The sequence below is a fragment of the Heterocephalus glaber genome, unplaced genomic scaffold (assembly GCF_053883595.1).
Source record: "Heterocephalus glaber isolate CG9 unplaced genomic scaffold, H.glaber_assembly_v1.0 deba00001600, whole genome shotgun sequence".
NCBI classification, from domain to species: Eukaryota; Metazoa; Chordata; class Mammalia; order Rodentia; family Bathyergidae; genus Heterocephalus; species Heterocephalus glaber.
The window spans coordinates 20,065,257-20,137,345 of NW_028258372.1; the positions used below are offsets into that span (position 1 = coordinate 20,065,257).

The 72,089-nt window shown below is 41.8% G+C and overlaps 1 protein-coding gene across 9 annotated transcripts; it reads right to left on the reverse strand.

The window, feature by feature from the left end:
- Positions 1-539: 539 nt before the first annotated feature.
- On the reverse strand, positions 540-32,666 carry Rgs8 (regulator of G protein signaling 8). 9 transcript variants are annotated; one of them, XM_004862826.3, is made up of 7 exons: positions 32,646-32,666; positions 31,474-31,547; positions 29,468-29,596; positions 26,808-26,909; positions 25,824-25,888; positions 7,848-8,014; positions 540-5,579 (listed from the first exon to the last, which is right to left on the reverse strand). In XM_004862826.3, exons 3-7 carry the CDS (start codon positions 29,491-29,493, stop codon positions 5,397-5,399), a joined length of 543 nt encoding a protein of 180 aa, XP_004862883.1. In that variant the 5' UTR covers positions 29,494-29,596; positions 31,474-31,547; positions 32,646-32,666; the 3' UTR covers positions 540-5,396. The 9 variants fall into 9 exon arrangements, with proteins under 9 accessions (XP_004862883.1, XP_021098561.1, XP_021098560.1 ...); XM_021242902.2 differs by lacking the exon at positions 32,646-32,666 and adding an exon at positions 31,889-32,250; XM_021242901.2 differs by lacking the exon at positions 32,646-32,666 and adding an exon at positions 31,672-31,925.
- Positions 32,667-72,089: the final 39,423 nt, after the last annotated feature.

Below are 72,089 nucleotides of genomic sequence, written 5' to 3' on the forward strand. Positions count from 1 at the left end.
TTAGGTTTTGTGTATCTCTATCTTATCACCCCACTTGAAGAATGAGATTTTGGCAGCAGGTACAGTGCCTTACTCTCCTTTGGTCCCCTCCACGGGGCTTGATCACCAGAGACAGTCAAAGACTGGATGACTAATACAGGGACACGCCAACTGTACAAAGTGAGGTACAGCCGTAAGAAAGACCAACCCTCTGCATTTACAGATTGCTCCAGCTGAACAAATAGACAAATCATCCCAGCCTTTTCTCTCCCTGCATTTTCAAGCAGTAGGTGGTACAAATAAAAATACCACCTGGCCTTTGTATAGCACTTTACAGTTTCAAAGCAACTCTCATAACCCAAAGCCACTCTCCACCCACCACGTTCAGCCCCAGACCATTCACATTCCAATTCCACCCACACTCTTGCTTTTCCTGGTGGCCAGCCCTGTGCCACGTTCTGCAGGGTAAGGCCACATGTTTCTCCTTGGCTCCACGTGTCCTGAGAAGAGTTTCCTCATAGAGTCAGCCGGCCAGAAAAGTGGGCAGAGAGCAAAGGGCAGCTTGTTCAGGTTCTGTTTATTATGTTCTCACAGCCTTGTTTATAGTAAAGGTGAATGACATTATTCCACTTTACATGGTAATGAAACAACTCAGTGAGGACTCTGTCAGCCAAGCGGTTTATATGGCAGATGAGCTGCTACAAATCTGTTGTGCTGGCATGTGACTCACTTAATGCTACCGTGGTGGAGTGGCACTCAGTGCCAGCCACCTTTTCCATGCCTGGCAGAAGAGAGGGAGCAGAAGGACTGAAAAGGAGGAAAAATCAAGAAAGGAACAGTTTATTGGGGGGACTTGGACCCCAATCCCAGGAAGGCCAGTGACTACAGCTTGAAGTCTCCCGTCCTGGCCACCAGCATCTCATGGAGTCCTGAAACAACACAGGGACAGGAAGACATCTTTGTTCATGGCTTCTCCCTGTACAGTCTCATGCTCAGTGGCATGGCAGCACATACTCTCAGTGACACCTTGTGTTTTAACTCAGAAAGATACAGACTTAAAGGGGGCTAACACTTGGCAGATTGCAGGTAAGAATGAGAAGCCACAGCTCCTCTGCCTAGCTTGGATGTGGACACACACAGGGTAGGTAGAGTTTTGAGCACTCTTGGTGGTAGGAGATCATCCTGTCTCTGAATGTGCCTCTCCTCACCTTTTCCTCTGGGATGCAGAGGAACAGACATCATCACGACAGCTTGTCTTTTCTGCCCAGATCCTTTCTCACAGCCTTCCACATTCACACCCTCCCCCATCTCTCAGCACAATAGGCTCATTATTTTCTCACAGCAGAGCCACCCTCTCCACTGACCAGGGCCTGGGGTATCAGAACACCCCAGCCTGGCCAAGGAGAAGTGTCCAGGGCCCATGCCCAGAGGCTGGCCCCGCAGCCTGGGCAGAAAGCCTCTTCATAGCTTTCAGAGGAGCAAGATCTGGTGAGAGCACCATTGAGTAAAACCAATTGGAAACTTTCTGGCTGCCTATCCAACCTAGGACCAAAAAGGGAATGAGGAGGGCTTGGAGCCAGTACCAAACCTTATGATGGCTTTGGAAAATCCTCCCAGATCTTGATATTCCCCAGAATGCACCACCCTCTGCTGAGAAATGTAAAAGTTGCTGTGTTACTATTTTCACTACCATGATATGCTTCACTCACTACCTGAGTTCCAACTCTCTTGTTACATGGCCTTCGGTACAGAGGCACATCCTGACACAAAAAGACCAAAAACAAAAGCACATCTAAACAGACAAAGGAGATCTGACCCATCAGGCAAGCCTGAGGGAAGCACTGTTCACGGGACTCAGAAAGCATGGCAAAGCATCTCTTGACCTGCTGCTCTCTCTTGGTCTGCCTGCTGCTAGACAACGCATGTGGCCTGGACCCAACCCTTCGATTTCAAAGAAGCAAGTCAGACTGAGAGGCTGGAGAGCCTGCTCCCTCGAGAGTAAGAGTCCAGCTCCAGAGCTGGCAAATTTCCTGGTTGTGCTTTCTGCATCTGGGTCAGCTCTCACCCTCCCACCCTGCAGCTGTGTTTTGCCCTTAGCCTGCTCCTTCTCAGTCCCTAGGCTGGTGCTTCCACTCCTTACTTGTACACTGGCACCCCCTGCAGAGCTTGAAAGCTTACTGCCACCCACATCCCACCACAGCGCTCTGATTCAGCTGATCTGAGGTAGGACCTGGACAATTTGGTTTGTAGGTGAGTCAAATGCATAGACAAGGTTGAGAGCCACTGTCTTAAACCATCTTTGTTCGAAGTCCATATGTCACTACACACCCAGGAGCTTATGAAAAATACAGATTCCTGCCCCCCCACCCAGATCTATTGGCTCAGCATGTCTAGGTGTGGGCCCTGGGTAACATTTATTAGCATTTGTAACAGGCTTTTGGGGTGACCCCAGTGCACGTACAAGTTTACTAAAAGGCAGCCCCAGATTATCCTTCTCTACCCCAGAGGTGCCCTGGGCTGTGAATGTTTGTCAATAATTGTTCTACTCAGTCCAGCAAAGGCAACAGCAAATCTCACACCATCTCCCAAGCAGCTTAGCACTCCAGTGGAACCAAAAAGCCACTCAGAGATGGAGAGAGGAATTCAAAACCACAGCTCTGCTGGCCCACTGCCTGGGCTTGCCTTGAGCCCAGAGCAGGCCAAGCATGAGGAGCAAAGGAAGATGGTTCTTGGAAGCAGGTCCAGTAAGGTGGATGAGGCTTGTGAGGGGAAAAAGGGGGGATGTGGGGCAGGACCCACAGACATGGAAGGTCAGGGATGAGGTATGTTTGGATATTGCTCTAGATGTTGTAAACATTTCTCTTTGTTTCATCATAGACCAAAATCTAGGTTGGCATGGCCAAAGTGCCTAAAAGTAGGCATCAGAGCAGGGAATTCTGCGCCTTCTGTGGGAAGCAGGGTATACAGCATGGGAGAAAAGCCACTCCCGCAAGAAGATCATATCTGGAGTGTACTAGTCCAGTGCTCATAGTTGTCACACACACAGACACACACAGATGCTCCACAGGAGTACCATAAATACAGCTACCATGTTCTTCTATACATAGACTCATGCCCTTGTCTAGCTACAAAATTCAGAATACTGAAGCTTGGTCCTTCATACTTCCCGTTGTGGGAGGGAGTCACAAAGACGCAATGACACCACCATCAACAGCCTTCATTCCACCAATAGTCGAAGAAAACTCTAGGCCCCAAATGAAATCTCACACAACACTCTTGTTCCAGTCTTCCTCCTTGGAAGTGGAAGTGATGAAAAGACCCTTCCCAGAACATAACTCTGAAGTTCCAATTTATATGCACCTCATTTTCAACAGTAGAATTGGCAGCAGATGCACATTTTGTATGTAAACAATGTTTAAAATACCCTGTTAGATAATTTAATCATTAAATTAATTCTGGCAGCATTAGCTAAAATTGGTGGTGGGGGGGTGTTTTTGGGGGGGTTTCTTACTGGGGTAAGAAGATACCATCTGCCCTAACTAGGAACACTGTTTGAGGCTTTGGAGTTCTTATGCATGAACTCCCACGGGTTTGTTCAGTGTTGACCCAGGCAGCAGGTATTTCTTTCTTTTAGAAGTTCACACAGACATGCCAACCCTCACTCACAAATGACAATGGTCAATTCAGGGTAATAGGCACTAACACTAGTAGGATTCAAGGGCCTTCTTGGCCTTGTCTGGCTATGGCCAAGGAAGAAAGCGATTCTCAAAGTTATAGGACAGGAGTGTAAATGTAGGGACTCTGGCATAAACTAAAGATGCCCAGCACCCCACCATCGCCCACACTCCAGGGCCTTTGCCTAATCTTGTGCTGCTTCATTCTGTCATTCTGTCTGTAGGTTTATAGGTCTGCAATGAATCTAAATCCATTGGGAAGAAATTCCCAGTAATAGCTTCATCACATTCTTTGTTATCCATGTCCCCTGGAGACCAGCACGTTCCAGGCTCCTCTTCCACTTCCGGCCCTCTGCTGAGGATTCATCCCCTCCACACTGCTTTTGTGGCAAAGTCAGTTTTTTCCTGTGCAGCTAGAGGAGGTTCTGTGCTGTTCATCATTCATCCTCCAAGGAAGTTTCCTGACATTTCCAACAGTGGCTGCAGGATACCATGAAAGCATTTTAGGATGGTATCTATCCATAGCTAAATGTTCACAGTGATCTTCTCATCGACACCTGCATATTTTATGTTCCATCCCAAAGGCCAACAATTGAGAAGGATACTGGTTCTTAATAGCCAAGAGGGACCTTTCTAAGAGCAAGCTCCCAGGAAGCAAGCTGTAAAGAACATCGGCCTGGCTCCCTATTCTCCCCCATCATAATTACATGGCCTGCATGGAATGGGGGAGATGGGCAGACATGGAAAGTAATAGGCACTGGGAGAGCCATCATGCTATGGGAATTTACCTCCCTTGGCCAAGCTGTCTGTCTTCCTAAGAGATATGTGATATCACAGGGAGGCAAGGGTAGAAAATACATTAAGCAACAGACAGGTTATACGGAGCCCCATTACACAAAAATCTACTGGTGCTACATTCCCTGGTCATTTGGAAAACTTTTAGAAAAGTTCTTGGTAGAATTGAGGAATGTTTGCAAGCTGTATCTTTCTTAATGACAGTTCCACTCAAAAGTCATGAAAGAAATCTCGCAAGACTCTTTCTGGAAATGCAAGGGTAAAGAAGTCCTATAAATTTCCTAGGCCAAGATGGGCAATAGTCGCAGATTCTCACACTGGTCAGGGGAAATTGAAGAAATAAAGAAACAGCTAACTCTGTGAAGTTTGATCTGCCTCAGAGGACACCTACCAATGATGCTAGAAACTTGGGATTCCATATGACAAAACCAGAAGGCTGGGATTCCACAGAGACCTCTCTCCTTAACTTTGAGGTCCTGGTACCTGGGGCTGGTGTCTATATTGTAACAGTGAATATAAAGTCAGAGCAGGAATCTTCCAGCTGCTTCTCCCAGGGGTAAAGAGAAGACTCAAGAATCCTAATGGGGGTGGGGGTGGGGGTGGGGGTGGGAACTGCATTTGCATTATTTACAGATTAGCCTAGCACAGCAAATCTGCCTTCTCATTGGAGATGACTGAGACATTATGAAGGTCAAGTTGTTGACCCAGAGAAGGGTGACAGCAGCAAGGTGCTACCACTAATTTAAACACAAATACGGGTAAATGGAAGACAGTCCAAGCTCTGGCAGCTGGGTTACTCTTTGGAATGACCTTTCATTCTCTTCTTGCCCCCTGCCTCCTACCCCAAATGCCACCACCTTTGAACACCTATGAGATTTCACATTAGAATATGGTCTTGGCAGCAGGGGAGGGGAAAGCCGATGATTTCCAAGAGTCCCCATCTGAGGTTTAACTGAGCCTCCTCTGGCTTTGGGAGAGCAAATCTAAGTACATTTTGGACCTCAGGAACCTGGGGTAAGAGTCTTTCTCCATGAGACTGTGTACTTTTCCCTGGGCTTGGTCAAAGCAAGTCAGGGATGGTTCCTGTATATTCTTTCTTGTAGCTTCTCGGGTCTGGAAATCAATGTTTACCTGGAGACACAAACAGAGAACAAGGTTACAGATCCTCAAGGACCAAAGCACCTGGCATCTGGCTCTAGCTACATAATAATCATTAATAACAACATCTTCTATCTTTAAGGTGATGTGGGCATTTCAAAGTGCTTTCATGAAGCTCATCTCTTGAGATCACAGCAAGAATCTTGTGAGGACTAAAGACTAAGTATTCTTAGTTTAGATTTATAAATAAGGACACTGAAGAAAGCTATAATGCTGGTCTAAAGTAGTATGGGAAGTTAGTAGCAGAAAGAAGGCAAAAATTCCTAAGTCAACTGACTCCTAATCCAAGGCCCTTCACATCAGGCAAAGGGTTACACCCAAGTCAAGTGTTAATACAAGTGCCCTAATATAAACCTTCTCCCTTGTCCTTTCATAACTACTAAAGAAACAGATGCTCTCTGAAATGAACAGGCACTTCTCAGACAAAGAAGTAAAAGCAGCAAATAAACATATGAAAAAAGGTTCAACATCACTCATCATTCGAGAGCTGTAGATGAAAACAACACTGAGATTCCACCTCACCCCAGAAAGAATGGCTGCTATCAAGAAATCAACCAATAACAAATGGTGGCGAGGCTGTGGGGAGAAAGGAACACTTCTCCATTGTTGGTGGGAGTGCAGACTGGTGCAACCACTGTGGAAATCAGTATGGAGATACCTCAAAGAACTAGGGCTAGAGGTCCCATTTGACCCAGCTATCCCCCTGCTGGGTATCTTCCCAAAAGAATTAAAAGAATCATACCACAGAGATATATGGCACCCATGTTCATAGCAGCATAGTTTGTAATATCTAAAGCTTGGAAAGAGCCCAAGTGCCCATCGCCTGGAAACTGGACAAAGAAGATGTGGGTTTTTTATAAAATGGAGTACTACTCAGCCATAAAGAATGAGAAACTAGAGACATTTATAGCTGAATGGATGCATATTGAGCCCATACTCTTAAGTGAAATAAATAGGATAAACGTGTAAATACAGAATAGTTTCTCTAGTGTGAGAAACTGAAAGTGTAAATAAGGATTAAAATGATTGAAATGAATAATTGATAATTTGAAATAGGAAGAAAAGGTCCAAAGAGGTAGGGGAAATGGGAGGGGAAGGGGAAGGGGAAAGGAAAGAAGGGAAAGGACAAATTATGAGAAAAGGAAAAAATGGAAACAAAGTCTTTGTAAATAGGGAAGGGTGGAAGAGGTGAAGGGGGCACAGGGAATGGGGAAAAAAAAAGAACCAAGATGCATCATGTACAGGTACAAGCACCCAATGATAAATGTAAATGTATTGTATACCTAAAATGTACCAATAAAAGAATTTAAGCAAAAAAAAGAAAAATAAAGAAACAGATGCTCTATATAGAGAGATCATGGTTAGAATGTAATTTGTATTCAAACTAGCATTATAAGGGGCTTATAGAATCCTATTCCACTGGCAAGGAGTTTATGCACACCAAGTCAAACTATAATTGAAGACTTGTAGACATATAGTACGTCTGAACTCATATACAGCAAATATTTTTCTTCAATTGAATCCTCCCAACTGAAATTCTATACTATCATTCACAATAACAATACATAGAAATTCATATTACCATACATATTTAAAATAAAATAGTATAAATAACTATAAATACTCATTAATGAACAGTGGCAAATATTGAACAGGTAACTTGTCTCTAACTCTCAGAGTAGTCTTGAAAGGTAGGTGATATTATTCCCTTTTACATTGGGGTAAATGAGATTTAGAAAGGTTGAGTAACTTGACCATCATCACACAGCTAGATAAGAAGGAGATAAGACTGGAACAAAATCCCAAAGAAGATACTTATTCCATTAAACTGTGCTAACCTTTCCTAGGAAAATAAACATGGACTCAAGGGTATCTACTCTCACAAAACCCCTGTAGCAACGCAGTTCCTGCCAGCTTGTGTTTGACAGTGAAGATACTTCTACTATAACTCCTTTGATAGATGTTCTGAGCTTCCAGTCCTTAACGATAATTCCTTTTGGGCTGGGGATGTACAGAGTGGTAGACCATTTGCCTAACATACACAAGGCCCTGAGTTTGGTCACCAACACCACAAAATAATAATAATAATAATAATAATCCATTAAGAGTCACAGAATGGTGCAGCTTAGCTCAGTAGAAGAAAGTCTCCAACAAGCCCAGCTCAAACTCCTCTAAAGAAGGAGATGAGAGCCAACAACCACAGATCAAGGTCTTGCAAGATGGCAGCAGTGGCCAACACACCTCCCGTGGAGCCTGCACATCCACAAATTCCTCAAAGATCCTGTGGGCCTTGGAGACTAGCTTCGCTGTTGACCTGGTCTTTTTGAACTCTTCACAGGCCAGCCAGAATTCCAGGTTCTCCTCACTGAACTCCGTCTTCAGGAAGGCGCGGAAGGCAGCCACTCCATCTGTGGATGTGGAGGGAAAAGAAGAAAGATAAGAAGAAGCTAAAGTTCAAAGACCACAGAAGAAAAAGATGGTAATATAATGTGAGGGTCCTCAACTGTCCAGGCCCACTGCTCCTCCACATCCCCTTGAAAACTCTACTCCCTTAGGCCTAAACACACTCAGAGCAAGATATACCTCTTATTCAAGGATCAGAGTATTACTAGGGAGAAAAGTTTTTTTAAAGCCATAGTTAAAACAAATATGAGTAAGCCTGCTCACTTCTAATCATCTCTCAGTGCTTACTGCCTGTCTCCTCATGAAGAGACTGCTGTCCCTAGGGGCTTCTGCAGAGGCTGTGTTGCTAATTTGGCCAAGGTAATGCAGGTAATCCATTCTCTACCCCAATGCAAGCCAACACTGTAAGAAAACACACAAACTAGAACAAGCTAGACAAACTAGAGGGAAATGTGAATATCTCAAGGCTGATCCTTTACTGCTCCCTTAAAGTAAATACAGAAAGTCAGTCCATAATAGCATTCTGTCACATGGACAGTATTTCCAGGATCTTGGAGAAAAGCTTTGAAGCCCTGTATTTTGATGTTCTATTCCGTGCAGTCTTTAATATTTTTGGCTATTGAATTATATGTTTTAATTGAGATTGACTATAATTTTTCTACCACATAATTTAACAGTTAATAAACCCTTTCATCCTTGTAAATCAATGTCATATGTATTGTCAAGCAGAGATTAGCACAAGATGATCAGGGTTACCACATCAAATCAGCAGGGGAAATAATATTTATTTATAGCTTGCATCTCCGGTTAATGCTTTTATTTTAAACAGATTTGAATAAGGCATTTTAACCCTTAAAGTGCTCTCCTTTAATCAAATAACTACTACCTATGTAGGCTTCTACAAACTGTCCTCAGAAGAAGGGCAGATACATCCTAAAACAAAAAGTGCTGCCTTGGTGAAAAATGACTCTAGTAATCATTTTAATTTCTTTTCTAAAAAGTCACAAGGAGGACAGAATGCTAACAATTTTTAAATCTAGATGATGGTAGAATTGAACAACTGATGTCTACCAATATGCACCAGGACAGCATCCTGGCCAGGATCATTCAATAACTTGCTGGTGCCATGCTGTTTTGAGGTGTTGTATTTTGCTATTTTGAAACATTTTCATTTCTACTAGTGAAAAGCCATTGTACATCTTTGTCTCTCAAAATAGATATTTTAATGTCCACAATTACAACAATAATCATAAAAGCCAAGACCTTTCATTGCAAGAGCCAGAGATTTTCATGGGGCTCCCAAAGCTAAGCTTTAAATCACAAGAAGATTTAACTTTGGAGAGATGAGCTTAAAGTGTATTAAGAAAAGTAGAATGACTGTGTAATTTACCATCCAAACCAGGACATTTCTGAGCATGAAGGGTGTGCCACTGTTAATTACATGGGAATGATCAGCATAAGCCATGACTGCCACAGGCAACACCCAGGACACACAATCTTCCAACTCTGAGCCATGGAGTGTGGAGAAAGCAGAACATGTTAAGCCATTTCCCATCAGACATGATGGAAATAAAATTATTCCTGTGCCAAGAGGAAGAGAAAAGTAACATGGTTTCAAATCAAATGAGATGTCTACTTAGGGTACCTCCATCCCCATTCCTATATCAAGGCCAAAGTTCTAGGAGAAGACAGTATGAATTCACAATAAATTGGGAAACAAAGTGAGCATAAAATAAGGATATGACAATGTTAAGGCAGAAATGGTCTGAGAATCATTTATTCATTTTAACTATGATTTTTAAATTACTAATCTTCAAAGTATTTTTTTAATGCTGGGAGACATAAGAGAAGAAATCCTATTGTTGCTGCCCATTAAGTCCCTTATGGGTACTCACTTTGGCAGCCTTCCAATGCCCTATGGCCTCAGGATGCCTATGGAGAAGATCCAGAAGTTTCCATGGGCTCCAGAGTTAAACTTGCATTTAAGAGCAAGCACACCTGGTAGGAGATGGCTGGTGCTTGCAGAAGGAGCTCCAGGCAGAGGGTGGATGGAAAAATATTGGAGCTGGAGATACCTTCAACCAGACTCAGTGCCCTTGAGAACCAAGAAGGGGCTGGTTCTACAAGAGAGGACTCAGCAGTGTCCAGCAGTAGGCCCAAGGTGGACCTGAGGCCCACAGGCCAAAAGTCATCCCAAATAACTCCATCTTTTTTATTTTTTTAAATTTTATTTTATTGGTACATTTTAGGTATATAATATAATGACATTCATCATTGGAAATTTGCACCTTTACATAATCTCTCTTGGTTCTTATTTTTCACCCTTCCCCTGCCCTCCCTTCAACCCCTCCATCCCTCCCTATTTACAAAGACTTTGTTTTCATTTTTTCATTTTCTGATATTAATTCCATTCCCTTCTTTCCTTTCCCCTACCCGTCTCACTTCCCCTTCCCCTTTGCCCCTTTTTGTCCTATTTCACATTATCTATTACACCTTTTAGTCCTTATTTACACTTTCAGTTTCTCACACTAGAGAAACTATTCGATATTTACACATGTGTGTCCTATTTATTTCACTTGAGAGTATCGCCTCAATGTGCATCCATCTAGCTATAAATGTCTCTAATTTCTCTTTTTTTATGGCTGAGTAGTACTCCATTTTATATTTTTAAAAAAACACCACATTTTCTTTATCCAGTCTCCAGTTGATGGGCAATTGGACTGTTTCAAACTTTTAGCTATTACAAACTGTGTTGCTATAACATGGGGGCACATATATCACTGTGGTATGATTCTTTTAATTCTTTGGGAAAGATACCCAGCAGGCAAATAGCTGGGTCAAACGGGACTTCCAGTCCTAGTTCTTTGAGGTATCTCCATACTGATTTCCACAGTGGTTGCACCAGTCTACACTCCCACCAGCAGTGGAGCAGGGTTCCTCTTTCCCCACAGCCCAGCCAGCATTTGTTATTGGTTGATTTCATGATAGCAGCCAGGTAGGGTGAGATGGAATCTTAGCGTTGTTTTCATTTGCATCTCTTGAATGACTAGTGATGTTGAACATTTTTTCACATGTTTATTTGCTATTTCTACTTCTTTGTCTGAGAAATGTCTGTTCATTTCAGATGCCTAGTTTTGGACTGGGTCTTTAAATTTGGGAGGTCTGATTTTTTTTAAGTTCTTTATAAATTCAAGATAGTAGACCTTTGTCGGAGGGACAGCTGGTGAAAATCCATCTTTTTAATTCAAGAGACTTTTTAAAGTAAATTTACCTTCAAGTGGTACATAAAAATTATACATATTAATGGAGTAACATTGATATTCAATAAATTTATACATTGTATAGTTTAAATCAGTTAAATATAAATTCCTTAAACATTTATCATATCTTGTGGTAAAACCTTTCAAAAAAATCCTTTCCCCTAGCTTTTTAAAATATAAAATATATTATTGTTATATATCGTCAACCTCCCTGCATAGCTCACCAAACTTCTTGCTTCTACCTAACTGTAAATCATCACCCCTTGGTCAACATTTTCTGATCCCTCCCTTCCCATATTCATATTCATTCTCTCCCTCTCCCTCTCCCTCTCCCTCTCCCTCACCCTCTTCCTCTCCCTCTCTCTGCCTCCAACTTCTGGTAACCACCATCTTATTCACAACTTTTATGAGATCAGGTTTTTTTACATTCCACACGAGTGAAATCAGGTGCTACTTGCTTCAGCTTTACACACTTTCCGCTGTAGTCAATGAGTGGGAAGCAAAGAGGTCCAAGTCTGTGCGTTTTTTCCAGAGAAGGAAAGAGGAAGTGACTCAGACTCATAAGAGCATGTTGTTTTTAAACTAGAAGAGACTAAATTCCTTGAATGAGAGAGTTGAAGCTTGCCATTTGTATCAGATTTTGCTTTGTTTTTTACTAAACAAAAACAGGTGCTCCTGACCAAGTTGAATGTAGTTATAGATAAGGAAAGGAAATTACATTTCCGCCTTCCTCTATGGTACTGCTAAGGAAATTCTGTCTAACCTCAGGCTAGACAAGGTACATACCTGATGTCTTTTCTTCTAGGCTCTAGCTTTGGTAGGTCTTGTGGGGATTCAAAGAGATTACACCCGCAAAGTGCTCCCCAGGAATGTGGCTGTCCTCCTTCCCATTACAGAGGAGAAAGTTGATGTTGAGAAAAGCAACTTACCTGATCTCACACAATAATAACATATAGCAGGGAGCCTTAAGGTAAAGTATTCTCTCCTGATTCAAAGTAGCAACAATGTCATTCCACTGACTCATTCATTCATTCATTCATTCATTTCCCGCTTGCATAACCCAAGTATTCTGCTAGGCACTTACATGGCACTTGCATCAAAGGGCAGTCTGAGTCAAGAAAGCATAATTATGGCAATTCTGGCACAGTGTGGTAAGTTATACACTAAGTAAAATACAAGAGGCTATGAAGGGATCCCGAGGGGTGTCAGAGGCCCCTCTGAAAAGAGAAGGAAGACCTACAGTACGAAGAGGCTTTTACATAGTGACAGGAAGGGCAGAATAAGGAAGCTCTTCAAAAGAAGGAAGGGGTGTATGGAGAAGAGAATTCAGGAAGAGAGAACTACATACACGAAGGATAGAATTAAGAAAGTTTATTGAGTAATTATGAATACTTTAGAAACACTAATGTTTAACAGTAATAAGATAGCTAAAAAAATACAAAAATGATATTTGCATGCCTATGTTTATCGTGTTGCTATTCATAATAGCCAATATATGGAAGCAGCCTAGGTGCCTATCAACAGATGAATGGCTAAAGAAAATATGGTATATATGCACAATGGAATATTACTTCGCCATAAAGTAGAATGAAATCAGGTCATTTAAAGGAAAATGTTTGGAACTGCAATGCCACCAAAATAAGCCACAGAAGTATCATGTGTTTTCTCTCATCTGTAGAAACACAACAGAGTGACCTAAAAGTAAAAGAGGAACGAAAAGTAAGGGAACTTGAGAAGGCATGAGAGAAGGGAGGGAGAGACAGAGGTAGAAATATATGGATATATATATATGTATATCCATCCCTTTAAAAAGCTAAATATAACTGGATCCATTTTTACAATAGGCATACACCAAGCAGCCTATAAAAGAGACAGAAAGATGGAAGGACTGCTCAATACTACAGAAGTCCAGGGAGACGATACTGCAAGAAGGAAGAAGTGGCAAGAAGAAAGACTGTGTCCAGTTCTGCCCAGAGGCCAAAGCTGATAGGTCTGAGAGGAGTCACAGAGCCAATGACCATGGGCAGGGACACTGGTGGCGAATAGTGGGATGAGCCCTGGCCACGCTGTGGTAAGTACAGAGGTGAATGAGACCACAGAGTGGAAACAGCTCATTCAGATGTTTCCTGAAAGAGGTTGGGCAGACAGGGAATCAAAGAAATAGGACAACAGCGCTAGAAGGAAACGTAAGGTCTGGAAACAGTTTTATTGTTTATTTTTAAGAGCTTTGGGTATGTTAAATCTGGATCTGATCAGAGAAGACTTGATGAGCAAGAGGACTTGAAGTTAAAGGAAAGAAAGAGGCTAACTAGAGAAGGGGAAAAATGTCGCCCCTAGGAAGGCAGAAGAAATAGGCCTGGGAACCAAATTAGTATGGTGAGAAAGGGGAAAGCTTATGTAGGGAAGTTTCTAGTTTTAAGCAGGAAACTGAAGTTCCTATCTGATATTAGCAGGGGAAGGTAGAGGGGCCTGGGTAGGGAAGGCAGGATTTTATTTTGATTTATTTATTTTGGGTATGGGGCAGGAAATTTTATTTATTTACTATCTACCATGCTTTCTGCTTGGGATTTTACAAAACTTCAATTCAATTTATTTTTGTAACAATGGTGATCCATAAATAATATCACTTTCACTTTCCATAGGAAGAAACTAAAGCTTAGAAAGTTGAATAAATGGCCCAATTACACAGCTGGTAAAAACAGAGCCAGAGTGTCAACCAGTTCCCCACATGACTCCAATGCCATATTTCTCCAGATGTTTGTCATAAAAAGAGGAAAAGAAAGGGAAAAGATAGATCAAAGCATGAAATTATAGTATTTGGAAAAAAGATAAATTTTAGAGGAGACCAAGAAGTGGAAGAACTTGTGTTCTTAAGAACAAAAGTAAGGAAAAAGAGGGCCGGGGATTTAGCTCAGTGGTTCCACCGATTGCCTTGCAACCACAAGGTCTTGAGTTCGATCCCTGGTACCAAAAAAAAAAAGTAAGGAAAAAGAGTAGTGGGTAAATGCAGAGAAATTGTCAGAGAAGAGACATACTGGGGAGGCATCAAGTTGTACAGCCTTGATCTTCTTTGTTAATTTAGGATGAGGTTGCTATAAAGGTGCTAAATTTTAGAGCCACAGCATGAACAAATCACACAAAGTCACCACCTCACAGAACTGTCAGGCTAACCTAATGTAAAAGATATTAAGGAGTAATTTTAAATAGTCCACTGAATAATTACAAGAGCAGTATGTGGTATAGTTGAGACACCTAGAGTAGGAAGAGTTGGGAAGAGCTACCTTGGGAAAATGAATATGGCTGTGGTAGGCAGCAGTAAACAGTTGTAAAGACCTAGACTTTGGGTTTTGGAGAGGATTATGATGCACCAGAAGGGAGCAAGAACTTTTAACTTAGGACCGCATCAATCATTCAAAGACAGGCCCCACTCAGGATGGTGAATAAACCTTGACCTTGGAAAACACCAAGGATTTAGGAACTGGAACTTGGAACCAACAAAAAAGAGAGGATAGAAGGAATTTTTTTTAAAAGTTGAAGTCAGAGAAAGCATTTTCAACAACCACAGCAAGCACTAATGAGCACTTACTTTGGGCACCATACCAAATGCCTTATGAGATTTATGACACTTGCTCCTCATGGCAAATTGATAGCATAGGTCCTGATGTTTTCACTATTTGAAAGGAGATAAAAACAAAGCTTAGAAAAGTGAAATAACTTGCCCGAGGTCACATAGTAAGCGGCAAGGATGCTGAACTACAAAACCAGCATCTATATATGCATCAGTGGTCTAGTCTCCAGGTCTGTAGGATGGTAGGGGCCACTGACTGCTTGGCCAGTGAACCTTGAGGTGAAGAGAGGAGCCCATGTATGGCAAGACAAGGAGGCCATAAGTAACACTATGGATGGTGACTTTCCATAAAAGACAGCAACAAGCAGGGTGGAGAGAAAATGAAAAAGGGTGGAAGAGTATCTGAAAGTCAAAGAAAAGCATAGAAATAAGGATGGGAATAGGCTGCAGAGTTCAAATGAATTACACTGCAAAGAGCTGAGACTGTCTCAACTCAGTGGGATGTGGTTTGGAGTAACATATGTGGTGAACTCACAGCCGCCTGGGCATTGCTGGGAAGCTTCAGAGAGGCAGCATACTGCAGACTACAGGTCCCACCTGGGGCAGAAACCACAAGTCACAGTTGGAAGCACCAGTCCTGATCAGAGCCACATGCATAATTGGCTATACCACCTTGGGCAATCCACTTATCTTTACTGGGTCTCAGTATTCTCATCTGTAGAAGGAGGGCACTGGCTTTGGTGAACTCTCTCAGCTAGAGTTAGCGCTCTGCTCCATGCCCCATCATACATTAGACCTGCCCAATTCAGACACTGCCTTTGGCTGATTGTTTCCATCCCCCTCATCACTGATATCATCACTGTCATAAATTGAGGACTTATTCCAGACCAAGTTTTGTGCTGTCCACTTCACCTACATTAACTGACTTTGTCTTTACATCAACCCTCTTCTTGGAAGAAGACTGAGGATCTGGAGCCATCAGCCTGAATTTGAATTCTGCATAACCTTGGAAAAGTACCCTAACATCTTGAAGCCTATCTGTAAAATGAGCATAATACCAGAAATTAGTATATTGGGTTGTTACCAGAATCAAATGAGTCAATCCACAAAAAGTGCCTAATACTCATAAGCAGTTAACAAATGTTAGCTCTTAGATAAGTTTTTGGTTTGGGGGGGGGGAGTTTGCAAAAAAAGGAAAGTGAAACATGGAGAATTGAGTTGTTTATGGTCTCTTGTTCAGTCAAAGGAGATGACTGGATTTAAGTAGATGCATGATTTCGAAGCCCACTCCACCTGCCTCCTCTCTAGTGATAGTTGGAAGGTCTCAGAATGTCACCTCCCCCAACCACAAAAACATACTGAACACATGTATGCTGCAGCCCTGCAAATGTGCCATTTGGCTCCCAGAGCTGGAGCTTTTCCTGCTATCACCTTCTCTGTGGTGAGAACTGAGGCCCTTAGGTACCACCAAGAACCCTAGAACCTGCCTAAGTTCTCTTCTCTCCCACAGCACTGGCATCCAGCACCATCTCTGCTCTTGCATTTAGAGAGCACAGAACCATCCTCCCCAAGATGCTGTGACACCTCCCAGAGCAGACAGGCATCTTTCACAGCCATGGACTGCAAAATTCCCATGTAAATATGCCTCCTCTTTCAGTCTTTCTCAACTCAATTGATGGCCTCCATTTCCAAGGCTGGCTCAGAGGGAGAAGAAAGGCAAACAAACTATGGCACTTGCAAGTTGCTGGGATTTCAAGGGCAGAGTTTGAGAGGTACAGAGGAGGAGAGAATGCCCCTGCTCCCGTGGGCCCTTCTGAAGGGTCTCAACCTAAGAGCTGCAGCAAAAGATTAAAGCAAAGATGTCCCGACAGACAAAGATCACAAAAGCCTACACAGACTGCAGACCAACCCTTCCCTCACCCCGCCTCTGCTTATCCACTTGCTCCATCCACCCATCTCTCAGGCCCAGCCCCTCCCACCTTTTCCATAATCCCAAGACTAGCACTGAGCACGCATGCCCTGGAGGGTCACAGTGGAACAAGGGAAGTGAGAAGGGGTGGGAGGCGCCCACCACTTCAGGAGCAGGATGCAGAACAGATGGCAGCTGAAGGCTTCTGTGTACAGACCACATACCCCTCACCTGGCCTACCTCTCCTGATAAGCAGAAGTGACATAGCAAATGAATTACATGGGACTGGGGCCAGTGAGATTTTTTTCTTCCCAAACGCATCTTTTCTGCTCTTCTATCCAACTCATACCTCCTCCCAGCAAGCTTTTCATCTGCTCCTTTTTCTGACTCCTCAGCATCTCACCCTACCTCTCTCCCTTTTCTTTTGGCCTCTGCCATTTTTCTTCCCTGTCCTTCCATCTTTCCTCGTTCCCTCTACCAGGACCCTTTCCCAGCCTTCTGCTTGTCACAAACTGCAGATGGTCCAAAAGGCAGGAAGCTAGCTCATCTCTGAAAGACTCGGCAGCATCTCCAGGCATCACTCAAGGTAGCCATGCCTTGCATTGGCCATGTGTCCTCTGCTGGGCCCCATGCATCCCACAGAGGAACAGGAGCCTCAGGGATCAGAGTCCCACTCCACAACTTTCACTGATTTCAAGCAGATGGAAAGAGTGACTTCTCTTTGATCCCCAAAGCTATTCTGTGGAGAATTGGGTTCTGGCTCTGAAGCACACTAGCTAAATATGAGCTTGGGCAAGAGGTTTAACCTATCTGTGCCTCAGTTTCCTCATCTATAAAATGCAGATATGAACAGCACCTCCTCTGGAGGGTCACGGAGTGTGAGGAGTTCATACATGTAAACACAGTCAGACAGAGATCGACACATGGACAGGAAATGCACGACTCAATTCATGTTAGTGACTGTGATTTCTGTACATTGTGGATCATCATAGAGAATGTAACTCATGCCAAATAAAATCTTGGTGACTTAAAGGGGTTAAGTAGTAAGCAGTTGAAGAAATTAGGAAAGAGGCAGGGGGATCTGCCTTATAGTCATTTCACTTTCATTTCGTTTGAGTCTTCTTTGAGTGACACTGTAAGGAGTCAAGGCTCCAAGAACGCAATAAATTTTCTAAGATGGGTGCGTACCCAGTAGCAAGAAGGGAAAGATTTACATCCTGGATTCCTGGAAGAGTAAGCAGAATATTGGCATCCTTTTGAGCATCCACAGAATCTCCAAGAACACACCATGGCTACACATGCTGCTGGCTGTCAGCTTTCTCTCTCCAGTTCTTTGATGGAGGGTGCTTACATAAGGAGAGAAACTGGGTCACTATGAATGAGCAGTGCAGCTGGTGCAGCAGGGAGGGTGACTTAGATAACAGTTCAAGGTCCAGCAGCCCCAATTTAGCTGGCATCAGGGGTGGGCTTGAGCCTAGCTCAGTCCCCAGGCTTGGAAAAATATAAGATCACAAGAATAAAAGATTCTCTTTCACCTCTGTGTTTACCAAAGTACTCTCCCAAAGACCAGAGTCATCTATTCCTGATCAATTGGAGAAAATAACCCAGTGAATGGGTTTCAAGGTCTTACTGAGACCAGAAAAGGAAAATGCATTTATAAAGTCCAAGATAGATATACTAGTAGTGAAGTCAAATCTTCTTTGATTTGGAATCAAGCCACTGCTTTTAAATTTGTAATGAGAACAGCATCAGGATTGGAGCTGTGTGTGTGTGTTTTATGAAATAAAGGCTTCTAAACAAATAACTGGGAGCTAAGCAAGATTTAGTAGAAAGATTACAGAACAAATGATTGCCAATTACAATACTTACTGGCAAGTATTTGGTATGCTAATTATATTTCAGTGTTGTGATTAACATAATTTTCTTCAATGATCTCTTCTTTGTTAGTATATATATACAAAATGATATATTATGATTGTAATAGGACTTGAAGCCTATGAGACTCTTTGTGCCAGAAAAGAGTTGAAAGACACTATGATCACACCCTACATTGGACACAAAGAGTAATGCCCTGAGGTTGCATAGTTTATTATTCCTAGGATGTGGGAACAGAAGAGGAAGGAGATCTTGGGCCTTATAACTCCTATTCCAGTGTTTTTGTCCTATCCCATTAAGCAGAAGCTGAGCCAAGTAATCAAAAAAACAAACGAACAAAAATTAAAAAATAAAAAAAAGGAGAGCCTATATCTGCAACTTATAAGACACTGACAAGGAATTTTCTACTAAGAGGGGAGACAAAGGAGATATGGCCCTAATAAGGAGAAAGCTTAACACTCACAAATGACTTCTTTATTCAAGGATATTTCTTAGGTTGGCTTGATAGAGGAATGCTGTACAGATTCTCAAAGAAGGAATAATGTCAAAATCACCTACTAGGTTTTTTAAAACTACATCCCCAGCAGGATTCTCTCACTCATGTGGAAGGGAAGCAGGAGGTATGAGAAGAGGATAGCAATAGTTCAGGTGGCAAAGGATGAGCAAAACACAATTTGAATAAGTCTTCTTGGTGACCCTATAGACCCCAATTGGCTACCTCAAACTATCTGTGGGATCAAGAAGCTGACACAATCCTGGGCATATAGTATCCACAAAATGCACGTTTTCTCCATGAATTTAATACTATGTTGTAGCAAAAACCATTTAAAAATAATTAGTCCTTCAATGAACACCTCTATGTACAAATCCACATTTAGCATTTCTGAATAGCAATCACACCAAATTCTCATAACTGTCTGTGATAAGTCTTATGTTCCCCTTTTACAGAAAAGGAAAATAAAATTTATAGAAATAAGGTAATTTGCCTAATTTCACGGAGCTGACAAAACGAGTGTTGGAAACTTATCCAGTTGCTTCCATTCTGACCTTTTTCAACACACTTTTAAGAGTTGCTGCATAGAGGTACTCCTTCTATAAAGGGTGAATGTATTCCCACCTCCTCGGTGCAGGTAAAACTTACAGCAATGTGGAGATAATACCAGTGATGCAAGGAAATTCCTTTCCTACCACATCACATATATATGTCTAACTCTTAGCCTCAGTTTCTACAAAAGCATACCTGCCATATTTGTTGATGGACTGTGGAACTCTCTACCCTGTACAGTCTATGTGTAATCTGTGACACATGATATACCAATAAAGGTCTGAGGCAGGTAGTTAGACATTTGCAGGCCTAAAAGACAGGGTGGGGGGGTCGTGCAAAATCGCATGCATTGCCAGTTATGTAAAGAAACAAAGACTTCAATGTATAATACACTTATAAGCATTTGTTAGGTCTAAGACCTAAAGCAATCCCACAGAGCACCATAACATTTTAAAGTTACACAATGTGTATAGTCCTTTGGATGCCTGGCCACCTGGCCATCTAGTTCCACAACAAGGCATACACCATTCCTGGCTGCCATAGCCTACAGCCCAGTGATTATCAGGAAAGAAAATATTCTCTAAAGACCCTCTTGCCTTGGGCTGGGATATGGTTTAAATTAAGAACTTAATCTTTCATAAATTTCTTACGTGGTTAAAGCCCTGAGAAAACACTGACCATCTGAAAGGGGCAGGAAGACATTTTGCAGTTCCAAAGTAACTTTTAAGTAAAATGTCGATAAGCATTATAATTACCCTAGTTCCCTGAACCCAGAAACAACTTTCATGTGCATAAAAAAGGTATCCAAACCTGCACAGTTATAGATGCCTTCGTGGGACTGCCCACCTTCTCCCTTGAAGGTGTAACTCTATATATTTACTTTATAATAAATTCTACCTATACTTCTGCATGGCCATCTAGGTGTCTCTACTAAATTCTTTCCACTGAGGGCACAAAGAAGCAAGGACCAAGGAAGCAAGGGTCCAGTTCCATACTTTGTCAGGACCCAGCTTTCCAATGACAAAGGGGTGCGATGCCTGAGGACCAGAGAAAGCTGCAATACAAGCTACAGTCTCTGTGTGTTTCTTGGAAAGTCATAGGCACCTGTCCCACCAAAACGATCCAGATTTGTGTCTTGCTGATTTGCTTTTAAGAGCAGTGCTTTTCCCACTTCAATGTGCCTGGAGGGCTTGTGGAAAACAGAACCCAAGGACCATCCCCAGGGATTCTGAGTCTACAGGCCTGAGACAAGATGCAAAAATGCTCATTTCTCACAAGCTCCTGGCAGATTCTGGTACTGTCTTCTTTGGATCATCCTTTGAATAATACTGTTCTAGAATCTTCTGGCATGGAGAGGGATACAGGGAGGGTTGCATGATGAAGGGAAGCCTACTGTTGAACTATATGTTCTAGAGCTAGTGGCTATTTAAATGAATAACAAGGAATGTCATGAGCTGATAATTTAGTCTTTGAATGTTGTGGGTTTTCTGCTTAGTGGCTGAATGACCAGCTTAAGTCATTATATTTTTGTATACCACAATCATTACCTCAAAGTGGACTACTTTTTTTTAAAATCCTCTTTATGGGTTTTGTTTTCTCTGAGATAGATAATAACTCTGCAAATGCAAAAAAGCTTTCAGTTGTCCCATTCCACTGACCTAGCTTTCTAAGGGCCTGGTAGTCAGCATTGACACTCTGTGTTCTGTACAAACAACTAAATAAGACTTAAGTTCCAAATAAACACAATGAGGCACTGGGGTCAGGGGTAAGAAGTGAGAGAGGAGGGGAAGAAATGCAGCCTAAGCTGTCCTTGGCATGAGGTAAAATGGAATGAGTCTAAAAAATACGAAGGAAGGAGAGATGGAGGAGGGAGGCAACGAAGAAGAAAGGGAGAGAAGAAGAGAAGAAGAGAGAAAGAGGGAAGGGGTGATTTATTCAGTTATTCAGAGTTTAGGACTGAATGTCCCTCTAAAAGCTGGACAAAATAACAAACATATGCCTGAAGCTCATGAAGAATAAAAGTGGAAGACTCATAATTTTGTTCCTCTTCTGAAGCAACCTATTGCAAAAGATCTCCTATAAACTAAGAGCCTTCATTCTCCTGGGCACGAGCTGGCAAGTGAAAAAGTCTGTACACACACACACATACTTTTAGAGCATTCTACACGCACAATTCATAGACACTAAGTCTAATCGTTACTGGAAACAGGAAAAAAAATACCAAAGCAACAAACCTTAGAAATCCTTCCTAGTCAATGAAGCCATCAGCAATTTCAAATTCAGTTTCATTTGTTAGTTTAAAAAGAGAGAGAGAGAGCACTTAGCAAGTGGTTACCTCTCAGAGCTTCCAGAGGACTGTTCTTCTTTGTACTGCTTTTTTTTTTTTTTGGTACCAGGGATCGAACTTGGGACCTTGTGCTTTTGAGGCAGGCAGCAGGACCACTGAGCTAAATCCCCGGCCCCTTTGTATTGCATTTTAAACAAATATGATCGGAAATCAAATGACTCCAAATATTTGCCTTCCAGATGTTTTTAACTCTAAGCCTTAAAAACTATCTAAGTTGCTTCCTTCTTGCCTGAGATTTGAGTCCACGAGTTCCCTTGACAAGGAAGGCCCTTTGGTCCCTCTTCTGGTTGCTGAAGCCATTTCAGCTTTGAAGCAGTTTACCTAACCCTGCAGGCAGCACTGAGTCAAGCCACCTGCTGTCAATGATCTGTTATTGCTCAGCCTTGGTGCTTGCCACATTGAACACCTTAGGACACGGGGGTAGAACAGGATCTGGCCTCTGACACATCCTACTCCAGACCCTGCATGGTATAGGTGAGGAAACAGGATTTCTAAGAAGCTGAAGTGCTCTATTAAAGCAACCCAGCCATCCAGCAGCAGAGCTGGGTCAAAACTGGAAACACCCCATACCGGGTACTGCAAAAAAACAAAAAAAACAAAACTGGAAACACCGATCTGACTATCAGACAATGCTCTGCACTTAATTTAAAAGCATGTTCCTGAAGTAGAAACCATGCTGTAAACTAACAGCAACTGTTCAGCTACCAGATTGATTAAGACTTCTAATATTGACAAGAAGAGTTTAAGAGAAATGCTGAATGCCAGCATTCTGTTTGAAATCTTGAGGGCACCTAGTGTGTAGTCAGCACACTGTATTTTTTCTGTTATTATTGGTATGCATGCCTGTCTTCTCAGAGAGTGCATTCTCCACCAGGGATGGATGATGTCCTGTTTATGTCTGTGCCCCCTCCCAGCTGCATAGCATGGATTTTACACACAGTGATACTAAGCACATCATTTTCAAAACAAATGAGCTCCCCAAACACACAGGCAGAGCAAGGATAGAAGATGTTCTATACATTGAGAATGGAGGGAAATAATCATCTGTATTTTATTAAATAGAAAACTCAGAGAGAGTAGCTGCCTAAGTACGGAGAATTATCAGGGAGAGGTTTCTAGACTACCAAACATTTTTCTGGAGCCCATTTAATCAGGGACTCTTTACTTCTTAGGATATTTCGTTGTCTTAATCAGAAGCTCCACACCCCTCTCAACAATGCTGTCCCTCCTAAGGGACCAGCACTGGTGCAATCCCTCTGGAAAAGCTTAATCGGGCTAATTGAGTCACAATACCAGCCCAAATTAATTAGACTTTTAGAAAGTTGTCAACACCCTTTAAAGTAACTTGGGCTCTGACTCTCCATAGCTTTCACAGAGTAGTAAACACTCAAGTTCTAAAGGCTTTAAATTCTACCAAGAATCCATCCATAAAGATCCTTCTCTTCTCAAGGACATTCACTCTACTGGCTTTTTATTTCCATATTAAACAGAAATTAAAAAGCAGAACTTCAGACTCCAAGAAAGATCACAAAACTTCAAAGTTCAAAAAGCCTATTTCTGTAGTCATTTTACAAAGAAACAAAGTAGTGTAGACTTGTAACCCCTAAGCAGCACCCCCATCTCAGAAAAGTCTCACTGCATTCCTGGAAACCAAAAGCATCCCTGCCAGAAGCAGAACAAGTGTCTTCAGATCTAGAAATCATTGAATCAAGCAATTAAAATTAAATCTCTTGCTAGATGTGGTGGCACACACCTGTAATCCTAGTACTCAGGAGACGGAGACAGAAGGATCACCATGAGTTCAAAGCCAGCCTACACTACATAGTGAGTTTGAGGCCAGTTTGAACTACAAAGTGAGACCTTGTCTCAAATAAAACAAAATAAAATAAATAAAATAAAATCTCTTAAATCTCCGGGTCTTTCCACTGCAGCAACACAAATATATTTTAAGCATCTAATCACTAGTTTCTCCTCCATAACCTTGTCTATAATAGCTTAATATTAAAAATTGGCTACAAAATTCACAACCTTACTCTCAAGGCACATTTATTTTGTATTTCATAAGTAAAAGTATCATTTTTTTAAATCCACCATGCACTTACAACACATCTTTCAATAGAGAGTCCTGAATCCTCTAATTGTCCACTTAGCAACTATTTCTCATAGGCTGGTGGCAGGCAGAAGCAAGTATTTCTAACCCCATTTTAGAATGAGGAAACAGCCTCAGGGACCTGAACTAAGACGATTCAGTTGTGAGGCTGAAATAGAAAATCAAACAAGATGACCTTGAATCAAATCGAGCCAGAAAAGGAGGTATAAATTGGTGGTGACACGTGCGTAGACAAATGTAACACCAGAAAAATCATCAAAATAGCCTTCTTTTTTTCTTTTTTTTCTTTTTTTTTTTGGTACTGGGGATCGAACTCGGGTCCTTGTGCTTGCACAGCAGGTGGCGAAATCACTGGGCTAAATCCCTGGCCCAATAGCCTTATTTTTTTAAAAAAGCATTACCGTCAAATCCTAAATATTATTTTTTATGCATATGCCATTACTTTGGCACATTCATTGTGTGAGTTTGCTGTTTGGAGTATGACCATATGTTATATATTCTGTTATCTACACTGCTTTATTTCCTCCCTAAGTATAACCCATGGAATACTAAAATGACTATTTACCTCACAAAATTACTTGTTACACTATGTGCTTATTCTAAGATTTTGATTTTGATTTTAAAATCTATTTAAAACCACTTGTCAATTAGTTTATTAGGAATCAGGGCAGAGTTGGAGGGAATTGTTCAAAAATTTGAAAGCAAACTAACTTCTAACACCTTCTAAAAACCAACGGACTCCATCAAGACCACTTAACTATCTAGCGACTAAGATGGGTCAAATCTGAGCACAGGCCTGACTCCTACCCAGTGCCTTAATTGTACCAAACCATGTTCCCCAACTAAATGGAAACAATGCACTAACTCAAAGCTTCTGCTCCCAGATCACTTCTGACGTCCAACAGTGGCACAATGTATTTAAGAAGAACATGGAATGTCTGTCTGAAACCTTCCTGTCTCTTCACAACACCCTCTCTCTCCTCCCACCTCTGCTCTGCCTCTTCCATGTACTGAATGCCACTGGAATTTCAAAGCCCAACAAATTTAGACTTGCTCATGAAGGAAAAAAAAAAAAAAGAGTTGGAAAATTTGACTAATGACAAATCACCCTCCCCACACTGCTGTACCCACAACTCTTTCTGCCTCTGTAGGAAACAAAAGATGTAACAGCTAAGGAAAGAAGAAATGGAAGATGAGGGAAAGCAGAAGTTGTGTTCTAGTCAGGAACTGGAGACAATGTAGCTGAGTCAGTAATCCCTCAAAACAAAAACAAGACAATTCAAAATTGTGTCAACTCAAGAAAAAATGAAATGCACAGAATATTCACTTGAGTAAAGATTCAGCCCAACGTCCTCCAGTGGAAAGGGAAAGATCATTTCATTTTATAAACAAGATCTGGGATAGAACCTAGATTCTCTCATCTCATCAAGCTCATACTCTGAACTTCTGTGCTAATCCCTCCCTGACTAAGATTGCTGAGAAGATGAAGGCTTCTTGGGGCTAGACTTTTAGCCAGAAAATAGAAAAGAAGGCCCTCAGCCAAAGCATTAAATTACTCATTTTCTTATGTTTCTACTCCTCTAGTCAGAAGGCTCTATGAGGGCAGGACTTGAAACATCTGGGACTCCCATCCCAGTACACGAAGCCTGGCAGGCATTTGGATGATTTGCCACAACATGATGAGGCCAAAGTCTACTTACACTTATGAGAGAGAAGCACATCAAAGGAATCTGCCCACCTCGTAGCCTCCTCAGTGGATAATCTCCTAGGAAAGAAGAAACATCTCTCCTAAAATGACCTCCTCCCACTCAGCCACCACTAAGATTTGCTTAGGAGTACAAATTGGAACAATGGAGGGCAAATGCAGACTATACCTGGATTCCTAAAATTCTGTTGCTGTAAATTTGTACATCCATAAGTCACTGTTGGGAAAACCTCAGGGTGCAAATTCAGGATATTGGCTTTCAGTCTAAACAAAAGCTAAGTAACAGCATGATTTAAAGATGTCAAAGTAACACTGGAAAGAAACTGGTTTTGTAAAAAAAAAAAAGCTAGGCTCAGCTCATGAGTCCATCTCTCACTGTCACCTTGAGTTCTTCACCTCTGAAGAGGGAATGATGATGCCCATTCCAGAGCTGGCTGAGGGCGAGACTAGGTGATGTCTGTGACATCATTTGATACAGCTCCTGCACACAATAGCCATTGAATCCAGATTATCTGAATCTAAGGATATTTTTAGAATAACTTTCAGTGTTTATTTCCAAATTGAGAGCTCAGATTGCTAACTAAGTAGAACTGAGAAGTATCCTTCACCTCCCACAGCATCTGAGTGATGGGAGACATGGCTCTCCTAGGAGGAGAAGGGCTCCCGTTCTGACATCGTGAAGCTATAACTTTCTTCTCCTCACATCAGGAATATCAAGAGCTGCTGAGAGGCAGGAATGTATTGTCCTATGGTTATCTGGTCAGCAGCTCACTAGAGAAGAATATGTTATATAGTTCAATAGTGGACACCCGGGGCCGGGGATTTAGCTCAGTGGTTCCGCCGCCTGCCTCAAAAGCGGAAGGATCTGAGTTTGATCCCCGGTACCAAAAAAAAAAAAGTAAAATCAATAGTGGACACCCCTTGGTGGGCACCCCACGATGTGGGCACCTTAGGACTTCCATGTGTCCATACTACTCACTTGAGAGCGCGGTTGGGTTTGTCAGGAAGGATAGCTGTGAAATCACTGCATGAGTCTGACTTGTGAGACAGGCATCCCAGTCGAGTCCTCATCCCTTTGTTCCTGAAATAAACACAGGACAGAAAGGCAGGAACTGTCATGATCGCAGCTGTCAGCTCTATAAAAGGCCCTAGAGCTGCTGCTGCAGGAGCCAGTGCTGTATCCCCTCTTCCCCCACCCCAGGTGGCCCCTGAGGAGTTCATCAACAGGCAGGGAACACCTCAAGAGCCAAGGGATGCACTCTGTCCTTATCTTGACTTCTGGCATAGCAATAGGTCCTCTGCCCTACTCCTAGAGGATGAATGCTTTTTAAAGCTGACACACCAAGTAGATGATATGTCAATAAAGGTCATTAGCTTGGAAGAATTTCTAAATTAGGATTCTCTGTAGGGAAAGGAAACACAGTGGTGACAAAATAACAGTCCACATTTTGCTTTCCCGGTAGGAGGGCAAAGTAGCAGCAGCAGCTAGTAACCGCAAAGCCCAGAAGTCATGCACACCAAGAGTAGAGGGAGGCTTGCAGAACACAGGGTGCAGAGCCGAGAGTCAGAGCACAGACCCAGTGTTGGGTTTTGGGGCAGGCCAACCCCCACGCAGGTTCTCCCCACTCATGACAGCCACTGGGCACAGATACAAAGCGCTCAGACCAGCAAGGGTGATTCCTCCAGGTGAGGAGAAGGGCAATCGACACAATCTATAATTAAGAACCAATATCCCCTTTGTCAGTTCTTTGACTTGCTTGACTAAGCTCTTCTGTTCCTATTTACATTTTGGCTTATCTTAAGAAGTATATTTAAGATGTTAACGTGTATGTTTAAATTTCTCATACATTTTTATTTTCCAAATGACCCTCATAATGATAGGATCTAATGAAAAAATCACACTAATGTTTCTTTCCAACTTCCAACATTAGCCTCTATTTACCTTTAACCAAGTATTGGCAAGCTACATCCCCACAAGGTGTCTGTTTGTGTACATGGAGTTTTATTGGAACATAACACCATTTGTTCACATATTGTCCAAAGCTGCTTTCAACTACAAGGGCAAAGTCAAGTAGTTACAACATAGACCACATGGCTCCACAAAGCTGAAAATATTTACTCTCTGGCCCTTGACAGAATATGTTGTTGATCCCTGATCTTTAACCATGGTAACCCCTCATGTTGAAGGCAAAGATAAGTGAGAAGAGTTTAGTATTATTAGACCAGGACTTCAGACTGACTTATAAAAGGGAACTGCCACGTGGACACTGGTAGCAATTTGCCAGGAGAATGGTCGTAACAGATGCCATTTTCCATGATGAAAGCAAGTCCTTCAAACCTGACTGTTTTTCTTCTTTTTCACAAATCCTAGGATTGGGCAGAGACCTTAGTTGTCATTCAATTCAATCACTTCCTTATGCTTCAAATGGATTTCTATCCCTGATCTTAGTAATTGTCTTTGCTACCAGAAATCTTATCCAACAAATGTCTACTGGGATGCCATTATATTTGACAGGAATGGATAACACTTGTATTCCATGGCACATCTCTGAAGAGTCTCTTAGGGTTAGAATGTTCAAGTTTCCCGAAATAATTTCTCTCCTCCAGAAAATTGACCTTCACCTCTTTTCTCAGCCAGGTCACTCTGTAAAACCACCTATTTCGTGGCATTTCAAACACTGGCTATTGGGCTGGGGATTTAGCTCAGTGGTTCTACCACCTACCTCGCAAGTGCAAGGTCCTTAGTTCGATCGCCGGTACCAAAAGTAAATACATAACCCACTGGCTATAGTTATTCTCTCTGTTGAGACCAAGAGCATCTGTGTATTTACTCACTCTTCCAAATCACAGATGCCCAACAACACCAAGTTATGCAAGTAACTGACTAACGGCCCTTGAGCTGTCCATCATATCCCATAAGTCCAAGTAAAGGTCCTGTTCAGGCTTCATGAGGCCAGAACCCTACATCCAGTGAGCCAGTTCATTCCTCACTGTCTTAGAATCATCAGTCACAACACAACCAGGTCACTGCCCCTAAAGAGCAACTAAGAGGACTCTCAAAAAGCAGGAAATCTGCACATGCCATTTAACAAGGTTTAGCAGAGGCCAGTGTTACCCAGATAACACGATTCTCTCAGTTTGTAAAAATCGTCAACAAAATATTCTTTGGGACAACATTGTTTTTATTTTGAATCTTTCCAGGTAAGTCTTAAGCTAAACTCTTCTTAGGTCTAAAATAATGGAAACAGAAGCAAGAGTCAAAAGTTAAGTTTCCATATAGGCTTTTCTTCTTCTGTCTTCTTCTACAACCCCTGGCCCAGTAACTTGTAGAAGTCTTGAATGATTCCATACAAGCTCATGCACTATCTCTCATCCCACCCATGGGTCCCACTGCCAAGAGATCCTGCCAGTCAGCGTGAGGGCACATAGCTAAGGCAGGTCCTGCTTGCAAGGCCACAACTTTGCAAAGAAGCACACAGCAAGAGCAGTGCAGTTCACGCAGGAGGCCTAGGGCGATAGGTGCAAGCGGACCACCCAGTCGCCTGAAGGCTCGGGCCAGCCTCAAACAGCAGGGAAGGTTGGGAGGTGGAGAAAAGAGGAGAGGGGCAGGGACAAAGAAACAGGTCATGGATCCGTTACCTGCGTGGCATCAGTAAGGCAGCCATACAGGCATCCGTTTATGGTTAACCCTTTGGCTGGTTTGCAGGGACGTCAGGGCAGGAAATAAGACTGCGGGGCTCAGGGATTTACCCTTTCACGTCCTTTCACCTAAAATCAAAGAATCTGCTGTAAGAGAGGCCACCCTCTCTCATCTGACTGCCCAACATGTCCTTCAACTGGTTCTCTACCAATGGAACTCCTCCCCACACACAAACACCCCAGCCCCCACAAGCATCCACTGCTCCTCTCGAGGACAACCAACCAAGGATGGAGGAAGAACAAATAGGTGGCTTTGCACTGCTGACTTCCGGTTAGGAGTTCCTACTTCCTTAGCCACTCACCATCAACAGAAATTGGGACATGGGCCTAGCAAACCAAAAATTACTGTTGTCTTTATCTTACTAGAGTGAGGTCCAAGTGACCAGGCAGGATGGGAGGGTGAGGAGCCAGCACTTGTTCCAAAATAACTTGATTGACTCCTGCTGTGGTTCTCACCTCCCCCCAGTTGTACCTGCCCTGGGTGGGTGGATGTGGAGACTTGGGGAGGTGGGAGTGACTCCAGCAGGGGCTTGGCAGGCACCCTCTCCACATGGGCTTGCTCCTTTGAAAAGTGATCCCAGGCACAGACTGAGGAAATGAATATGCAAGTCACCCTTTCTACCCATGTGGAGGTTGGGTGACCTTTCTCAGCCTGGGGGGCCTGGCCCATTCCTGACCCAAAGCAAGGAGGACACTGGGGTGGGGGAAAGGAAATATTAAGGTTGATTGACTTATGGTCCCTCTCTCTTTTGAGGGTCGCAGTGCTTCAGACCCTTTGTTCCCACAAAAGAGAACTGATAGGAAGAAACACATGAGAGAACAGCCTATCCATAAAGGATTCCCTTGGAGAACTCTGACACCAAACATAGAATCCATTTTAAAGAAAATCTAATTTAGATAAATAAGTTTCCTATGTAAGCTACACCATTTAAAGTGTTTTGCTATTACCCTGAACATTTCACAAGTACTTTTTTTAATTGCTTTGCTAATGATGCTATAATTAATAAAAATAAAATGTGTTTTATGAAAACTAAAAGAAGAAAAAAATTAAGTTTTATGTAAAATCTCATCCACAGGGACTGTGTTCCCTGACAACAGGGACATTTCTTCAGTCACTGTCCTAACCAGGCTTATACCTGCTCTCCCAGAAGTCAAGAAATCAAAGCTCTTTATAGCTATAAGGGTCTCTAGAAATCATCTTTGGGGCACTTGCCTTATTTCCTCTTGCTTTTGAGATATACCCCAGGGGAGGGCCCTCATTCTCCTGAAGCTGAGCAGAACTAGATACTACTACCCACATACACCACAGCAAGGTCATTTAGGGCAAGGGGCCACTGAGGAAGGTCCCTGCCTTGTCACCCTGGCCATTCACACTACCAGCCCACACTGGCTTGCCATGCTGTCTAAATGCCTCTCTCTCTCTCTCTCTCTCTCTCTCTCTCTCTCTCTCTCTCTCTCTCTCTCTCTCTCTCAAATTCATTCTGCCCACAAACACCCATCCCTTTGATGAGTCCAGTTTCGGGCTCCACTAAATGAGAACAGCAGAATACTCTGCCCCAGCTGCCTGGTCCATTCTGACACCTCTCCACTCTTATCCCATTTGATTCTACACTGATGGGGGACAGAGTAAGAGGTTGCCCAGAGTCCAGGACATTCAAAGGTATGATTACACCCACAGTGCATGTGCCCTCATAAGTGGACCCCAAGTCACAGGTGACTGGAGCAGACAGGATGGGACCTAATGGGAAAAGAGGAAACTCGGGGGAAAAAATAAAGGTTAAAAAGCAAAAAGCAAAGATTTATAAAGAGGGAGGGAGAAACTAAGAGCCTCAGTGGGGAGAAAGCAATCAATATGCATGAAGAGGCAGGTTAATTAAATATGGATAATGCCATCAGCACACCAGGCCACCCCAGAGAGGAAAGAGAACAGCAAAAATGATACTCACTGTCGCTGACCAGTCCTCATGGCCTGCAGTTCATTGCCAACTGGATGGTCAGAGAGGCTGCAGGTTAAGGGGCTCTGAGGAAAGAGTAGATCTTTCTTTTAGCAGTGGAATCCTTGGCAGGTGGAGGGCATGTTTGCATGGACACACAGGCTCGCGCACACACACACATATATACACAAGCATGCATGCACAACACACCTCCCACCAATTGAGCCAGGCAGCAAGCGGCCCCGCTGAAAGCTCTTCTCTCTGCTTGTCACATCCAGTAAATACTGAAGCAGCCTACACCCGGCGGGCGGTGGCTCAGCTCCCAGGCACAGTCTGCAAGCCCATCCTCATTGGCAGGACACAGGAGGTGCCCCTGAGCGGACTGACTTGGCACACTGCCTGAACCTTCCTCCTCAGCCTCACTAACCTGAAGCTTCTCTGGTTGCAGCTCAGGGAAAAGTCCCCACAGCCCACGGCTGCCTCTCTCTGCACCCAGAGAAGAGTCGGTATTAACTCTTTCAGGCCACCAATAAGCTGAAAATTCAGTGTCCAGGAGGCCCCTTCTAATGAGCTCTGCTGCTGGCTGAGGGCTAGATGCTGCACAGGGAGCATATAGATCTTGCCCCAGACAGCTGCTGACGGCAGGAGCCAAGCCGAATCAAATCTCCTAATGAGCCAGGAGGAGGGGGGCTGTCTTGCTGGGTGTGATGTGATGTGATAAATGCAGAGAGCAAGAAAGCTACGGGGCAGGTCACACATCTAAATTCCACCCTCTTTCTCCCAATTTCTATTGTGCTGCGCTACCAAGCCAAACCACACAGCCCTGAAATTACCCCTCTCCACCATATCTCAGTCGTCCCCTAACTCTTCAGAGGCATCTCTCTCCCAAACAATTTCCACTTCTACCCCCACCAGTGCCAACCACACCGCTCCCCATTTCTTAATGAGAAATTTCCGCCTCCTCCACCTCCCCAAACGTGCATATTTCTAACCCTGTGCTCCTGCCTCTCACCTGGTTTTTCCTACTGTAGAAACTCACCTCTCTCCCTCACCCATCACCTAGCAACTTCCCCCATCTTGCATTTGTGACAGAGTGAGACTTTTGCCTTTGTTCTGCCTGATCTGCACATCATCCTTGTTTTTCTGTCTCTTTTACTTCCAGTTTTTCTTCCAAACCTCCTTACCCACAAGGATCTTCGCACTGCCTGCTTCTATTCCAGAAGAAAGACTCTGCCTGCTTGTCTTAGTGTAGTGGTTTTCCAAAAGTGGTGCCTGGACCAGCAGCTCAGCATCACTTTGAGAATGAGTTGGACATGCCAATTCTCAACATCACCTTGCCAGACATACAGCATCAGAAACTGGTTTCACCTTCCAGGTGATTCTGACACAGGCTAAGCTTTGCAAACTGCTTCTCTGAAATGAAGCTTATCTTCTGTTCATTACACTCTGGGCTTCTAAGACTGAATCTCTGTCCCTATTCTGCAAGTCATTTCTGAAACTGAGAAGGTTACAGAAAGTGATGGCTTTATAATAAAAGTAATAGATTCCACATGTGACCTTTTAAAATGTATGAAGCATTTTCATGCACTGTCACTCAACAATCCCATGCAATGGTCAGAGAAGGTATTATTATCCCATGCTACAGGTGAAAAAACTGAGACTAGACATGGTGAATGCCTTTTTCAAGTTGACACAACGCACACAAGACAACACAAGGACTAGAATTTGTGTCTTATGACTAACAGCAGAGCTCTTTCTACTACATTATGCTGAGACAAAGAATTTCTGGGCACACCTATTGGTACATAAACTATATTCTAACACTGAAATGATTTTGCTGAAGCTATTCATTGCCAGGTGGTAGAATAAAATAAAAATTCCAATGCTGCCTCCACAGTGACTCATTGTCTCTCTCTGATAATGTCTACAGTGCCCCTCTGCTAAGCAAAGGAACCCCCATGTTGCAAAATGAGATACAAAAGAAAAGGTTTCCATTTTTTAATTAAGTTCATTTGTACATTTTAGGTATGCATTATGATCACATTAATCATTGGGAAGTCAGTTCTTATTTTTTTCCCCATTCCCCTTCCCTCCCTTCCATCACTATGCCCCTCCCTATTTACAAGAACTTTGTTTCCATTTTTTCCTTCTTTTCTCATAATGTTTTTCTTTCCCTTCTTTCCTTTCCCCCACCCCCTCCCTGCTTCCCCAAGTTTTTCATTCTTTATAACTCCTGCCTTGAATTGTGATGCTAGCTGGATTTAGAATTTAAGCAGACTAAAAAAAAAATTTAAGCAGACAGAGAATCTTTCATTTCTAAACATTTTTCTAGTACACTGTGCCATAGGAAACAAGTGCACAGATAAGCTAGCAAATAAAAGCCAGAAGATGAGTCCGTATAGCTAATGTTTAATGCACACAGCTATGCACAATGTTTAATGAGCATTTTATATATGCCAGACACTATGCTCAAATTGCACTGGAGTTAATCTTATTTAACTGTCACTATAAATTTATAAGGTGAACTTTATACAGGTAAAAATTGAGACAAGTCATTTGTAAGTGACAGAGCTGGTGTCTTATACCAAATTTGGTGCTACTGTGCTCTCAGTGTAACACAAAGGCCACATCACCATGGTACCCATCTCTACCCATGCTACAACAGTCGGCTAAAGGCCTTCTCTCATGCTACCAAGTCTGATATGCAGAGTGGAAAAGCACCAGGGGGGGGTAGCAGGGCTGCAGATGGGCCCCAGTCTCAAGTGGAAGCCAGTCAATATTAACCAGGCATCAGTCTGCAATTAACCTTTAGAGAAATAATATAGTCACAGGAAGTCAATATGGCAAGTGTTCAATATAATTAATAAAATTTTAAAGGACATATGAGAATAGAAAGAGCAGAGACAAGAGTGTGTGGACATGCCTAACACAAGGAAAAAGACAAAATTAAAACTAGTTCAAACGTTTTTACCAAAACACTCCTAAACACCAAGGAGTCCTCCCAAAGCACCCCAGCTTGAAAAGCACAGATCTAATGCCAGTCCCCTTTTGTGGAAGGGGTCTAACATAATCTTCCAAAAAGACAGGTGCACAAAGAACTCGAGTGGGGAACTAGGCTGAACCTGAGGTAAAGCACTCCACATGCTCATCTTCCCTAAAAGAAGGAGACAGGAGAAGGCACCAGTTTGAGTGCTCGGAGGATGGAACACATCCATGTGGACTCTACCCACCCCTGCTTTGAGCCCTGGCAGGAATACAAAGATCTGGATTCTTTTCTGGCTACTGCTCCTGACTTACTGGCTGAAAACTGGGCACAAGACATTTCTACTAGCCAAGACGCATGGCTTTCCCCCAGGAAAACAGTGGTGACAAGCCTTGCTCTGGCTGCTTGTCCTGTGCAGCTCTCCTCTCAGGAAAACGCCCTTGCCAATGCTCATCTCTGCTGTTCTCCACAATCAGCACTGCCATCCTGCTTCCAGTGAGCTGCAGGCTGCTGCACAGAGGTCTGCTGGACAGCTCCGCACCCTCAGACTGCTGGCTCCATTGCATTTGGAGCAACCAAGATTCCTCTCCTGAGACTCAGTTCCCACAGGGTTCCCTCTGTTTGTCCACAATATCACTTTATCCTAGTTCCTTGGAGTAACAAGTATAGACATTTTTGGTTTCTTTTTCCCCATTCCTCTTGCTGAAGTAGTTTTTAAATCTGATAGTTGTCTCTGAAATAGTCCTTAACTTCATCCCCTCCCATCCACTGGTGTTGCCTGTCAATGGGGATTCAGTTCCCAGCCCAGTGCATGTCCTCCTCATGAAATGACCTGCTCCATTTCTCCCTCACCCACTGGCAAACTTTCTTGCTCTCTACACAACCATCAGTGACCCACACCATCAGCACACACACCATAAAGCAGATCTTCTGTATAATAATCTTTGATGGGTCTACTGCAGCTTGCAGTTCCTCCCTGTACCTCAATCCAATTTGCCTATCCAGTTTTACATCCCCATTGCTCTTCCCATCCATCCCCATTGCTCTTCCCATGCACCTGATTCTTCAGCTGCTTCCTCTGCCTAGAATATCCTCACCTTGGATCTGCTTAGCTCCCAGCTCCTTTTCAAAATCTATTATCTCCAAGGTAGGAGTCCCTCTATCCCAGTCCCACCACCTTAGAGGTATGGTTCTGGTAGACCACATCACAGTTTTAGTTAATCTTTTTGTTTTATGGTTTCTAATCCTCATAACTGACTGTCCACTCTGAAAACACGTGACTTACTTCCCTTACTATCAATTCTAATTTCTATGTATGGAGCAGGTGTTTAATAAGCTGGCTGAATTTGATTCTGACTTCATGAAAATCTCTAAAAAACCACCGAGCTTTCCTTCTGCAGCCTCCTGGTCAGGACTAAAGTCAACAGAATATTAATGGCATTCAGGGGCAGTAGCACAGGTACAGAAGGCTTTTTGTAAATTACCTGAACAGCCCAGTTAGGACATAATGGAATTAATCAGGAGCAAAAGGAGCACTTAGCATTGTCACACAGGCCATGAAAATGCAATTAAATTGAAGATAAAGAGAATTAAAATCTGCAATATAATATTTTGAAAAGCCATGACAGAAGAGGAGGTTTAATGCCAAATGCCCCCTGTGTATTTGTTTAATCAATATACCACCTAGTTGGATTGTACCACATTAAAAGCTTTTAATAAAATAGTCACTTAGATATTAGATTTGAATTCTGGTCAGCATGCTCAAGCTCTTCCGCCAATCTTTTAAAAGCAATTTCCACTTCGTAGCTTCCTAGTAACAGTAGAAACATGAATCAACATACGCTGCATTGATTTAGGGTTTCCATGGAGACTGGAAGGACACAGGGAAGGGCAAGACAGAAAGAGGTCACTTGGCCCAAAATTCTACCTTAAAAAAAATGCATTTCAATTCCATTCCTCTGAGCATTAGCAGCCTCATTTCCTGTTCATCAGCTCAAGCATCCAGATATTTAATTTGTAATAACCCTCCTCAATTCCTCCTAAGGAACATCAGAAGGGACAGGGAGAGAGGTCAGCAGCTAAAGCTGGGAACCCATGAGGTTTGCAAAGAAAACCAGAGAAGTACAGGCTTTGGAATCAGAGGGGGGGGTCCTATGATTCTAATTCTGTCATAAACTAGCTCTGTGACACTAACTAACCTTACTAGCTCTGTGATCACCAGCTAACAAAACCAAGAGCTTTGAACTTTAATTTTCTCATGTGTAACATACAAACCCTACCACCTGGCCTATTTTCCAGGGTGAACATAAGAAAGAAATGAGATATTCTGTGGGAAATGCTTTGCAAATTCCAGTACACTGTCCCTTAATATTATGTTTGGAGGTGATCTTAGCTTAGCTTCCTTTTAAATGGAATTTTGCCAGTGAGCACATAAATGCAAAGAAAGAGAAAGAAAGAAAGAAAGAAAGAAAGAAAAGAAAAAGGAAGGAAGGAAGAGAAAGAAAGAAAAGAAAGAAAAAGGAAGGAAGGAAGGGAGGAAAGAAGGGAGGAAGGAAGGGAGGGAGGGAGATTACTGATTTAGGATTTAGTGGAGAGTAGGCAAACAGACCTGGAGTGGGGGAAGTTCAGTGGGTTTGACAGCCCTAAGTTTCAATCCCAGCTCCATAATTTTCTAAATCTATTACTTACTTTCTCTGAGCCTCATGTTTGTCATGGGTAAAATGAAGATACTAGTAGTAACTGTACCAATGTCATAAGCTTGCTGTAAGCATCAAATTTGATGATGTAATATGGTGCTTACCACTATATGTGACAAGGGGTAAATGGCTTTAAGTATGAACCACTTTTATCATCATTATTATTGGCCTCTTTGAACTTCTCAGTGCACGGGTTTACCCAACTCTTTGTCACCTTTCTCATTTACTTTTGTTCCTCTTGAGCCTTCATTGGTCTCCTTTCCATTCACTGTAGCCTTTTTTTTTCTTTCCATACTTTTTTCTTTATTCACTATATTTGTACTTCCCTTCCTAAGCATGTTTAGAAAGGAATTTTAAAGTTAAATTTTAGAGGCATTAGTAACCAAACCTGTAATTGTTCCTCCAGGCTCCTAAAATTAAATGGCACAGCAAAACTGAGGGAAATGATACAAAATTAGGAGACAAGATTACATGACGCTCAGGACTGTACATGCCACACCAGCTCTCTCTTAAACAGTCTACCTTGTTGCCCTTCAGGTGCCTTCAGAGACAATGATCATCAGTGTTTAATAAAATAAACAAAATGAAATACATGGACTTTATGAAGAACCCTGATTCAAATTGAAAACTATAAAAATGCGATGAGACAATGAGGGAAATTAGAGCACTGATTGGATAGTTAATGATCTTAGAAAATTACTGTTAAATTTTTATTGTGATATTGACATTGAGGCTATTTCCCCTTAAGAGATCTTATCATTTAGAGATTCACTCTGAAATATTCATGGTCGAAATGATTTTCAATCTGGAAACTGCTTTAAAATCTTCCAGGGAGGGAAGAGGGGACACTGAAGCTGGGGGTGGGTAGATATGGGATTATGGTTCTGTTCTTTAGACTTGTATATATTTAAAGTTGTGCAAAACAAAAGTTTTAAGAATAGTGTGACCAGTGACAAAGTGTGGCTTCAGTACAATGAGCTTAAAGTGTAAATTATTAGTGCAAGGAAAGTAGAAAACAGAAAGAGAAGATTTGAATGGGAGTTGATTTCCCATAGCCCTTCCATTGTAAGTTTCTTCCCTACAAGTAAACCCATTTTCAGGAAAAGGTAAAACAAGACCAAAAACTATAATTTGCCTCCGTGGGAGCAGGTGCTAAACTTTGTAGAATAGATGCGATTGTTAGATATCATCTACCCAAATTAAACTGTAAAGATTTTGCCTATGGTCACATCTTTTAGAGACACAGTCAGAATTCTGACCCATGACTCCTGAGTGGGCCCCAACTTCCTGCCCATATGGCAGAGCTGCCAGTTTACAAACACCAAATCCAAACCGCAAGTCAACACTATATGAAGATACATATAATTGCCTGCTTGCTTACTTCCCTAACCCTCATCTGTTCCAATTTGGATCCTAGTCCTAAATCCTAACTTAGGTTCTACAGATTAGCTTCCTAGTAAGTAGCCAGTTCCTGTGAAGGCAGCTGAAGAGCAAGAAGGTAGAGTGTGGAGAAGAGAGGTGATGTAGCAAACAATTCTTCCCACACCTGATCTGGCTCATCGAGATAAGAGGTTCTCAAGTACTAAGTGCCTGGACCTCTTTCCCCTACTTGAATCCTACCAATCTATCCACATTCACACCCATCCTTCCTTCCCACTGCTCTCAAAGGTACCTATTCAATCCCTCCTCCTGTGGCCTTGAGCCCGTGTTTCTTCACTTGAGCCCTGCTTTGTCAAATCTCTATCTTTATTCTTTCCTTCTCCCATGTTATTCTATACCCAACAATAAAGATAATCAAGCCCCTTCAATTTTTTTTTTAAAAAATGTACCTTTGAGTGTTCCTGTCTTTGATTGCCTGAAAAAGGTCTGCTCTGTTTCTTCATTTCCTATCCCACCACAATCCTTTGCAATCTGGCTTATATCCCCACCGCTCTCCTCAAACAGTGACCTCAATATTATGAAGTCCAATGGAAATTGCAGTCTTTGTCTTTATGGACCTCTTTGCTGTATTTTCTACTATGGTCATTCATTTACTCCGTGGCATTACACTCCTGACTGCTATTCTCCTTGGTTACTTTATTGCCTCTGCCACCTCTGCCAACTCCTTAAGTGCTGGGGTTTTCCTTCCTCTCTAACTTTGACTCCCTACTGTTTTCTCCTTGCATGCTGCCTGGACAATCTCATCTTTGGCTATAATATACTGACCATTTCTCCAAATATGGTCCTTTCCCAATTGTATAGATTCCTACAGCTTGTGGGTTACTGAACATACCACTTGAGATAACCCAAAGTCACAACAAATGCAAATATAAATCTAAAACCACGCACATAATATCCCCTCGTTTTCCTGACCCATTTTATCTACCATCCCTCTATCTACCCATTACACACAGACACACACAGACACACACACACACACACACACACAACTCAGCTTCCTGTGAAATTGCTGATACGAGTTTCTAACACCACCATCCACTGAGTAACTCAACCCAGAAATAGAGAAATAATTAGAGGAGACTCCTTTTCTCTCATCTCCTAACTTCCACCAATTACAAAATCATGCTGATTAAATCTCTTTCAGAGTTTTCAAATCTGTCTCCTCTCCTCCATCCTTACCACCACTTCCCTGATTCATATCCTCATAGTCCTAGTTGTGGGCCCTAGTTGATGTCCTCACAGTATTTCGTTTCTGTGATCCAGTCTATGTCCTTAAATTCATCGCCATCCTGCAGCTATCATCACCTGTTTAGATCACAAGTATGACTGTGCTCCCTTCTCACAACCTCTAAGCCTTTCTGGCCTAAGCATAAAGTTCAGGCTTTAAAAAGGTCCTGATACAAGCATCAAATCCAGTGGTTCCTGTCTCCTTTGAGAGTTGCCCACCATTCTGCTGTCTTAAGCTTCTCTATCCAACAGCTCCGTATCATTCACCATCATGAGCATGTATCACAGGCCTCCCTCGTTCCATCCCCTCTGCCTAGAATGCTCTTGACCTTATTAAACCCTATTCATCCTTCAAGCTGCACTCAGGACCACTTCCTCCAAGAAACCTCCCCTGAACATCCTTGTGGAAAGTGTCCTGTGTGCTCTCAAGACTCCTGGGCATACTTCATCCTACCATTTGGCACAGGGAGGTGCCCGTAACTCTCTCCACCTAACCAGACCCTAAGTCCATCAAGGTCACAGGAAGTATGTTTATTTATTCTGTCTTCATTTATTCATTCAACTAATATTTAAGTATCCCTGAGTGTCAAGTGCTGTCATGTTCCAGGCATGGGTATGTTACATTTCCTATGTACATTACTTAGGCAAAGGATGTATCTTTCACCTCTACATTTCCAAAATGTAACACAGTGTCTCCCACCAAGGAAATGCTCCATAAATGTTTGCTGAGCTGACCTGAACCAGCCAGCAGGAAGGCAAGGGAGATGATGTTTGAGTTTGGAGCAGGATGCTGGCCACAGGGGCAGTGGAGTCATAGAAATGGCACATTCTCAGGGTCAGTGACAAGGGCTCAAGTTTCAACTCTGCTCTTTCATGGCAGGCTCACCCTAATCTAGGACCTTGCTTTCTCACCTCTGAAGTCAGAATTGCTGAGACAATGCCAACTTCTGGTGTTACTGTGTAAGAATCCACAGAGATAGGGAAGCAAACACGGATGGTAAATTATTCAGCCTTAAGAAAACACAAAGTCACACTGAGAGTAGCAAAGTCAAAGAAGATAGGTGCCCAACACCACATAGGGTTGGAGATGGAGGCTGCAGGAGATGGGGAAACAGGCAGCCCTGTCTTTCAAGGCCTTGGGGCTCAGATGTAAGCAGAAGATGCTGCCACAGTTGAAATGTGGTCTCTCCTATCTCTGCATGCCAGGGCACCAGTTATCAATCTTCTCCTCTTCTTAGTAATAAAAGCTTCACCATTTGCCATCAGGGTCCACAGCTGTGTGCAGGAAGTGGCTTCAGCACTCTCCCCCTCCTCTGAATATAAAATAAGCTCTTTCTCCATTTTTAATGACTCCAGGCAAAGGCTTTTATGTCCTCCCTTCTGCTGCCTTCTAGCCAGTCACCCAGATCAGGCAGAAGGGAGACTCTACAACTGCCACAGCCAGGAGTGGCATTTATACACAGCCATAGGAAATAGTGCAGTACAAACTGGGACCCTGGGGACAGTTCTTCCACTACAACCAGGTCCTAAATCCACAGAGCCCTCTGGGAAATGAGAGCTGTCAGCGAGGTGCCTTGCTTTTGGGCATGTGATGGGTGCATGTTAATGTCTGCACTGGGGGCGGGAGGAGGGACGAGGGCTGTGTGGGTGTGCTCTGATGCACAGAGACACTGAGCAAATTCCTGACACTTCTTGACAGACAAAGCCCTGGTAGGAATCAACCTTAAGCCCTCAGCTTTCCTGAGACACTCTCTTCCTGGGACCTTTTACTAAAGAGCTCAGAAGCCTTTGGAAATTGCACACAGAGAACACTGACAAAAGTCCTGATGAGAATATTTTTGGACAGTGGAAAATATCCTAATGCACAAGTAACAGGGAAAGCAAAGGAGTGCTTCTAACATCTCTAGAGATGGAGGCATTTCTAGAAAGAGGAGATGAGAAAGCTCAAAACAGAGAGTCTGGCATAGGACTGGCCTGGAAAATGCTCTAAGCCATGAAGTCATTACATATAATACAACTTATATTTTTATAGCACAGTCACAACTTACAAAGTTCTTTTATGTCTCTAGCTGAATTTAAGCCTCCTGAGCCTCTGTTTGTCCTGGAAAGTTAGGAGGATTCAATAGCATAATATAGGGAAATTGCCAAGCAAAATTGCTCAACTGATCTTGACTGTGGGAAGCTAGCATTATTTCTTTATTTGAACGTTACAAAAACCTTTGACAGTAAGGGGCACTTGTGAGTGCTCCCATTTTCCAGATTACCAAAGTGAAAGTGCTCTGTGGCCCCGTGTAAAGGGCCCTGGGTAATTCAGCTAGTGGCCCTAGGAAGTCTTAAACTCAGGACCTCCAGAGCTATCCACTACTCTACTTCTCTGCATGTTCAATTGCTGCTGCAGTAGCCCCTTCCCTAATATCCACATTAGTAGGGGTTGTCTTAATGCAAGGATAATGGATTTTGTTCAGCCATCCATCCACACTCTCACTTGTCCCCTGAGGGCACCTAGAATTTGTGACATGGCTAATGTGGCTAAAAAACCATGTTCTTCAACTCACTGACTTATGGGAGAAAGATTGGCAGATTTAATTCAACTCAACAGAGAGCATGAGTAAGTTTTCAGGTTTCTTTGTGTGTTAGGCACCATGTGAAATTTTTCTAAAAAGAGGATTTGATACCTACGACCAGCTCACCTTGGCCTGGCTACGATGAGACATGGACCATACTATAAGTACCCTACATGCTGCCTGGAAGCAAGACAGATGTCATGTGCCACCAGACTGATGTGCCAGCGTCCCATTCACAAACAACAGCAGAACAAAACATGAATGAGACTAAAACTACAGAGACTGTGTGATAGTCCAGATATCAACCCACACTATTGTCAGAGCCCCCTATGGGATCTGAGAGTAGAAATAGGATCCCTTTGAACCAGAAAGCGGGTCTCGGGGAACTGAGGAGTTGTGGTCCAGGATGATAGAAAATTTTTAAAAAGAGTCTTTCCAGCTTAGTACCTATAACTGTTAGGTCAGGCACCTTCCTGCACCTTGCTCAGGACAGAGCTGGCAAGCTTTCCCTGCTCTGAGAAGCTCTGGCAGAGAATGAGTGGGGCTTAAGAAAGGAGGACAGTCCATTTCTGCCTCAAGGTGTTCTGTACCTCCCAGCAAGACTCAAGGCTTGGCTGGCCCACCCAGGGACCCACCAAGCAGGCCCACTAAGCAGGCCTGCTGGAAGCAGCTGCTCTCCCTTACCTGTCTGGTGGTGGGCAGCACAGTTGCGAAGATGTGGCTTGTGTGGGCCCCAGATGGGCATGGCTCGAAGAGACCCTGAGTGACAGAGTCAGACACCTCTTGGTGCATGGGAGAGGATGCTGGGTGGTGGGCCACCTCACCACAGCCCCCTAGAAGAGCAGCCATACCATGCTGCTCCTGCTGGCTCTGCTCAGCACCAGGCTTTGCATCTCATGAAAGGAGAAAGAGCAAGCAAGCAGCGGGGAGGGGGCAGGGAGGCGGAGGGAGGGGAGGGGGCACTCTGACAGATGATGTGCACTGCCACGCAGTTGGGGGAAGACCACAGGCTCCAGCAGGATGCCACTGCCTGTGTGGCTCTCCTGCTGGCAGCTCATTCAAGGCAGCTGCCTCCATGGGGCCTAGCTCTCTGGAATTTAGGGAGAAGCAGAGCACAAAGAGGGTGACAGGGTGGAGGTAGGGCAGGAAGTCACTAGCACTGAAGAGGTGAGGCAGGGTGACTGGCATGGGGGAGAAAGGTTGACTTGCTTTCACTCAAAATCAGACCATGGCAGAAGCATTTGATTTTTGAGATGGGGAAAGAAAGAAGACAAAGACTCACATTCTTGGCCTGGCTTCAAGCTTGTCTCTTCTTCTATAACCTGCAAAGACACTTTGGCCTAGGATCTGGAATGGCTAGGCAATTTATATCAAGCAAAATTTCTCAAAGAGGAGGAACAAATTAGGCATGAATGAGTATTATTCAGGAAATGTTCAGTGCCACTTGTCACACTCTGCTGAAGCAAGTCTAAGTGCCACTGTGCCGCCTGCCTGACCTGTGACTTGAGAGTCTCAGTGGCAAGAAGGAAAGCAAGAGAGAAGACCAGGAGAAGAAAGAGAGAGTGTGGCATTTGGCACTTCTGTCTGTAAAGCTCCACTTGGATGGTCAGGAGCAAAACCTTCTGGACAGCTTGGTCCAGTGCCCGGAGTCACTTCTGAGCACACATGGTAACCCTTTGCATAGAATCCAGAGTCACTGCACAAGCCTGGGCTGACAGTCACCAGCTCTATTTACAACCACAGCCAGAGAAAGAGGCTGCCAGGAAAATAAATAAACAAACAATGGAAGCCAGAGCAGACCAAAGAGGCTGCAGCTGGGGAATTCTCCACAAGCACAGCTGATGAAGGAAACGAGATCTCAAATAAGGACCTTCTAGGGAGGGAAGGGACAGCATGCAAAGGGGACCAAAAATGACAGATTTCTAGGGAATAGTCCTTCCCCATTACAAGCTGGTGCTCTTCATCAGGCCTGTCTCCAGACATCCTCAGTAGAGCTGACCCAGGAGATAACCTCTTGGGGGATGACTCTCTCAGAGGACCCTGCCTCTGTACACATTCATACCACTGTTTCTCTGCTCCCTACAACACTGCAGCAGTGCAATAAATTCAGGTCAATTCAGCAAGCAACTGTTAGGGGCCTACTGTGTGCTTAAAGATGCAAAGATGACAAAGACATCCTTGTCGTGCTAGATGGTACCGAGGAAGGGGAGATTCCAATCACTGGCTCTAATGCATGAACAAGTGAGCTCAATTCTCAAAGAGCACCATGGAATGTTGAGGGGGCATAGGAGAAGAGACCTGGCCCCAGCTGGGAAGTCAGAGAGGTCCTCTCAGGGAAGGCGCCATCTGACATGCACGTTGAACTTCATGGGAGAATTTTAACAAGCAGAGCTGATTGGGATGTTGAATTCTAGGCTGAGGAACAGCTTGGGCAAAATGCAGAGTCTAGAGTTGCCTGGTGTGTTTAGAGAACTGTGACTGTTCTTTTAGGGGGCCGCGAGTAGCAAGTAGAGTTGGACAGGAGATGACAGTGGAAGATTAATTGTTGATCAAATTATTTGACTTGAGAAGAAAGGACAAAGTACAGAGATTGAGAAGGCAGAATCAACTGTACTTAATTTGATTAGAAGGGCTGGAGTGAGTTCAGAGTAGGAACCTTGAGAATGGCTTTATAATCTGTTATTTGAGATCTAGTTTTAGAGGTTAAGAGCAGCTTTGAGCTAGTAAAAGAAAACCTGTGATGTGTTCACTTTGGGATTGGTTGAGCTCTGTTGCTCTCCCAGGACAGAAGATGGATAGAAGATGGAAATACATCACTGGATGGGAGCACTATACCTAAAATAAGAGATGATGGGAGTAGATGAAATCACTCAAGCATACGAAGAAAAGAGACGGCTGAGGGCAGAACCTTGAGGAATGACAACATTTAAAGGAGGAGTAGAGAAAGAAAAGCCAAGCAAAGATGCTGAGACAAAAAAAAGTCATATGGGTTAGAATAGATATGAAGGTGGCCAACTTTGAATTTCAGCACTGAAAACTTGGCTTAGAGTGGTGGGTCTCAAACATAGAGAGAATGGGAATCCTTTACAGGACTTGTTTAAACATGAATTGAGAGCCAAGCATGATGGTGCACACCTATAATCTCAGCACACTGGAAGCCTGAGGCAGAAGATTTGCAAGTTTGAGCACAGCCTAGCTAACTTAACAACTTAGTGAGACCCTATCTCAAAATAAAGAATAAAAAAGAAGGGCTGGGGATCTAGCTCAGTGTGAAGGCCCTCAGTTCAGTCCTCACTAGCACACACACACACACACACACACACACACACACCCATAAGTGAACGTTGAACTCAGTTTTAAGTAATTAGTTGGGGCCAGACGTGGTGGCACACATCTGTAATCCCAGCACTAGGGAGGCTGAGGCAGGAGGATCACTGTGAGTTTGAGGCCAACCTGGGCTACATAGTGAGCTCAAGGCAAGCCTGAACTACATAGTGTGACCCTGTTTCAAAAAACAAAACAAAAAAATTTGTTGAGCTCCCTTCCTTTCACAAGCAGATCTTACTTCCAGAAATAATGGTTTTATCTCTCTGATTGATGAGTCACTATTCTTTGCTCTCCTACAATATTATCTGTCACAGGAAACATATTAGTGCTTAAGGTTTAAGAGGAAAAAATAGAGAAGGAGCCACGTCTTCTCACAAGAGAGAGCCTCTGTCAGTGAGAAAACAGAGCCTGCCAGATGGAGGGAAAAAAGTAAATAAACAACAGAAACATAATCAAAATAACCCAGTCCTAGGGTACAAAAGAGTCAGAAGATTCCAGGAGAAAGAAAACAGAATCAATGGATGGATGAATGGATGACTGGGTCAATGATTGATCAATTGATCAATAGATAGTGTATTAGTGAGCTTTCTCGTTGCTGGTACAAAATACTTAATATTCACTCCTTTAAAGGAGGAGAGGTTTAACTTAGCTCATAGTTTCAGGGATTTTAGTCCATGGTCAGCTGGCTCCAAGGGAAGAACATCATGGTAGAAAGGCATGGCAGAGAGGCATGGTGGAGCAAAGCCGCTCATTCCTTGGCAGCCAGAAAACAAAGCACAGAGGAAGAACATTATTGAGAAATATACCCTCTGAAGGCATAACCAGTGATCCACCTCCAAATGAGCCCTACCTCCTATCAGCACATTGAGCTATGAACATGAGGGGTTTAACCCACTGATGAGTATGGCTTCTCCATGACCCAATCACTTTTTCAGGAGTATTTTTTTTAATTTTTCAAGAACACTTATACACCTTTTTAATTAGATTAGCTTTACACGCAACTTGAGAGCTCTTTCATAAGGAAACACTGCTTTTCAAATTACATGACTTTATAGTCTGTCTTGAAATTCTTTGCCTGCTATTGATAAAGGTCTGTGTTTTACAGCTGCTTAATATATTGCATAAAAACAGTATTATGAAGCTTCATCTTTAACCAGGATTAACACACAAGGCCACAAATAGTTTTAAATAGTCTTGCTTGGTGACAAGTTAACAGTCTCACTAACATGAAATGAATAGATTTTAAATGGATATTAAAGAACTGGTTATCTTGATTTTGGAATCTTTTCACAATGACTTCCAAGAAGGTATATAAACTTCTTTCAGGCGTCTTTTAACCCAGTCAGATTGACAATTTATGCTTAACCATCAAAGGAACAACAACAAAAAAACAACTGCAGAACTCTACCATGTGGAGCAACTCACATAGAGTCCAGGAGAGCTCAGACCTACCTACACTTGGGCACAGGCCCACTCGTTAGTGTGTGCACACTTACACATTGTTCACAGAACTTAAGTCTTGCAAGTATCTCTAGATTATTTTCAAGAGAATTCAAACCATTTATCCAAGAATTCAGTCCTCAGCCTTTCTCTCCATCCAGTTCCCTTTCTCCCTTGCCCAGGCAGCAGACAGGAATGATGAAGAGCGTGGACTGTGGAGTAGGAAAAATTCTCTGAGTACAAATCCTAGTTCAGCCACTTATACATTTTCTGACCTTGCACAAGTTAGTGTCTTTTCCAGGGAAATAGGGATTCTCACTGTACCTGCCTCTCAGGGTTATGAGAATCAATGTGTGTACATATAATATCCTCTCTCCCCTTCATGACTCATGCCCTTCGACACCTCGTAACATGTATTGTCCCATCCTGTTTCTTGTTTTTGTTGTTCCCACTAAACTATAAGCTCCATAAAATCAAGAACTAAATCTCTTGTTACACTCTGGATTCCTCACCTTAACCCAGGTAGTTAAATATCAACAATGAAATGGAGATGATTGAATACCTGACATGTAGGCGCAGATTTTAAAATCTGTGTCAGTTCCTGTGTCGTTTTGAAGAAATCACATAACTTATTTGGGTCTTCATCTCCTGTTCTATTAAATAACAGTGCTACACTAAGTTATCTATAAATTTGTTTCCAATTCTGTAATTCTCTAATTCTCCCACTGGATTCATCTGAAATAAATTGTTGAAACAATTTGGACAAAAGACACAGAGTGATTTGATAAGACCATTACCAAAACATTATTAACAGATGTGGCAGATGGCTGACATGATGTCTCTTAATTTGTTCATCGTTTGCTGTGTCCATGCTGGTCTGTACTCTGTCCTATGCTGACTCTAGATTTAGCCATGTAACTTACTTTTATTGAAGGGATAATAACAGATTGGATATAATTTGAGGTTTTAAAAAACTTATACGTTGAGGCTTGCTATCTCTTGCTTCTCTTGGATTCCTGAAGCTTCTACATGATGAATCCTGTTCTGGTTTACTGAACAATTAGAAATATGTGATCCAGGGCCGGGGATTTAGCTCAGTGGTTCTGCTGTCTGCCTCCCAAGCACAAGGACCCGACTTCAATCCCCGGTACCAAAAAAAAGAAAGAAATATGTGATCCAGTCACCACTATTGCACTAGCCAACAGTCACCCAACTGCCAGACATGTGAGTGAGGTCATAGTGGATAATCCAATCACAACTTAATCCACCATCTGACTGGTGACACAAGACTGGAGTAGCTGAGATTAACTAAACCAGCTCAAACCAAAAGGATTGTCCAACTGACTCATATAAAACTATGACACAATAAATGATTGTTGTCTTAAGCCACCAACTTTTAGAATGTTTTGTTACACAGCAAAGCTCACTGGTATACATGGAGTTGTCCAAATTTAAGCTCTATTCCTGAATACCAACCATTTGTAACCTACTCATTCAAACTTCATTTCTAACATTAAAAGCAAAACTAACATAAGCAACTAAATAAAATTAGGGCTATATTAGAAAGTTTATTTGTGTTTATGTTCTCTGAAACTTTGGTCAACCTTTCTTTTCCTTTAAGTGGATAATTTAATTGTTTTCATATATATGTATTAATTTACTCACTATCATGACATATTCCACTTAAACACAGCCTTGGGAGATAATTTCATGCCATAAATTCTGTCCAACTGTCTAATATGCCCAAAGGAAATGCTTACTCCTGTGAAAGGATGTTCTTTCCTTGTCCTTCATAATGCCCAGAGTAGCTTTTCAGTGACGCCTAGATTTGTGAATCACAGGCTAGTGGATTGCTTGGGGTTTTTTGGGGGGGGGATGTTTTGTTTTGTTTTTTAGTACCAAGGATTAAACCCAAGGCCTTCACATTGAGCTATATCCCCAATCTTTTTTATTTTTTGAGACAGACTTAAGTTTTCCAGGCTTGGCTCAAACTTGTGATACTCCTGCCCTGGACTCCCAGAGTTCTGGAATTACAGGTATGTACTTCCACACCCAGCTTCTAGTGAAAATGTTTAAATTCCCACTTGTCAACCACAAGATCATCAGTCTTTTATTTTTTCAAATAAGAACATTAAAAATGGTTATATATAATCAACATTTTAAAAAATAAAGATTATTTTAATGCCAAAAAACTATAAAAGATATAATTTCAGAATGAAGGATAACTCTTTACCTAGGCATAATTGCCTGCATCTAAACTTGCACCCACATGCAGGTATACAGAAATTGATATGGAGAAATGCATACACACATATGCACATGCGTATATACACACATACAGACACACATACTGCATTGTGTTAGGGGTTTTTTTCTTTCATTTTTCTGTAGTCAGTGATTATCTTTACCTGGCAGCTATAGATGAACTGTACTTGGGAATCCTTGGCCTACCTGGAACACCAAAAGCTCACAGTCAGAAATGGTACTTGAAAAGAGTGCCTAAGGAAGAGCTTAGCATTCACAAGTTCTGAGCAAAAGGTTAACCCTTTTTCACATAGACTCTGAAAACCTACATTAGAAGGGAGAGGAGGGGAAGGGATGAGAGAAGAATTAAGATATGTTATATACCTGTACCGACTCCTCATGAATATAATCATCATGTCCTGCAAACATGTAGTAATAACAATATTCTTTTAAAAGAAAACCTACAATGACCTCTTCCATTACGGTAGCAAATACAAATGAGACAAGTTTTCAACACCACAAAAATAGACATGTTGTAATCAATAGCACAACCCACATTTTGCAGAGCAGTCTGAAGGAGAATAACCCTTGCTCCATTTCAGCGTCTTCAGTACTATGCAGCAAATGGAGCTCAGTAATGCTTTTGAGAAGAACTGACCAAGTTTAAATTTCAAATAACTACTAAACTACCTATAATCACTCTTAATAACCACTTAAAGCAACATTCCTCCAACTCAGACTAACATCTGATATGAGTGGCCTGGGATGCAGAAATGGAAAATAGACAATGAAAAAACAGGTGAAGGACCAGGTTCTGCCACCTGCCTCACAAGAGCAAAGTCCCAAGTTCAATCCCCAGTACCAAAAAAAAAAAAAAAGAAAGAAAGAAAGAAAAAACAGGTGAAGGAGAAAGAGAGTCCTTCCAGAACAGAAGAGAGGAGGGCCGGGGATTTAGCTCAGGGGTTCCACCACCTGCTTCGCAACCACAAGGTCCTGAGTTCAATACCTGGTACCAAAAAAACAAAAACAAAAAAACCCAGAAGAGGTCCCGAGTCACAAGGAACACGCCAAATCAGCCCGCTGAAGACAGGCAACAATCCACTGGACAATCCCCCTCCCCACTCCTCTGTACAGCCACCTGGTTCCACACTACAAAGACGCAGAGGACACTGGACCACCAGACCACCAGACCACAGTACTGAGTCCCACTGCTCCTGGCCCAGAGGTAGGGGCTTCTGAGCCGGTGTCCCACTGCTCCTGGTCCAGAGGAAGGGGCTTCCTGGCCACTAATCCTCCCACTGCCCCCAGCCCAGAGGAAAGGGCTTTTGGGCCACCTTCTGTTCCACCCCTCCTGGCCCAGAGGAAGGGGCTTCCAGGCCACCATCCCTTCCACCACTCCCAGCCCAGAGGTAGGGGCTTCTGAGCTGCCATCCTACTGCTCCTGGACCAGAGGAAGGGGCTTCACGGCCACCATCCTTCCCGCTGCTCCCAGCCCACAGGAAAGGGCTTTTGGGGCACCATCCCTACCACTGCTCCCAGCCTCTGTCCCTCCTCTTCCAGTTCAGAGGAGGTAATCCGTGCAGGCACCAACAGCTCCTCCACCCAGTTGAAATGAGAAAACACGTAAATAAGTCTCAAAACCAGACTTCCAGATCACCTACAGCAACCACAAAGGGAAATGAGATGGACCATTCTGATACTCAACCACCTGGACCCACTGAACTGACAACAAAAGGGGATCTGGAAAAAATGAAATCAGAAATAATTTCTCAGATAACAGGAGAAATTGTGCCCCTAGTGCAAGATATGATTAATAAATCTAGAGAGGAGATCAGGAACATGATAGAATCCCAACATAGGAAACAAATGGAATCCATAAAACAGATGCAAACAGATTTCCAGGGGATGAAAAACTCCATTGAAAGTCTACACAGCAGAATGAGCCAATGTGAGGACAGAATTTCAGATATAGAAGATAAGATTGCAATTAGTGACAGGAAAAGAAAAACTGCTTCAAAGTTCTAAGAGACTGTGAGAAATCAATCCAGCAGCAGCTAGATGATGCAAAGAAGAATAACATAAGACTGACTGGGCTCAACGAAGAAAGAGGAGAGCGTGTAGATGACATAAAAAATCTCTTCACAGAAATAATGGCAGAAAACTTCCCAAGCAGGGGAAAAGAGCTTGACATACAGATAAGTGAGGCATATAGGACTCCAAATAGCCTTGATAAAAAAAAAAATCTACACATAGGCAAATAATTGCTAAGGTTCCAGAAACACAACAGAAGAACAAAGTTCTACAAGCAGTCAGAGAAAAGAAACAAATCACATACAAAGGAAAGCCCATCAGAGTCACAGCAGACTTCTCAACACAAACCATCAAGGCAAGAAGAGCTTGGAATGACATAGTCCAAGCCCTAAAAGAAAACAGCCTCCAACCCAGATTGATGTACCCTGCAAAACTATCTTTCAAAATTGATGGCGAAATAAGATAATTTCATGACAAAGACCACCTTAGGAACTTTGTGAATACCAAACCAGCACTCCAAAGAATTTTACACAATAGCCTAGGAACAGACATTGAGGATCACAACCCTAGGAAGCAAAGCAGAATGAACCCATCTGGCATAACAAGAAATTAAATGGAAAGGGGGAGAACCCAAGAAAAAGAAAAAGTCACGGCAATGACAACTCAATACGTTTCAGTTATAACCATCAACGTTAATGGTCTCAATTCACCAATCAAAAGAAATACACTGGCAGAATGGGTCAAGAAGCAAAATCCAACAATATGCTGCATACAAGAAACACACTTAATTCAAAAGGAAACTCATAGACTGAAAGTTAAGGGTGGAAAACAATACTCCATGCGACAGGAACCTGAAAAAAAGCAGGAGTAGCTATCCTCTTTGCAGATCAAGTAGTTTGCAAACCAACGCTGATTAAGAGAGAAGAAGAAGGACACTACATCCTTGTAAAGGGAAGACTCCAAGAGGAAGAGATGACAATCATAAATATCTATGCACCAAACACTAGTGCACCCAACTATATAAAACAAATACTAACGGACATGAAAAGTCATATGTGCACTAATACAATTGTAGTGGGGGACCTCAACACCCCACTGTCACAAATAGATAGATCAACTAGACAAAAAAGAAATAATGAAATACTAGAACTCAATCAAACTCTTGAACAAATGAACTTAACAGATGTTTACAGAGTCTTCCACCCCACAAAATCAGAATAACATTCTTCTCAGCTGCACATGGGTCATTCTCAAAAACAGACCGCATACCCACCACAGAACATGTTTAAGTAAGTGCAAAGGAATTGAAGTTAGCCCCTGTATATTATCAGACCATAGTGCGATGAAATTGGAGATCCATAGCAAAAGAAACTCAAAACATTTCATAAATATGTGGAAATTGAACAACACACTTCTGAATAACCAATAGGTCACAGAGGAAATTAAAGAAGAAATCAGACAGTTCCTTCAATTAAATGACAATGACAATACAACATATCAGAATCTATGGGACACAATGAAAGCAGTCTTACAAGGGAAATTCAGAGCAGTGAATACGCATATTAGGAAAACACAACAAGCTCAATTAAACAACATGATGCTGAACCTCAAGCTTCTAGAAAAAGAAGAGCAGGACAACCTCAAAGCTCATACAAGGGAGGAAATTATAAAGATCAGAGGAGAAATCAATGCAATGGACACTAAGAGAACAATACAAAAAAATCAATGAAGCCAAGAGTTGGTTCTTCAAAAGAATCAACAAAATTGACAAACCTTTAGCCAACCTTGTCAGAAAAAGGAAAGAAAAGGCCCAAATCCATGCAATTAGGAATGAAAAGGGTGAAATGACAACAGACCCAGCAGAAATCCAGAGGATCATCAATACCTATTTCCAGAACCTATATGCTAATAAGATGGTCAACACAGAAGAAATGGACAGTTTCCTAGATACATATGAATTACCAAAGTTGAACGAAGAAGACCTAAAAATTCTGAACAACCCAATATCAACCAATGAAATTGAAAATGTAATTAAAAACTTATCAACTAAGAAAAGCCCAGAACCTGATGGCTTCACTGCTGAATTCTACAAGACATTTAGAGAGGAACTGCTGCCACTACTGTTTAAACTCTTCAGTGAAATTGAAAGGGAAGCAATACTCCCAAATTCATTCCTGGAAGCAAGCATCACCTTGATCCCCAAAGCAGAGAAAGACCCAACTGAAAAGGAGAACTATAGGCCAATCTCAGTAATGAATATAGATGCAAAAATCCTTAATAAGATACTGGCAAACAGAATGCAGAAGATCATCAAGAAGATCATATACCCTGATCAAGTGGGATTCATCCCAGGGATGCAGGGATGGTTCAATATACGAAAATCAATCAATGTAATACACTATATCAATAGAGCCAAGGACAAAAACCATATGATTATCTCCATAGATGCAGAAAAAGCATTTGACAAAATCCAACATGCATTTGTGATAAAAACCCTACAGAAAATTGGAATAGATGGTCTCTACCTCAAACTAATAAAAGCCATCTATGAAAAACCAACAGCCAGTATCATACTAAATGGTCAAAAATTGAAATCCTTCACACTCACATCAGGAACAAGGCAAGGATGTCCACTATCACCATTCTTGCTCAATATAGTTCTGGAAACATTAGCCACAGCAATTAGACAAGAGAAAGAAATAAAAGGAAGCAAGATAGAAAATGAAGAAGTCAAATTGTCATTATTTGCAGATGACATGATACTCTATATAGAAGACCCCAAGAACTCCACCAAAAGTCTTCTAGATTTAATAACCAAATTCAGTCAAGTAGCTGGTTACAAGGTCAACACACAAAAATCAATAGCTTTCCTCTACACCAATGACAGACTCACTGAGAGAGAAATAGGGCACATAATTCCTTTCACAATAGCATCCAAAAAACTGAAATACCTAGGAATCATCCTAATGAAAGAAATCAAAGACCTCTTCTCTGAAAACTATGGCACTCTGAAAAGAAAGATTGAAGATGATATCAGAAAATGGAAAGATATCCCCTGGCCTGGGTAGGAAGGATTAATATAGTGAAAATGGCCATACTTCCAAAACTGCTATATAGATTTAATGCAATTCCACTTGAGATCCCAGCAGCACACTTCATGGACCTTGAGAAAACAATCCAAAAATTCATTTGGAATAAGAAGAGACCCAGAATAGCAAAAGCAATTCTAAGTAACAGAGACATGGCAGGGGCTATCACAAACCCCAACCTGCAACTATACTACAAAGCTACTGTGATAAAAACAACATGGTACTGGCAAAGAAACAGACCTGAGGACCAGTGGAACAGATTAGAAGATGCACAAACAACGCCAGACACACTCAGCCATCTCATCTTCGATAAAGGAGCCAAACACCCTCACTGGAGGAAAGAAAGCCTCTTTCATAAATGGTGCTGGAAAAATAGGGCTTCAACTTGCCAAAGATTAAAACTAGACCTGTATCTCTCACCATGCACTAAACTAAAATCAAAATGGATTAAAGATCTAAATATTAAAATAGAAACTCTGAACCAGTTGGAACAGAGGTTAGGTAGAACCCTTGAAGACATTGGTGCAGGAAAAGATTTTATGAACGAAACCTCAGTTGTCCGTGAACTACCACAAACAATCAACAAGTGGGATCTCTTCTTATTAAAAGGCTTCTGCACAGCAAGAGAAAGCACCAGCAGTGTGAAGAGACAACCCACAATGTGGGAAAAAATCTTCACCTGCTCTTCCTCAGACAAAGGTCTACTATCTCGAATCTATAAAGAACTTAAAAAGATCAGACCTCCCAAATTTAAAGACCCAATCCAAAAATGGGCATCTGAAATGAACAGACATTTCTCACACAAAGAAGTAGAAATAGCAAATAAATACATGAAAAAATGTTCAACATCACTGGTCATTCGAGAGATGCAAATGAAAACAATGCTGAGGTTCCACTTCACTCCAGAAAGAATGGCTGCTATCATGAAATCAACCAAGAACAAATGCTGGCCGGGCTATGGGGAAAGAGGAACCCTGCTCCACTGCTGGTGGGAGTGTAGACTGGTGCAACCACTGTGGAAATCAGTATGGAGATACCTCAAAGAACTAGGACTGGAAGTCCCATTTGACCCCGCTATTGCATTGCTGGGGATCTTCCCCAAAGAATTAAAAGTATCATACCACAGTGATATATGTGTGCCCATGTTCATAGCAGCACAGTTTGTAATAGCTAAAACTTGGAAACAGCCCCAATGCCCACCAACTGGAGACTGGATAAAGAAAATGTGGGGTTTTTTTATAAAATGGAGCTGTTTACTCAGCCATAAAAAATGAGAAATTAGAGACATTTATAGCTAAGTGGATGCACATTGAGGCAATACTCTTAAGTGAAATAAATAGGACACACGTGTAAATACCGAATAGTTTCTCTGGGGTGAGAAACTGAAAACGTAAATAAGGACTAAATGTATAATAGGTCATGTGAAATAGGAAGAAAAGGGGCAAAGGGGAAGGAAGTGGGAGGGTTAGAGGAAAGGATAGAAGGGAATGGGATTAATATGAGAAAATGGAAAAATAGGAACAAAAGCTTTGTAAATAGGGAGGACTGGAGGGGTTGAAGGGAGGGCTGGGCAAGGGTTAAAAATTAGAACCAAGAGAGACTATGCAAAGGTGCAAATTTCCAATGATGAATGTCATTATATTGTATACCTAAAATGTACCAATTATTAGAATGAATCATCGATAATGTAAAATAGGAAGAAAAGGTCCAAAGGGGTAGGGGTAGTGGGAGGGGCAGGGGAAAGGAAAGAAGGGAAGGAAAAATGATGAGAAATGGAAAAAATGGAAATAAAGTCTTTGTAAATAGGGAAGGGTGAAGGGGGTGAAGGGAGGGCTAGGAATGGGGAAAAAATAAGAACCAAGATGCATTATGTAAAGGTACAATTCCCAATGAGAAATGTAATTGTGTTCTATACCTACAATGTACCAATAAAAAAATAAAAAATAAATAAAAATAAAAATAAAAATAACACACAAGAGATACTCACAGCATCTGGGTCATTCACCGAGTCTAGGTATGAGAGACTGGAGGTAAATAACATACCAGGGATAAGATACACATGTTTTAGGCCAGGGATTTAGCTCGGTGGTTCTGCCACCTGCCTTGCAAGCACAAGGACCCGAGTTCGATCCCTGGTACCAAAAAAAAAAAAAAAAAAAAAAAAAGATACATGTGTTTTAGATAAACCTGTAGTTATACACATTCTGTGTCTGACAGACATGGAATTTCCAAACTTCCACAGACTCCTGCAGCTACAGCTGCACCTATATATAGTGCTCAATATAAAATTTGTTTAAAAGGATAAGTGAATTAGTGAATGAGTATATGAATGAGACTTCTGCCAGGGAGAGGATTCATTTATTAATTTAATTAATTTATATTTTTACTTAGCACCTTGTATGGGCCAGGGAATTGTGCTGAGGATACCATTGCTAGGGCTACTCCTGTGAATGAAATAATCTTGATTTCTTCTCTAGTTCTATTTTTCCCTACCTGTTCTGCCCCTCTTTCAGACCCCATCCAATTTAAGCATCCAGCAACTATTCAAATTACAGGCATCCCAAGGTTATTCTCCATGGTCGCCCTATAAGCCACTCCTTTTGTTTCTGAACTGCTGGTGCTCCAAACCCAGTCTCTGATTCCAAACCCTTGGATCTGGTTCCTTAATATCAACCTTTGTGCTATAGCTATGTGACAACCCACTAAAAAACTTAGCAATTTAGTGAAATAATCACTATTTGTTATTGATCATGTATCTCTGAGTCATTTGCTTGATTCTGCTCATCCAAGCTAGGCTTGGCAGATCTTGGCTGGGCTAGCTCATGAACATAAAGTTGGTTGGTGGACCTGTTTGACTTGGTCCAGAATGGTCTTACTCACATACCTGGCTTTTAGCTGTCTGTTGGCTGAGGTGGTGGGGGGTGGCTGGGCCACTTGATTCTCATCAGCCAATTATCCATCTGACTCATACATTTTGTTTTGCTTCGTTTTGTTTTGATTTGTTTTGTTTTAATGGCAAAGGTTGGAATCTCAAGAGAAACAGCCAAAACACAAATATTTCTTGGAACACAGGTCTGGAACTGATACAACCTTATTCTGCTACATTTTATTGACTTAACCAACCATAAAGTCAGCCCAGATTCAAGAGGTAAGGAAGCACAGTACATGTCTTGATAAGGAAACTTGCAAAGTTGCATTATAAAGGCTTGGATATAGGGAGAGGTAGAGAATTAGGGCCATTTTAGGATGACTCTACCATAATCTTAGAATTTGACTTTATTTCTAAAGTTTGAATCTCTCATCTTTCACAGGTGGTGTCAAACCACATCTCTCTGACTTTCTATCAGGAAAAAATCTCCACTCAATTTCCAGCCTACTAGGGGGCAGCCCCTGAAGCCAGCTCTTTCCTTTCAAAAAGAAAATTTTGATCACATCCATGAACCAGTTCCCTTATTATTAAGTAATCTTTCTCTCATCTAAAAAAAAAGAATCCCTTCAGCTATTATTAAAAATAGATATGTGAACCAAGCTGAACTCTAGCTGACAACTGTAATCAAAATTCTGATACCCAGAAAGAGCAGACCACATAAGAAAAACCCTCACAAAATGCTTCTGTAACAAGGTTCAATTTTTATAGAAAGACAGAAATAAAAGACCATCTTTTCTCAACTCCAAAACACTTTTTTCACAGGTTAACATTGCTATAGCCAAGATGTCTTACAATTGATATGTACCTATAATTTGGTAAGGTTCATGACCATCCCTTACCCCAACCAATCCCCCACCAAAGTAAAGCTGTATTTAAAATATAAAGACGAGGGATGTAGCTCAGTAGCACCGTGCCTGCTTTGCAGGAGCAAGGCTCTGAGTTCGATCCCCGGTAAAATATGTATATATTTCATCTTTCAACTGCTGGAATCTTGTAACTATAGTGGGCCACCACTCTTTATTGCCAAGCACCAGCTGAGTGCTTATTAGAATGATTCAAACTAAAGTAGGGGAAAGTGCGGCCACGAGAATTGATAGTTCTTCCAAAAGCTTCAGTGAGTAATGCCTCCAATTCAAGTTAGAGCTAATATTGGTAATCCTAGGAAAGACGACAATCATTTTCCTCGCTTGACATGTACTAGAATGGCTGCTGATCACTGAAAGTGAATAGATTTGAGTTCTCCTGTCTCTCCTTTCCCCTGCTATTTATTCTCTGGCATGGAGCCTAGTGTTGAATAGAATGGAGAAAAAATGTAAAATCAGGAGAAAGGGAGAAGCCAGAACCATGAAAAACTATAAATTGTTTAATAACCTTTGAATAAGAAGCTGACATCATCTGGCATTGTTTGTTGGTTTGTTTGGTTGGTTGGTTAATTGGTTGGTTATTTGGTTTGTTGGGTTGCTTTTCCTGTGTCGATCACAGTAGTTAAGAAGGCAGGCTCTGATAAAGAAGAATAAATTTGAGAACTCAAGACCATCATGCTAAGTGAAATACACAGAAGGTTAAATATCTCATGGTTTCCCTTATATAAGAAACTCAAAGTATAAATAATTTAAAGAGCAAAATAAAAGAGAGATGACAGGAAACAGCAAAATAGACTATGTGGAGATGGGAAGGAGATCTGGAGATAAGGGGAGACAGGAGTGAGGGAAGGAAAATGGGAAGTAAACAGGGCCAAGATGATAGAAAGATAGATAGATAGACAGATACTAATTCCCCATGATGAATGTATTTATTATGTATCATAAACATATACTAATAAAAAGCGATTAACAGCAATATGACTTTTTCTTTCTGTACCAGAGATCAAACTCAGGACCTTGCACTTGCCAGGCAGGTACGCCACCACTGAGCTAAATCCCCAGTAGCAATATGATTTAAATGAGGGTGAATTTGCTACTGAGCAAATTTTTCAGTGTTCAAAATTTCACCAATCCTGAATATGAAAAGGGTAGAGTCTTCCTTGCTCAAATCAAGTGTGCATGATTATTTTGTTTAACTTTGATATAAGTCTTACTTCATAAACACAGGATTCACTGAATGAATTAAAGCAATGTGTGTAACTGTGCTCATTTCTCTAACCAAATGTGTAGTTACATATATTCAAAATGTCTCATAAGCACTCAGAGACTTACAGTATATCTGCAGGAAAGAGTGCTCAGAAAAGCCACAGGATGATTGATAAGTAATTAAACTGAATGCACCTTTGATTCATCCATCTCTGTCCTTCCATCTCCTATACACCTCCATCCCCAGGTCGGTGAGCTTTCCACATTACTACCGAAGCAGTCCTCCACTCTATTTACTCCACCCAGGCTTAAAAACACTGAAAGGGAGCCATGATCGAATGGGGTTTTCTTGGCAAAGCCCTGCATTTAGAAATCAAAGAAGCCACTTATGTGATGTGTGTGGAAGGGGATGGAGTGCAGAGAGGAGAAGGAAGTGGACTTCCACACACAGATGCCTCCTCCTGTCAGCTGGGAGAAAAGATTAGGGGGCCTCAAAGGCAGGGAGCCAAGCCAAGTAGGTCTAAGGATGTTCCTAACTCTCAGTCCCCTGGGGATTGGCAACTGCCACATTGAAAGTGGAAAGCCTTTTACAAGACAGGCTAGATGAGCATCAGATGTTTGTATCCCCTGAAACTTTCGTGCAGATCTCTGTTGGAAGCTCTTCTCCATGTGCTGTGGCTCCCCAGAGTCACATGGCTTTGTTTCTGCACAACCCTTAAAAATCCAAGGGGATTCACAGAGCCCTGGGGATTGTAGTGGGACTTTCACATGTCTGGAAGGAATGCAGGGAAAGCCCTGGAGTGGCCTACAACATGCCACAGGCCTGGGGCCTTCCTGGCAGGACGGATATCTCTATTTCTGGAGCTGAAAGTTCTGAGATCTAAAGAAAGGGATCCCTTAGGGACAATAATGAATGTCGTGCTCCAGCAGCGCCAGCTCAGTTCAGCTGCTTGATTAATGACACAGAAGAAGACTGGAGGCAAATCTAGCAGGAGAACAAACCCTTACAGCTGCCTGAGCTGGATAAGATCCCACACCTCACACTCCACAAAGGAGACTGCAAAGGGGCTCCTAAGACTCCTTCCAGAGCCTGGGCCAAGGGCAAACTCTGTGCAAGGCCTGTCTTGGTCTCAGCTCCTGAGTCCTGAGGGCACAGCCATGTGCCCTAAATGCCGGCCAAGGAGAAAAAGGCCTCCATCTGCTCCTTCCCAATTCCCTGCTCCAGCGAGGGGGAGGGGAACTCCTCAGCTGTTAGGCCAGGTCCTGCTTGGCTATTGGCTGACACATTTTCAAAGCTCCTCTCAAAGGCCTTTATGAAACTGCTGTTGCTGGGCAGCAGCTGAAGCCATTTGTCCTGGAAAGTGGAAGGAAGCAGGTGTGACCATTCACCCTAACCTAACCCTCAAAACACCCCTGAACTGAGTGGGTTACTTTGTCCCTGTATGTATTCCTCCTCTAAGTGCAACTGAGAGCATCACTTTTCTCGGCTTCTCTCTAAAAGAAAGGAAGGGCCAGTCCAGGTGGAATTCCAGAGGAGGCCCTGGTTCAGCTGCCCTTGGCTCCAGCAGGTGCAGGATGCATCTTCCACCTTCTCATCTTCATCATCTTCATAAAATAAATAAATAAGTTGTGAAAGTCATGAGTGTCTCAGGAAAACCGAGTACTTTTTGTTAGAGTTCTCATTTTAGTTAAGTACATAAAAAGGATACAACAAATTAGTTAAAAATTAATGTGATCTGTTTTTGTTAACCAATGAAGTGTTCCATTTGAGGGCTGGAGATTTAGCTCAGTGGTGCCACTGCCTGCCTCACAAGCACAAGGTCTTCAGTTAGATCCCCAGTACCAAAAAAAGAAAGAAAGAAAAGTTGCATTTGAGAATTATTTGAATTTGAAATTTTGTAGTCAACAGAATTCTTTTACAATATTGAATTTGATCATTACAACAACCTGGTAGACAACTTACTGTGGAGAAAATTAAGACATCAGAAAAAAAAACATTATCTGAGGACTTACAATGTGTGATATAGAAGTGGGACTCAAGTTCAAGTTCTCCAAATCCTAATCCAATATTCTTTTATGAATTTTAGTGAATGAATTACATTTTTTATTAATTATATTGGTACATTTTAGGTATACAATATAATGACATTCATCATTGGAAATTTGCACCTTTACATAGTCTATCTTGGTTCTTATTATTTCCCCCTTCCCCTCCCCCTCCCTTCAACTGCTCAACCCCTCCCTATCTACAAAGACTTTGTTTCACTTTTTTCCTTTTCTCATATTAATTCCATTCCCTTCTTTCTTTTCCCCTAACCCTCCCATTCCCCTTCCCCTTTGCCCCTTTTCTTCCTATTTCACAGTATCTATTAGTCCTTATTTATACTTTCATTTTCTCACACTAGGGAAACTATTCGGTATTTACACGTGTGTCCTATTTATTTCACTTAAGAGTATGGCCTCAATGTGCATCCATTTAGCTTTAAATGTCTCTAGTTTCTCATTCTTTATGGCTAATACTCCTTTTTTAAAAAAAAAAAAAGAAAAAACACATTTTTTTTTAATCTAGTCTCCAGTTGATGGCCAGTTGGGTTGTTTCCAAGTTTTAGCTATCACGAATTGTGCTACTATGAACATGGGTGCACATATATCACTGTGGTATGATTCTTTTAATTCTTTGGGGAAGATACCCAGCAGGGCAATAGCTGGGTCAAATGGGACTTCCAGCCCTAGTTCTTTGAGGAATCTCCATACTGATTTCCACAGTGGTTGCTTCAGTCTACACTCCCACCAGCAGTGGAGAAGGGTTCCTCTTTTCCCACAGCCCGGCCAGCATTTGTTATTGGTTGATTTCATGATGGCAGCCATTCTTTCTGGGGTGAGGTGGAATCTCAGTGTTGTTTTTGAATTACCAGTGATGCTGAATATTTTTTCATACGTTTATCTGCTATTTCTACTTCTTTGAGAAATGTCTGTTCATTTCACATGCCCATTTGGAGGTTGGGTCTTTAAATTTGGAAGGTCTGATTTTTATAAGTTCTTTATAGATTCTAGATAGTAGACCTTTGTCTGATGGACAGCTGGTGAAAATTTTTTCCCACATTGAGGGTTGTCTCTTCACTCTGGTTTGAGGACTTATTTACGTGTCTTCTCATTTCAACAAATGTAGCCTGCTGTGTCTTTGTTAAGGCGACTTTTTGCTCACCCAGTGGTCTTGAATTCTCAGCAAGCCATCAAGCAGCCTTTACTCTGCTGCTCACCAGTACACCAATTCCTGGGTTCAGAGTGGTGGCCTTCTAGATCCCTGAGCTGACCTGTTGTTGGGGTGGGCTTCTGGCTGGGGCCTGAGCACACTTGGTATGTTATGTAGGTGTGGCTCTCGCTTGGGCCCCTACATCGCTACTGTCTGGGAGGGCCTTTGGTTGGGGGCTGCACACCTCAGTTTCTGTTGTCTGCACAGGCTTTGGCGAGGGTCTCCTAGCACTTATCAATGGTATTGGAGTGAGCCTCTGGATATTGCTTGTGTGCTTGTACATCTCTTCTCCAGGTGGGTCCCTGGCTGTGGCCGATGGTATGGCAAGCCTCTGGCTGAAGCCCATGTGCCCATGCAGCCCCTTTCTGGGCGGGCCTATGGCTTGGGGGGTGTGCCCTAGCCCCTGGGGTCGAGGTGGAGCCCCAGCTGGTATCCACCAGCAGCTGCACTGGTCCAGGCCTCACAGCTGCTCCCTGGGATCTGCACGCACTCACCAATGGAATGGCAGGCCTCCGGTGGGAGCCCACATGCCTGTTACATTTTAAATCATTGTAACAAACCCATCCTATAAATTTTCCCTCTGTGTTTGGCATGTTTTCTTGGGAGCATGTTTAATGTTTCAAACATGATATTAACATCTTCTTCACTTACCTGTATCTCTTTCCCAGATGAGTCAAGTAAGTGAAATTGGTGACACTCAAGTAGAACAATGGGGATTTGAATAAATGAACAATGGGCAAGTATTAGATGTCTCTGAACAAAATCACGACATTGTACAGCGGCACTTTTAAAAACTTCACTGGACGGCAAAATGTCAGGCTCAAGGATAGGACAGATCTGAGTTGTCAGCCCTTTGGACCATATCTATGTCCAATTTTCCTTTAAGACAAATGCAACCTTTTCCCCCCTTAAAGTGTACCATAAAGTAGGTTCTTACAGTACTTATTTCAAAAGCAGCTATCACTGGAGTAACTAAAATTACATGGCTGAACTCAAGGTTACTGTTTACATGTAGCCTCATAACCAGCAGCCTGGAGAGATGGGGCTAGATCTAGATGAAACGGGGAAGCAGGACTCTTATCTAAACAGACAGAGGCAAAGGCATTTTTCCAAAATACAGGTTAGGACATAAGCTTGGAATTGTATATTGTCAAAACCATTTAGAACACCCTGTCTTATGCAGCACTGTAGAATAAATGTACTACTCATAATAGCTGCTCAAAACAGATAACCTACAGGAAGAGTGAACGAAGAGGTGAGTACAGCCAATCTTAGTGGCACACTCTTTGAATTGAAATCTACTCTCAGGTCTTCTCTCCTTCAGAGTGGGATTCTGGGCTGTAAATCTACAGTACTACCTTATATCAACCTGCTGACCTTAAAAATAATGGTAGATGGATGGTTAAAGAGCCAATCCTTGGGCCAGGGATATAGCTCAGTGATTCCGCTTCCTGCCTCGAAAGCACAAGAATCCAAGTTCGATCCCCGGTACCAAAAAAAAAGAAGAAGAAAAAGATCCAATCCTAAATAAAATATTTGCATTATCCATGACTTCCTAAATGAAAACATTTATCCAATGATTTTTTTAAAAGACATTCAATACTTCATCCACATGATTTAACCCATAAATGGTATTAATGATGGATATTTCAATCCAGCTCAAAGGCAAGAGTTATTGCGAGATGATTCAACACATTAAAAAAGATGAAATTTTGATCTTTTAATTTAGACCAAATAAATGACCACCTAATGTACTTAATTCATAGTCCACCTTACTACAAGTATATGGCCCAGTGAGTTCCTCTCTAAATGAAAGTGCATTGGGTCACTGTAGTGTGCAAAAAATGACAAAAAAGCAGGAGCACTTCATTTCCAGCAAGATCATTTATGCACTCACCTTTCACTCATTCCTCAGCAAGATATCCTTTTTGAGCACCTATTATGTGTTGTGTATTTTGCAGTGCTACTCAAGACAGGGATATTCAGAATGGCCCTGACCAAATGTCTAATTCCAACCCTGTGACCACACCTAAATTTTGCAAGGATCCTTTATCTTCTACAAATTCCCTCTGAAGGGAAAGGAGTATTTTCTCCTGCAATCCAAATTTATGAGAGAAATGCTTGTGTGGTAGCAGAAGATATAAACCAAAATTTTCCCGGGGGTTGGGGGGGGTTGCTGGGGAAAGTGCTAGGTATTTATGACTTTATTTCCTTCACATCTATGCTCACAGCATCCTCCCACCTCCTTCCTCTGTTTTGAGGTAGAAATACAGAACCAATATTAACTATAACCTGATTATCTGTAAAAATTGGGCCAACCCAGGGTCATGATAATAACCACAGACAATTCTGAAAATCATTTAAATTTGCCTTTGGCCTACATTTGTTTATATGAGTGTATTTCAAAGTAGAGTCACCTTCCTAATTAACATTTTGTTTGCATTCCCTCAGCACACATTCACTGGGAAGTCAGAGAGGGCACTGTGGAGTGGGCAGAGTGTTTCAAGAAGCTGGTTTGAAATAAAAATTTGTAGGAGTTAAATCACAAATTGTATCATTCATTTAAAAAATATTTATTGAACATCAACAAATGGCATGATAGAGCACCTGTTCCACAGAAGATGTGAGTAGGAATGAAACAGACTCTGCCTAAGGGAAGCTTGCCATCTTCTTAGGAATATTAAGGTATAATAAGACTTTACCTTTACACAACTAAGATTTCACTGTAGCTTCAACTATCACTGCAAATATCACTGGTTTTTAACCCAAATATCCATGGGACCAAGATGGCTTTGGATTTTATAGTACTCAGACAAATAGTGACTCCTCCAATGACTGTAATTGCAATTTTATGTGTATAAAATACTAGTTTCTCAACTTGAATAAACTAATAGAGGAATCACCTCCCAGGGTACAACAGAGTTTGTGGTAAGTGGTCAGAGAGGTTCCACTTGGAGATTTCCTGTCTAAATGTGTGGTGGAATTAGTCACTGAAGAAGCAAATAATATCTCACATTGTACTTAGTTAAGCCTAGTTCTAAGTTAAGTTCTGAGTTAAGCCTAGACAGGCTCCATTACAGGTCTTCCTTTTGGTTTATCTTTATGCCCAGAATCTGTGTTACATTTCCCATACAGAGGAGGAGCCTTCCCAGATGCGTCTTCCGCGGAAGAAAAAAGTGCCAAGTTGAAAAAAGCAGGCAAGGGAACAGGGTTGTCTTGGGCTCATACGCAGAATGGGACAAAGGTGCAGCTCCACAGTACTGGCCTATTGTCCAGTCTCTCCTCTCTAAAACTGCTTCCTATCAGAGCATGGGGGTGCATGCCTGTAACCCAAGAACTCCAGAGGCTGATGCAGGAGGATTGCTGCAAGTTTAGGGCCAGCCTGGGCTACATTGTGAGTGCAAGAGAGCCTGAACTATATAGCAAGACCCAGTCTCAAAAAAAAAATATATATATATATATGTATGTATGTGTATGTGTGTGTGTGTGTGTATATATATATATATATATATATATATATATATATAACTGCTTCCTTTCTATTCCCTATTAGTCACATCCACTAAGGAAAAAAAGAACCAGCCTTTTGTTGTGTGTATGTCATGTGCTAGCTGTAAATCTCAGAATCACCCTCAGTGCCCCCACTCCTGGAAAGACCACATCAGAACCAAGACATCCAAGACATCCTTGATATATTGCTGACAGTGAGGGTGGCCTTGTGCTAGGGATAAGTGAAGAATTCACAGACACCTCTAGCCAGGCTTACCAAGGGCCACCAGCACCATCATCAAAGGCACACAGGCCACACACACAGATCTGTGCATCTCCGCAAACAAGCCAACCACACAGGAGTACCAGCTCCTAACTATAGGTTGAGATGTACAAAATCAGTTTCAGAGACTAAACAGTACTTTTTATATATAGTTAGAGAGCATTGTAATGTGAAACTACAGATACTTAATGCATCATCTTATTCTGTATCACTGTTGTATTAGGGTTCTCCAGAGAAGCAAAATGTTATGGTTTAGATCTAAAATGAACCCCGAAAATGCTCATGTATTTGAAAGGTGATTAGATTATTCATTAGTGGATTTATCTATTGATGAGTTCAGTTGCTGAAAGTGCTGTTAAGAGGTGGTGTCTAGTTGGACGTGGTCACTGAGGGTGTGACCTAGAAGGGCATATTCTTTTTTTTTCCCCATTAAGTTTATTGGTACATTTTAGGTAAAAAATGCAGTTACATTCATCACTGGGATCTCGTACCATTACATGAGTAGCTTGGTTCTTATTTTTCTCCTTCACCTGCCCTCTTTTCACCCCCTCCACCCTTCCCTATTTGCAAAGACTTTGTTTCCATTCTTTTCCTCTTCTCATATTTTTCTTTTCCCTTCTTTCCTTTCCCCTACCCCTCCCACTTCCCCTGCTCCTTTAGACCTTTTCTTCCTATTACACAATATTGATTATACATTTTTAAAATTTCAATATCAAGATCTAGGAGACATTACCACAGATTTGACAGAATTTAAAAGGATATAGAAAGCATATTACAAAAATCTTTTTTTGAAATAAATTTGACAACTTCTAAGAAGTATCTTGGAAGACAAATTAATGAAACTAACTCTGGAGGAAATATAAAATTTTAATAGCACCTATTAAAGAAAGTATATTCCTAGCTTCAAAACCTACCTATATGACAACAACAGGCTCATATACATTTTAACTCATAAATTATATCAAACATTTAAAGCAGAAAAAAGAAGGAACACTTCTCCCCTCATTTTAGGAAATCAACATTGTGCTAGTCCTAAAACTGGATAAAGATAATAGAAGAAAAAAGTATGAACATAGATAAAAATTTGTTTAACAAAACAAACTATTAGAAATCAGATCTGGCAGTATGTAGAAAGTGGTTTTATTTTAGGGATGGCAGTGTTGGTTCAGCATTGGAACATCCACCCCCAAAAGTCACCATTTTAACAGAGGAAAGGAGAAAGCCATATGATCCTGTCACTACTTGGAGAAAAAGTATTGGACTAAATTCCACAGCTGTTCATGGTAAAAGCTATCAGAAGACTAGAAGTAGAACAGAACCTTCTCAACAGATCAAAGACATGTACTCCATACTTCCAGCGAGAATGCCTTATATGAATGGAGAAGATAGAATGCTTTCTCCCTGAGGTGGGGAACAAGGGCAGATATGCTTACTCTTTATCTGTTCATTAAACTTTGAAACCTAGTCCCCACCAAAATAGTCTGGCAGTAAAATGCCACAACTAGGATAGGATTGGCACTGCAGAAGCAAAATCTTTATATGTAGATGAAATGATCATCTACAGAGAAAAGACTAAGAAATCTCTAGGAGCCCCTAGAACTTGTATTGGAATTTAGCAGGATTAGAAAACACAAGGTATATATAAAAATTCAGGTCTGTGTATACTTGCTATAAATGAAGAACTGGATATTGAAATTTAAAAGTTATGTAGGAGTACAAAGGACCCAGAAAAGCCAAAAACAAAAACAAAACAAAAACAGTGCTGGAAGATGTTCAGTACCCAATTTTAAGACTTCCTCTAAAGCTACAGTAATCAAGGCATTGTTGGTGTAAGGAAAGACATATAGATCATTGGAATAAAACAGTATAGAACCACACATATATGGTCCACTGAGTTTTGAAAGATTATTTAACATTAACATTTGATAGAATATAAACTCAATTCAAGAGCCGAGGAAAAGATAGTGTTTTCAGCCAATGGCACTAGAACATCTGGTATCCATATATAAAAAATTAACCTCAACTCTTTATTTCCATACATAAAAATAACTTGAAAGGATCTATGAACCCAAATATGAAAGACACAAACTGTAAAACTTTAAGAAGAAATTATAAGGGAAAATGTTTATGAATTTAGGGTAGGCAAGAATTTCCTAGGATATAAAAAACATGATGTATGTAAGAAAAAAATGATAAATGAGATTCCATCAAAATTTAGAACTTTAAATGACATCATTAAAATGAAAAGTAGTTCTTAAACAGACCATATTTATAATGCATATAACCTATGACCAGAATATATAAGGAACTCTTACAGCTCATTAATAGACAACCCAATTAAAAAGTAGACACAAGAAGATGATAAATAGCCAGTACAGCACAAGGAAAGGTGTGCAACACTAGAATTAGAAAAATACTAATAAGTAGAATAACAAGATTGAATTAGGGAGATGAAGTTAAAAGTTTGAAAGAACAAATGTCAGCTTAGGTGTGAACCACAGAACTTTCTAATACTGCTAATGTGAATGTAAAATGATACAACTATTTTGGAAAACAATATAGAAATTTATTGTATTACTGTTAAGAACCAACAGTCCTGTTCTTAAGTTTTTACTTGAGAGGAATGAAAACACATGTTGACAATAGATTTGTACATACAAGTTGACTATCCCTTATATGAAATTCTTGGGAACAGAGTATTTCAGATTTTCATTTGAAATCCACTTGATCTGCAAAGAGGATAGCTACTCCTGCTTTATTTTTTCAGGTTCCTGTCACATGGACTATTGTTTTCCACCCTTTAACTTTCAGACTATGAGTTTCTGTTTGAATTAAATGTATTTCTTGTATGCAGCATATTGTTGGATCTTGCTTCTTGACCCATTCTGCCAGTCTATTTCTTTTGATTGGTGAATTGAGACAATTAACGTTGATGGTTATAACTCATACATATTGACTTTTCCTTGTCATGACATTTTTGTTGTTGGATTCTCCCCCTTTGCATTTAATTTCTTGTCGTGCCCAATGGATTCATTCTGCTGGGCTTCCTGGGGTTGTGATCCTTATTGTCTTTTCCTAGGATATTGTCTAAAATTTTTTGGAGTGCTGGTTTGGTATTCATGAAGTTCCTAAGGTGCTCTTTGTCATGAAAGTATCTTATTTCTCCATCCATTTTGAAAGATAGTTTTGCAGGGTACATCAATCTGGGCTGGAGACTGTTTTCCTTTAGGGCTTGGAATATGTCACTCCAAGCTCTTCTTGCCTTGAGGGTTTGCATTGAGAAGTGTGCTGTGATTCTGATGGGCTTTCCTTTGTATGTGATTTGTTTCTTTTCTCTAACTGCTTGTAGAACTTTGTTCTTCTGTTGGGTTTCAGTAACCTTAACAATTATATGCCTATGTGTAGATGTTTTTGATCAGGGCTAGTTGGAGTCCTATGTGCCTCACTTATCTTTATGTCAAGTTCTTTTCCCCTGCTTGAGAACTTTTCTGCCATCACTTCTGTGAATAATTTTTTTATGTCATCTGCTCTCTCTGCTGTTTCTTCAAGACTCCAATCAGTCTTATGTTATTCTTCTTTGCATCGTCTAGCAGCTGCTGGATTGATTTCTCATGGTTCCTTACAATTTTGAAGCAATTTTTCTTTTTCTGGTCACTAATTGCAATCTTATCTTCTATATTTGAAATTCTTTCTTCACATTGGCTCATTTTGCTGTGTAGACTTTCAATGGAGTTGGGTTTTTTTTTCTTAAATTATTTTATTGGTACATTTTAGGTATACAACACAATTACATTTCTCATTGGAAACTTGTACCTTTATATGATGCATCTTGGTTCTTATTTTTGACTTTCAATGGAGTTTTTAATCTCCTGGAAATCTGTTTGCATCTGTTTTATGGATTCCATTTGTTTCTTATGTTGAGATTCCATCATATTCTTCAGCTCCTCTCTAGATTTATTAATCATGTCTTGCACTATGGGCACAATCTTTGCTGTTATCTGACCAATTATTTCTGATTTCATTTTTTCCAGATCCTCTTTTGTTACCAGTTCAGAGTGTCCAGGTGGTTGAGTATCAGAGTGTTCCATCTCGTTTCCCTTCGGGGTTGCTGTAGGTGATCTGGAAGTCTGGTTTTGAGACTTGTTTGCATGTCTTCTCATTTTGATGGAGGTGGGGGCCCCTCACCTCCTCTATGCTGGAGGCGGTCGGAAGGGCATGTTCTTGTCCCCATTTCCTCCCTTCTCTCTCTACTTCCTGGTTGCTATGAGCTGAACAGCTTTCTTCTGGCATTCCCTTCTGGAATGCTGCTTGTGCTTAGGAGTAAGCCAGCTTTGGACTGAATCTGCTGGAGACTATGAGCAAAATAAACCTCTCCCCTTTAAATTGTGGGTTTTGGGTATTTTGCCCAGCAACAGGAAAGTGACTAAGACACAGAACCAGCAACATATATAGATACATAGGAAGAAATGTATTATGAGATTGACCTATTCAGTCGTGGAGGCTGAGAAGACCAGGATCTGCGGTCTGTACATTGGAGATCTGGGAAATCAATGGTATACTTCCAGGCCAAACACAAAAGTCTGACAACCTAGGGACAAGATTATAAATCTCCATCCACGTCCAAAGACCTGAGAACCACCTATATCCAAGGGCAGGAGAAGATGTATGTCCCAGTTTAAGCAGAGACAGAGAAAGTTTTCCTTTCCTCTACCTTCTTGTTCTATTTAGGCCTTCACCAGATGGGATGATGTTCATCTGCATCTGTGAGGGCAATCTTCTTTATTCAGTCTTCCAATCTAATGCTAATCTCATCATAGGCATACCCAATAATAGTGTTTTACAAGCTATCTGGACATTCCTTAGTCCTGGTAAGCTGACATATAACATTAACCATTATAACAATTTTTTTAAAAGAAAGGAATACTTTATCTGGAACATACAGCATTGATGTAGATAAGCATGAAGCTTAGGGATGACCCTGTGACACTCATTGAATCAATATTAAAGTAAGAGTAGACCCAGAAGGAAGCTCCCTGCCTCCATCCCAGGCTCCTAGGGCAGTGAAGCTCAGCTGGTCCCAGCACCCAGAAGGAAGCTCCCCGCCTCCATCCCAGGCTCCTAGGGCAGTTAAGCTCAGCCGGTCCCAGCACCCAGAAGGAAGCTCCCCCGCTGCCATCCCAAGCTCCTCGGGCAGAGAAGGTGAGCAACGTGGGTGCCAGAAGCACCCCCCCATGGAAATGAGAAGACACATAAACAAGCCTCAAAAACAGACTTCCAGATCACCTACAGCAACCCCAAAGGGAAATGAGATGGAACACTCTGATACTCAACCACCTGGACTCTCTGAACTGGCAACAAAAGAGGATCTGGGAAAAATGAAATCAGAAATAATTACTCAGATAACAGCAAAGATTTTGCTCATGGTGCAAGACATGATCAATAAATCTAGAGAGGACACAGATAAAAAAAAATAGAGGATCTGAGGAACATGATGGAATCCCAACATAGGAAACAAATGGAATCCATAAAACAGATACAAACAGATTTCCAAGAGATTAAAAACT

What these genes read in the sequence shown, in the direction of transcription:
- Rgs8 (XM_004862826.3), bottom strand. Translation starts at nt 29,493, where the DNA reads ATGGCTGCCTTACTGATGCCACGCAG. An exon ending in GCCTTACTGATGCCACGCAG is followed by an intron (nt 26,910 to 29,467) that starts GTAACGGATCCA and finishes TGTTTATTTCAG; the next exon opens with GAACAAAGGGATGAGGACTC. An exon ending in TGTGCTTCTCTCTCATAAGT is followed by an intron (nt 8,015 to 25,823) that starts GTAAGTAGACTT and finishes CCACATCCACAG; the next exon opens with ATGGAGTGGCTGCCTTCCGC.